We start from the raw sequence: 72,089 nt of genomic DNA, 5'->3' as shown, positions 1-72,089 counted from the left end.
GTCACCTTTAACTATTTTGTGAATACTTCATCACCATCACTCAGAGATTAACGTCAGCAGAGCAGAACTGCAAACTCCAGCATGAACAAACAAATCAACCGACCAACACACACTGCAGCACTTTACAAAACTTTAAGATTGCTCCGTCCACACGCTTTTTTCATCTCCTCACTCCAGCACACACATACCGCCTTCTTTTTGCACAAAAAGCATTTGACCAGTGATGCTGGCCCAAATTCCAAATGAATGTAGTTGCCTTTTTTAGATGGAGTTAAAGCCTAGATACAATGTTACCTTTCTATTTAATGAATCAAGAATCGAAAAATGTTTCTGAATTGAATCTTGACACCAAGAATCTGAATAGTGAGATTCCCAATGGTTCCCACCCCTAACTTCTGTGCAGTTAAGAATGTCACACAAGAATGTATTGGACAAAAACTTTGTCTATGAACAAAATCCAGGCAATACAGTATTAATTTTTTTCCTACACTTCTTTGGCAAAGCACATTAGTAGAATATCTGTATTTTGTAGAAACATACAGTTGACCTGCTACACATGAATAGAGCTACAATGATTAGTTGATCAACAAAAAATAAATCAGCAGCTATTTTGATAATTTATTAATTGTTTTTTTTCAAGCAAAAATGCCAGAAATTCACTGAGTCCAACTTCTCAGATGTGATCTGCTGCTTTTTGTATCTATATCAATAAACTGAATCTGTTTAGGTGTTGGACTGTTGGTGGACAAAACAAGCCATTTTAATACATTTCCCTGAGCTATGGGAAATTATAACATTATAACATACACATTTTTCACTATTCTAATTGAGAAAATAGGCAGATTAATCGAGAATGAAAATAAGTGTTAGTTGGAGCCCTAAAAACATGCACATAGACCTAATGTTAGGTGAAGTGAACTGAATTGTTAGCATTCAATGGGATATGTGTGTTCAGCAGCTGGCGCTTCACGTTTAATCTGCATAGAAATGGGTATTGACAGATACATGCATGTCAAACACAAGCACATACACATGCAGGCATCAGGAGAAAGACTTGAAGACCTTGTTAGTATTCTGTTAGAGATAGCTTCAGCCGCTCTAGGAGCCCTCATGAGTCATCGCATTTGCTCCTGGTCCTTGTGCTGATGAGAGCAGCTTTGATCTGTATCTTCATCTCCATGAGCAATGAGCCAGTTCATCAGCACAATGGACTGTTGTGATTCTGTTGTTCTGAGTGTGGATTATGCCAAGCCTCAATACTAAAGGAAAAGATGACAGACATGTTCCCTCTCCAACTACTGAACTCAGACCACCAAATACCTTTTATACACTGTGCACAGAGACCTCCTAAATATTGCTACACATTAATAAGATATATACGATATACAGTATATAAACATAGTTTTATTTTACAACATTGAATCAAAGTATATTGATGTGGTTAATCACTCTTTGATGCTTATTAACATAAAAACACCTTTTAATTTCAAAATGAAAACAAATCTTTACAAAATGATTGAAATTAATTACAAATGTGAAATACAAAATACATTTTGCATAGGTATTCAACCCTCTAAGTCAGTATTTAGAAGGGATGTGCAGTGCCAACGTGCAGACAGACCTACTTATTTATACACCCATAACACAGAGACAGCACACTGTGTAACGTGTAGAGAAGAACTTCAAAGGTGGTTCTTGCTTTGCACTTTTCATTTACTGCCTATTTTTTACAATCTAACTTTGTGGAAAGAAGAAGGGGAACACAACTAAAATATGGTAAGAAATACATTCCCTCTTCTCATCAAGGTACTTCCAGACCAAAATGGTAGTGACCTTTATGTTTTTTACACTGAGATTATGGTGGGTACTTATGCACTAAAGACCGCTGGATCAGGAGAGCGATTAGCGAACTAGCAACCCTCCCGAAATCACACACATGCTACCAAGCAAAGCTTCACCTATGCTCGTCACAACACTACCCCAAAATCAGCTCAACGAACTCAAAGGAGAATGTCGCTATAGCCTACAAGGGATAACTCCGCATCACTTCATACACAAATATGCACAAGGCAACACAGTGTCATTTGGACCAGCTGCTACCAGCATAAACAACAAGCAAACAAACAAGACTCTCCGCAAAATCCAGGTAAGAAACAACCCAACCAAATGTTTTACACAACTAAAGCCATACACAAATTGTTCAACTTAACTTGCAAAGCCATCCCAAATGTATTGTCCTTTCCCTCAAATCCACCCACAGTCACACACGAGCAGACAATAGCTTACCTGCACAGGTAAACAAAGGAACAAAGGCCCTGAGCGTGCCACGAGCATTCTGGCACAAACTGAACAAAAGCTCCAGGCATGCCATGAGCACTCCAAACTTTTCACATACGTGCTTCAAATGCCAAAGTCTGCAGCACCAAAAGCACCTTCAATCTGGAAAAAGTCCTCACCATGTAGGCCACGATCAATATATATTGCTTACTTCTTAACTAATCCAAAGCTGCACACAAACACCAAATCGCACAACTAGGTACCAAATAACCAAAAATACAAAAATCACAGACTCACAAATCTTAACCACAAAGCGTGGCACAAACAGGACAAAACAGTCAGGCGAGCCCCCAGTATGTCAGAACCTGGCTCCAAGGCCATGACAAATGTTGGAATGGACACAATGGATGGCAGTAAATTAAAGATATTTATTAACGTAAACAACTGAAGAAATTAAAGCTGCAAGCAGCAATGAACAGGCCCTCGCGCCTCTGCGCACGTCGGGCTACGGTGCAATCGAAGGGCTTCTGTCACGGGCATGTAGATGTCGTCAGACCCGGGCTGTTTTCAGACAGTGCAAGAAGGAGATAAAAATCACTTCCTTTGTCCATTATTTTTCCTGCTGCTGGGGCTGCTTCGCTGAAATTTCGTAGGGGGCGCTATTCAGCCAGTTTGCATCACTGATGGAATATTGTCATGTAGACATGTTCAGGCCGGGACTCTTATCAAAAATGTAAAGTTTGGTGCAGACTGGAGCATTTACAATAAAGTTATAGCAACTTCCTCTGTCATGGCGAAACATCAAATGTGTCAATGTGAGGATGAGAATTTTCTGCAGGGTGAGACATGTCTGCCTTGCTCACACCTGTGTCATCAAAAGATGCAAGTTTTGTGCCCATTCACTTTACTAATTTCAGTTAGTAAATTGAAAACTCTTGATGAGTGTGTGTGTAAAACAAATTAATTTCCTAATTTTCATCAAGTTTATTTTTAGAAAAGTAAAGACTTTTAACCCACATGACCTGGTCAAAGTTTGATTGAAATGTGTACTGTCAGGTGTGTAAAGACAATAAGCAACTGCAGCTGGACACGGAAAAATACTCATATATTTGAATGGAGAGTGTGAGCAAACCCACACTTTTTTGATCATTTACTGCTTCCAAATAGTTCTGGATACAAACTTCATTTGAACTTTAAATGAGTCACAAGACGTTGACCTACAAATCTTGAATTTACATGTGTTTTCTTGTTCCTCCTGTGATTTGATAATGAGTGTGTATTGCGTCATGTGTCACAGCACTGAGGGAGTGACCAGGAGCAGTTGGAGAGCAGGATTTCAGAGTACTCTTCTTGTGAAATATCCTCATAAATCCCATGATGTTGGCCAAATCTTACATTAAAAATCATATTTTAGTAGGAAATTTTGTCGTGATTCCATTGATACAGGTTTGAAAGTGGTCAGACTTATAGTTTAGACGTCAGAAGCATCAGTTTGACACAAAGTCCATGCCCATAGATTGCCTCCCCATTGGTTTACATTGTAAGGTTTGATGTGGCACAGCAACTTTCAGGGCTTATAAAATCTAAACCATTCGAGTTATTACAAAGTTTTTAACAACTTTTGTTCAGCACAGTGTCATAAGTCATGTATTAAAGTTTGAAGCTGATACCATTAACGCCCTCGGAGGAGATAGCGTTTGTTCGGGGTCCAAAATTGGGGAAAAGTCATACTTTCATCTGTGTATTGCAGACTTCCTGTTGGATAGTTTTGGATACAAACTTCATTTGAACTTTAAATGAGTCACGAGACGTTGACCTACAAATCTTTAATTTACATGTTTTCTATCTTTTACTGTTTGAGATATTAGAGTGAGTTTTAAAGTCTTTTCTTGCTCCTCCTGTGATTTGATAATGAGTGTGTCATGTGTCCCAGCACTGAGGGAGTGACATCACCAGGAGCAGTTGGAGAGCAGGATTTCAGAGTGCTCTTCTTGTGAAATATCTTCCTATCTTCCCTAATAACGTGTTACTGAAAACAGGCGAGAAGAGGGAGGAGGAAGATGGATGAGACTGACAGGGCTGAAGGAGCAGGTCTAAATGGAGGTTAGTGATCAAGAAGAAAGTTAAGTTGTTTAAGCTTTCAGATAAAATTAAGACTGAATTTTATGACGTAGGCCTATTACTCATACAAAGCATAAACTTTTAGTTTTAGAGGTTCACACATTAGACATCTGTCTGTGTATCAATAACATACTTAGGACCTGCAACTTATCTAAGAGAGAATAGATAGCATTCCTTGAATTCAATACCTTTGCTTGATCTGTGCCTGTTGTAAGTGGATGGAAAGCATTTAAATCATATTAGATCCATGCCTATTACAAACTCTGAAAAGACAGATCTATTGTGTTGATTTTACACCTATTGCTACTCTAAAAATTCATGACAAACAGACATTTTGGGGCCATTTAAAAAAAAAAAATCCTCCTCCAGCCCCCCCGGTAAAGGCTTAGCCCCCCTATCCATAAATCTCGAGTGACGCCCCTGGTTGTAACCATGCTTCTTGGCAATAAAATCTTATACCGTTGGAAAGCCTGTTTATTTGCATTTGTGGGATGAGCAGCAGAGCTGAGTATGTGGGTTGCACCCATGAAAAATTTGCCAAATCTTCTCTGCCAATGCCAAACAGCTTCTGCCATTGACTCTTGTTTGGTGTTTGGTGGATTGGATGATTGAAGTTTGAAGAAACAAGACATACTGGCAATTTAACAACTTATAAATTTAACAAACAGGAGCCTCAGTAGTGTGTGGAAGAACCATACACAGCCACAACAGCCTGGCACCTCCTCCTCATGCTGGTCACCAGCCTGGTCACACACTGCTGTGGGATGACATCCCATTCTTCAACCAGCATTTGTCGCAAGTCAACCAATGTGGTTGTGTTGGTAACTCTGGCACGAACAGCACGCCCAAGCTGATCCCACAAGTGTTCAATGGGGTTGAGGTCAGGACTTCTGGCAGGCCATTCCATCCTCTCCACTCCCAACTTCTGGAGGTAGTCTCTGATAAACCCTGCTCTGTGGGGGCGAGCGTCGTCATCTTGGAGGATAGAGTTTGGTCCTGGACTGTGAAGATATGGGATTGCCACTGGTTGCAGAACCTCATCTCGATATCTCTGCATTGAGATTGCCTCCAATGATGCCTCCACCAAAAGATATTACTCTATTGGTGCAGCTATCAGCATAGCATTCTCAGCATCTTCTCTACACTTAGACCCTATGATCCAACTGCCGTAGGCATAATCTGGACTCATCACTGAACATAACGTTCCTCCACATGTTCAGCTTCCAGTGCACGTGTTGCCAACGCCAGCGCAAATGGGCCTGATGGTGAAGGGCAGTCATGGCAGGCCTCCTGGCCGCCCTATGAGACCGGTGATTGGCTGTGTGCAGTCTGTTCCAGATTGTCTGGGTAGAGAGCCGTCGGCCATATCGTCCTGCAAACCTTGACTGCAAATCTGTAGAAGACAGCCTACGGTACCTAAGTGCTGACAGGCACCTGATTGGCAGCACCTGGGGGTACCACGCACCTGAGTTGGCAGCACCTGGGGGTACCAGAAGCTCAAAACAAGAGTCAATAGCAACAGCAAAATAAGCTGTTTGGCATTGGCAGAGAAGATTTGGCAAATTTTTCATGGGCGCAACCCACATACTCAGCTCTGTTGCTCATCCCACAAATGCATGTTCCTTACAAATGTGGCACCATTTAAAAGGGAAAGAAACAGGCTTTCCAACGGTATAAGATTTACTGCAAAGAAGCATTGTTACAACGAAGAAATAATCTACCAAACACAAATTTCCTTACTTTTTGTGCTATGTTTGTTTATACAGTATTTTTTTTATTTTTATTTTTTGCTGGCGTCTCACCTATTTCATCCTTTTAACAGCTTGTGTAAACATCATGATAACAGAGTTGTTGTGTAGTGTTAGTACCTGTATTAAAAGCTCTGTAAGTCCTTTTATAGCAGGTTTCAATCTTGTGCTTTGACTTTTGTTTGTTAGGATGTCCTTTAGTTTATATTTGGATAACAGATTGTGCCTTTAAAAATATTTACCAGAAGAGTCATTTATCTATATACAGCTGTAAGTTTCTTACCAGTTTTCCTGCTTTGAATATGTTCATGTCTCTCCATCACCTGACACCTGGGCTGCTTCTATGTGTTTCTCTTTCCTCCTTTAACTGTTTCTTTCAATCTTGAATCAGTTGTGTCTTCTTTACTTTCTCCTTGTTTTTCTTTCAACACTTTTACATCCTGCAATTCCTCCTCACTTCTGTCCCCTCTCTCCTGATTCCTTCACTCACTCTGGAAATGTAAAAAGCTTCCTTTTAAAAGTCTAACAGAGCATGAAGCAGAACTTTAGCTTGTATGGTGTTAATTACAGTAATTGTGGACATTATTGTAAAGTAAATAACATTAATATTATTATATAGTGCTCCCTGCATGTGCCAGTCACTCAGACAGAGGTTCAGTTTGAGATCCTCGGTGTCAAAACAACCAGTGATCAGACTAACATCACTCCTGATATCTGGGCTGAGCTGAGGGAGCTGAGAGGTATGGTGATCCAACACAAGGTGGAGCTGAGGAACAGCAAGAGCAAGATAGAGAAGCTGGAGTAAGAGAATACAGGTGAGTGCATTAATGTCAGTCACACAGGGCTTCACATATTCATGCAATGTTTGTATATTATTGAAATGACTGTTCTGAGTAGTTTATTTCTTTAGTTGCAGCTCATGCAGCAGAACTGTCTGTCATGTGGGTCCAAACTAACAGCCAGTGGTTTTATATGCCCACATCTATTTATATGGGATTAGATCCATCCATGCAACTTTTATATCAGCTTTATTTTGGATATACTGTATATTTCCATTTTTAGTTTTTTAGTTTGACAAGAGTGTATCAGCCATCAGCCATTTATGTATTTAGCAGAGACAAGTTCAATATGAGATTTTAAATCTGGCTTTTGGGGGCCAAAAGTCATTTTGTGCAAAAATGTATTTAAAAATTGATGTGAGTTTATATGAGGCTTAAACAGTCCGAGTTACAGTCTTTTTAGTATCAAATTCCCTCTTTGTGTTTCCTCAGACAGTGTTTCCCTATCGAGCTATAGTGGAAGTATAGTAACAAAAAGAGGGACTTTTACACTAAAAAGACTGTAACATTGAAAGATATCTACTTGATTTGACTCATTTAGATGACTGAAGCTTCATATTAGTTTCAGATAAACTTTTAAATATATTTTTGCACAGAAGTAGGCTTGTGGATTTTGGCCCCCATCGCTTACATTATAAGTGTTTTTTGATGTGATCTTCTTACGGTCAGTATGAACAGAAGTAATGATTATGGCAAGAAAAACCTATTTCAGCATTCATAAGGGCTCCTGACTGCTGTTTTAAGAGAGATTTACAGGATAGTAAACCTGTCCTTTAATGTTGTCATTTTGAAGGAAAGAACATCATTCTAACTTGTTGTTTGCTTCAAACTCAGTTCAGTGTTCAAGGATCTTTGGTGTTATTTCAACATTTGTTATCAGACACCTGTTTCATTCTCATACAGCAGTTCAGTGACCTGTTTTACGTGTATATAAAGACAAAAGCTGAGCGAGACGTGTCAGACTGGATCTTGCTGTTTAAAGAGGTGATATTTCACAATGAGGCGTGCTGCAGCTTTTCTGGCATTGCTGCTCTGTCTGTACTGGACGAGGGCTCAGGGTGAGAGTGGAGGGGTGACAGAGAATGATATCATTCAGACAGAGGTTCAGTCTGAGATCCTGCATGTTAAAGCAAACAGTGATCAGACTAACATCACCCCTGATATCTGGGCTGAGCTGAAGGAGCTGAGAGACATGGTGATCCAACACAGTCTGGAGCTGCGGAAGCTGGAGCAAGAGAATACAGGTTCATTCACATATTGCTAAACAGATTCATGCAATGTTCACATATTCATTACTTTTAGGACTAATTTACTGCTTTTATCCCAGCCATACAGGCCAGACTGACAGCCAGTGAAAGCAAAAATGCAGGTAGATATTTACATTTTATCAAATGATATATAATTAATTTATGTATGTGATGTTTCTCCTGTCAAACTCAAGAGTTAAATGTAACCAAATGTTTACTGAGATTAATATCTAAAATTCAAAATGAACCTCTTGGTAAAAATTTTTTTAAATGCATTCACAGTTTTGGAGGCCAGAATGAACGCCAGTGAAAATTTAGTCGAGGAGCTCCAGAGAGAGAACATAGGTAAGCTTAAAAAATCAAAGTGTGAAAATGAAATTAAATATATTATGTTAGTAATGAGAAACTATTTAGTGAGGTTAAGATAAGGATAAGTTTCATTTATAATGTTTTCGTGGGAAAACTTGAACATCACAAAGCACAGGTAAGCTACAAAAAAAAGCGAAAATAGCATCGTATGATAGAAATATAAACATGATCTTATGAAAATGATCATAATAAAAGGTTGATAAACTTTTTGTGAAAAACGTTACAGTTTTGGAGGCCATAATAAACAGCAGTGAAAATCTGGTTTCATTCATGCAATTTTCAGATATTATAAATTTCAATGTCATTTTATACTTGACTGTTGGTTGACTGTAAACCTTTCACAATAGTAACTAGAAATGTGTTCACAGATTTGAAGGCCAGATTGAACACTATGGAAAATGTGGTGGAGGAGCTCAAGAGGGAGAACACCGGTAAGCTGCAAAATACACAGCTGCCAGTTTATTAGATACACACATACAGGTATTTCAAGTTCCAGTTATGTAGTTTACCTCCTTTAGAATAAAAATGTTAAATGTGTTCACAGTGTTGGAGACCAGAATGAGCTCCAATGAGCTCCAGGTGGAGGAGCTCAAGAGAGAGAATGCAGGTGAGCTGCTTATATCATTATTAAAAAGTCAAAATGTCATATTATGGTAGCAGTGAGAATGGCAACGGTAAATCAAGGGTCATCCTCTGTGTAGCAGGATGCAGAGTGACATGAATACAGTTATTAAATGAGGCAGAAGTGATATTTCACAGCTGTTACTGATGTGAGAGGGAAATATTCTCTCTATGTGTGTCTTCCACATTCACACAGAACGACCAAAGGTGGCGTTTTCTGTCGGCCTTACTGACGCAGGACATGTTGGTCCCTTCGATACTCGCATCACACTTAAGTTCAGTAAAGTCTTCACCAACATCGGCCAGGCTTATAACCCAACTACAGGTACGTATACCTCTTTCACCTACTCACACTGACTTTATTTGAATTATTACATGGTCTTATAGATTTAAGATCCAACTTATCATTTTTTTGGAATTGCCTTTTCATGCATAGGTTTTATTGCAGCCCTATTTGTCCAAGAGGGGAATATCTCTCTTTAAATTGCGTGACTTGCCATTTCTCATGTTTTTGTTCTTCATTTATCTTCTTAGAAGGCTAGTTCTGTGGTGGAAGTGTTGTTATATATAGGGGCTTATGAAGCTCATTCAGATGAAGTACGTTTTACGGGGCTTTAAGTGATTTTTGGGGAAGTGAGTTTCTCTTTGACATAGTTTGCACATGTTTAAATGCATTATGTGGCCATTTTTGTTCTATTTTCTGTTTTTATTTATTTATTATTCTAATGGGTTCTTCTGTGAAGACTTTGATCGTTCCCACTTGTACTCCCACTACGCTGACTTTGTTTACGAGAATGCCTCTAAAACTAATCTTTATCCCCTCAGTGTTATATGTAACATACTCTGCAGATTTGTACTGGGTTGTCCTGTTTTTTACACACCATTGCACAATGTTAGACACATTTAGATGGCTCCCTCTTGAGATAAGGCGTCAATTTCACTGGTACCAATTTATTTTTAAATATTAAGTTTAACTATCCTTATTGTCCTAAACGATTTTTTTGTTCCTTATATGTCAAATTATTCACTGAGACGCTGTGATCAGATCCTCTCTGTGGTCCTCTTTGTATCTAAGGAAGTTGGTAAAAAAGCTTTTATGCTTCGGGCTCCTTCCGATTGGAATAAGTTATCTGCAAATATCTGCTCTCTGTCATCATTTTATTTATTTAAGAATACTTTGTTTTTTCATCTTAAAACAGATTGCCTATGTTTTCAGTAATTTCAGTTATTTCCTTTACTTCCATTATTTCCTGTATTTTTAGACTGATCATTTTTTTCTCTTCTATAAAAGGTTGTGGCACTTTTCTTTTTGTTTTTGTTGTTTTGTGTTTTTTATATGTTTTTATTTATTTATTTCCCTCTTTGTTATCCAATTTGTTTGTTTGTTGTATGTTGTTTGTTGTGTCATTGTTCTATTATATATCATTGTGACCTTTTCAATTTGTTTTGTTTTGTGTTGTTTGGGACCACCTTGAAAATGAGACGATACATCTCAAGGGGTTTATCCTGATATATATATAATAAATTTCCAACATTGTAATTTTTTTTTTTGGTTTTCACTGAATCAACTCCTTGACTAACACAGTCTACCATAAACAAACTTGGCACAAATTCCCAAAGAGCCACCTAGAAAGCCTGACAAAAGCAATCAAAAACCATTTTCATGTTGAATTGACAAAAGATTTTAATGGTGAGAAAAAGACTGAATTCCTCCTTTATTGCAGGTATCTTTACAGCCCCAGTCAGAGGAGCCTACTACTTCAGATTCAACGGGTGGGGAGACTGGTATTCATCTCTAATAGGCATTGAAATGCATCATAATGGCAGGATAATTACTGGGTGTTACGATACAAATGATGACACTGGTTTTGTCATTGTGTCTAATGGATTCGTTCTTCAACTGGAAAAGGGAGATACGATCTATCTGGTTCTCTACCCAGGCTATGGTGTTTATGATGATCCTGAAAATCGTACCACTTTTAGTGGATTCCTACTTTTTGCTATGTGAGGTCTGCTGTAAAAACAGCCACAGTTGATTGTATGAAATCTCAACATTACACTATTAAAAATATGAAATCCAAATAATCTGTTAGTGTGTGTGTATTTTTGTCTGGTTACATGAACAAGACACAGGATGAAAAAGTTCTCTACTGACAATATCAAACAACTTCTCCACAGTTTGAAAAACAAGTTACATTCTGGTGTTTGTTTCTTAGGGAGAAAAAAAAAACGAAACCAGAGCCATCCTGCAAAACTCACCTGAAATGCATCCAAATCCAAACAGATCACGCACTCCGCTTATTTATTTTTATTTCTTTTAAATGTTTTTCTTTCTTTTCTTCACATGCTGTCCCCTATTACCTATCTGTGTCCTTTTTTGTAAACCAATATCATCTCCTGTTGCCTTTGTATTTGTTAGTACGTCCATATTGTCTATACATGTATGCACTTATCAGTGAATAAAAAAAAAACATTATAGTGTTAATGAATATGAAGAGGATGTTATATGTAATTAAAATAATTTCACACAGCCTTTTGAAGAAAAGTACAACTCCTGTAGTAGCGACAATATTCTATGACTCCATACACAACTGTTTCATGAAGAGAGAACACAGCAACCTTTTTGTGAAAAACGTTACAGTTTTTGAGGCCAGAATAAACACCAGTGAAAATGTGGTTGTGGAGCTCGAGAGAGACATCATGAGTAAGCTACAAAAACATCATTAAAAAATAAAAATTGCATATAATGTTAGAAAACATGTTTTTGATTGGCTTTTCAAAATTTGATGTGCAAAAGTAATTGGAAAGGAGTCAAAAAGATTTCATATAAAACAATTTACTTTCAAAAACAAAAACCCCCGAGTGGTGAAAAGGCTGCTTCTTTAAAGACATTTAGCATTAATATATTGTTTCTAAACAAAGAATATGCTTTTGATATGATGACGATCTCTGATCCAGAGCATAATATATAGCTCTTCAAATCCCATATTTACACTGAAATTTAAAAAAAACAAACTACAAGACATACAACAACTGGGATGGAAAGGGGAGAATCTTTAAAGATTATAAAATACAGCTAAAAATAACAGAGGCAGAGTTCAAAAGTAGTGCAAGAGACAGTGAGACAAAACCAGCTGCTACAGTCTTATCTTAAAAGAAACTGAACTGCAAAAATATTTATAAATGCTTGGACTCCATTTGCTGTATTACAGAACATATTTTGGTTGAAATACCTTATTGGATTGTTTTTAAAATGGATATGTCACTGAATAAAGACTCAACTTTGTAGGATTCTTTAATAGACATTTTTCCAACCAAAATGAAATGTGATTATTTGCCACTGGATGTTTTTCTGATATATACAGTACTTTTCTGCTACTTCTACTTCTAGTTAGCACATCTTCAAGGTTTAAAACAATAAGAAACATCCACTGAGCTGCGATGTGTCATTTTCAGTTTTTTCCAAACATGCTTGTCACGAATGTGAAAATAGTCTCCCAATTATTTAAATATTTACACAGAGATTTTTTTTTTGCTGGCGTCTCACCTATTTCAACCTTTTAACAGCTTGTGTAAACATCATGATAACAGAGTTGTTGTGTAGTGTTAGTACCTGTATTAAAAGCTCTGTAAGTCCTTTTATAGCAGGTTTCAATCTTGTGCTTTGACTTTTGTTTGTTAGGATGTCCTTTAGTTTATATTTGGATAACAGATTGTGCCTTTAAAAATATTTAGTAATTTATCTATATACAGCTGTAAGTTTCTTACCAGTTTTCCTGCTTTGAATATGTTCATGTCTCTCCATCACCTGACACCTGGGCTGCTTCTATGTGTTTCTCTTTCCTCCTTTAACTGTTTCTTTCAATCTTGAATCAGTTGTGTCTTCTTTACTTTCTCCTTGTTTTTCTTTCAACACTTTTACATCCTGCAATTCCTCCTCACTTCTGTCCCCTCTCTCCTGATTCCTTCACTCACTCAAGTCTAACAGAGCATGAAGCAGAACTTTAGCTTGTATAGTTTAATTACAGTAATTGTGGACATTATTGTAAAGTAAATAACATTAATATTATTATATAGTGCCCCCTGCATGTGCCAGTCACTTAGACAGAGGTTCAGTCTGAGATCCTCGGTGTCAAAACAACCAGTGATCAGACTAACATCACTCCTGATATCTGGGCTGAGCTGAGGGAGCTGAGAGGCATGGTGATCCAACACAAGGTGGAGCTGAGGAACAGCAAGAGCAAGATAGAGAAGCTGGAGTAAGAGAATACAGGTGAGTGCATTCATGTCAGTCACACAGGGCTTCACATATTCATGCAATGTTTGTATATTATTGAAATGACTGTTCTGAGTAGTTTATTTCTTTAATTGCAGCTCATGCAGCAGAACTGTCTGTCATGTGGGTCCAAACTAACAGCCAGTGGTTTTATATGCCCACATCTATTTATATGGGATTAGATCCATCCATGTAACTTTTATATCAGCTTTATGGTGGATATACTGTATATTTCCATTTTTAGTTTTTTAGTTTGATAAGAGTGTATCAGCCATCAGCCATTTATGTATTTAGCAGAGACAAGTTCAATATGAGATTTTAAATCTGGCTTTTGGGGGCCAAAAGTCATTTTGTGCAAAAATGTATTTAAAAGCTGATGTGAGTTTATATGAGGCTTAAACAGTCTGAGTTACAGTCTTTTTAGTATCAAATTCCCTCTTTGTGTTTCCTCAGACAGTGTTTCCCTGTCGAGCTATAGTGGAAGTATAGTAACAAAAAGAGGGACTTTTACACTAAAAAGACTGTAATGTTGAAAGATATCTACTTGATTTGACTCATTTAGACGACTGAAGCTTCATATTAGTTTCAGATAAACTTTTAAATATATTTTTTGCACAGAAGTAGGCTTGTGGATTTTGGCCCCCATCGCTTACATTATAAGTGTATTTTGATCAATCAATCAATCCATTTTTATTTATATAGCGCCATATCACAACAAAAGTCATCTCAAGGCACTTTTCACATAGAGCAGGTCAAGACCGTACTCTTTAATTTACAGAGACCCAACAAGTCCCCCATGAGCAAGCACTTGGCAACAGCGGTAAGGAAAAACTCCCCTTTAACGGGTAGAAACCTCAAGCAGAACCCGGCTCTTGGTGGGTGGCCATCTGCTTTGACTGGTTGGGTTGAGAGAGAGAAAGAGAGAGGGAAAGGGGAAGGGGGGACAGAAGAACAACAATCATGACAATAACAATAAGTATAAGCATCAACAGCCAGAGAAGGATGCCATCAGGACTGTGAAGGACTGCAAAGGCTCGGCCCAGAACCCAGGGTTTCCTGTGAGATGAGAAAGCACAAAAAACTCTGGGGAAGAAGCAAAGTTAGTGACATGCATTGATGTTACATGAATGCATACAGATGGAGAGGAGGAGGGGGAGGAGGAGAGAGGAGCTCAGTGCATCATGGGAAGTCCCCCAGCAGTCTAGGCCTATAGCAGCATAACTAAGGGCTGATCCAAGGCGAGCCTGGTCGGCCCTAACTATAAGCTTTATCAAAAAGTAAAGTTTTAAGCCTACTCTTAAACATAGAGAGGGTGTCTGCACCCCGGACCGAATCTGGTAGATGGTTCCATAGGAGAGGAGCCCGATAGCTAAAGGCTCTGTCTCCCATTCTACTTTTAAAGACTGTAGGAACCACCAGTAAGCCTGCATTCTGGGAGCGCAGTGTTCTAGTGGGGTAATATGGTATTATGAGCTCTTCAAGATATGATGGTGCCTGACCATTAAGGGCTTTGTAAATTAGGAGAAGGATTTTAAATTCTATTCTAGATTTTACAGGAAGCCAATGTAGCAAAGCTAAAATGGGAGAAATGTGATCTCTTTTTCTAGTTTTAGTCAGTACACATGCAGCTGCATTCTGGACCAGCTGGAGAGTCTTTAGAGACTTGTTAGGGCAGCCTGATAATAAGGAATTGCAATAATCCAGCCTAGAAGTAACAAATGCGTGAACTAGTTTTTCTGCATCTTTTAGAGACAGGATGTGCCTGATTTTTGCGATATTACGTAAGTGAAAAAAGGCAGTCCTTGACATTTGATTTATGTGGGAGCTAAAGGACATATCCTGATCAAAGATAACTCCCAGATTCCTTACGGTGGTGTTGGAGGCCAGGGTAATGCCATCCAGAGTAGCTATATCATTAGATAATGTGTTTCTAAGGTGTTTAGTGCCAAGCACAATGACTTCAGTTTTATCTGAATTTAGTAGTAGAAAATTGCAGGTCATCCAGGTCTTTATGTCCTTAAGGCACGCTTGGAGTTTGTTTAACTGATTGGGTTCATCTGGCTTCATTGATAAATATAATTGGGTGTCATCTGCATAACAATGAAAATTTATGGAGTGTTTCCTAATAATGTTACCTAAAGGAGGCATATACAAGGTGAATAGAATTGGTCCAAGTACAGGACCTTGTGGAACTCCATGTCTAACCCTTGCCTTCACGGAGGATTCATCATTAACATGTACAAACTGAAATCGGTCTGATAAATAGGACTTAAACCAGCTTAATGCAGTCCCTTTAATGCCAATTAAATGTTCCAGTCTCTGCAAAAGGATTTGATGGTCGATTGTGTCGAATGCGGCACTAAGATCTAACAGGACAAGTACAGAGACAAATCCTTTGTCCAATGCAGTAAGGGGGTCATTTGTGACTTTCACCAGTGCTGTCTCTGTGCTATGATGCGCTCTAAATCCTGACTGAAAATCCTCAAATAAACTATTGTTATGTAGAAAGTCACATAAGTGATTAGAGACTGCTTTCTCAAGGACCTTAGAGAGAAATTGAAGGTTAGATATAGGTCTATAATTGGCTAAAACACCTGAATCAAGAGTAGGCCTCTTAAGAAGAGGTTTAATTACAGCTACTTTAAAGGACTGTGGTACATAGCCTGTTACTAAAGACAGATTGATCATATCTAGTTACGAAGTGCTAACTAAGGGTAAGGCTTCCTTAAGCAACCTGGTTGGGATGGGGTCTAAGAGACAGGTTGATGGTTTAGCTGAACAAATCATTGAAGTTAGTTCAGGAAAGTCGACTGGAGAAAAACAGTCCAAATATATGTCAGGATTTACAGCTGTTTCTAAGGTGCTTGTGTTTGGGGAGAAAACGGTGCCTGTTGAGGGCAGGAGGTGGTTAATTTTGTCTCTAATAGTTAAAATTTTATCATTAAAGAAGCTCATAAAGTCATTACTACTGAGAGCTATAGGCATACATGGATCAATAGAGTTATGACTCTTTGTCAGCCTGGCCAAAGTGCTGAAAAGGAACCTAGGGCTGTTTTTATTCTCTTCTGTTAATGCTGAGTAATAGGCGGCTCTGGCATTACAGAGGGCCTTCCTATATGTTTTAAGACTATCTTGCCAGACTAAGCGAGATTCTTCTACTTTGGTGGAACGCCAAATCCTTTCCAATTTTCGCGATGTTTGCTTTAATTTGCGGGTTTGGGAGTTATACCATGGAGCTAACCTCTTATGTTTTATTATCTTCCTTTTTAAGGGGGCGATGGAGTCGAGTGTTTTTCTTAATGAGCCTGCAGCACTATCAACAAGATTATCAATTTGGGAGGGACTAAAGTTAACATAAGAGTCCTCTGTAGTATTGAGACATGGCACTGAATTCAGTACTGATGGAATTGCTTCCTTAAATTTATCTACAACACTATCAGAGAGACATCTAGTGAGGACATTTTTGTCTAATGGTGTGTAATCCAGTAATAGGAATTCAAAAGTTATTAAAAATGATCTGATAGAATAGGATTTTGTGGAAAAATTATTAAATGTTCAATTTCAATCCCATAAGTCAGAACAAGGTCTAGGTTGTGGTTAAGACAGTGAGTGGGATTATTTACACACTGAGAGAAGCCAATTGAGTCTAATAATGAGATGTGATGTGATCTTCTTATGGTCAGTATGAACAGGAGTAATGATTATGGCAAGAAAAACCTATTTCAGCATTCATAAGGGCTCCTGACTGCTGTTTTAAGAGAGATTTACAGGATAGTAAACCTGTCCTTTAATGTTGTCATTTTGAAGGAAAGCGCATCATTCTAACTTGTTGTTTGCTTCAAACTCAGTTCAGTGTTCAAGGATCTTTGGTGTTATTTCAACATTTGTTATCAGACACCTGTTTCATTCTCATACAGCTTTTCAGTGACCTGTTTTACGTGTATATAAAGACGAAAGCTGAGCGAGACGTGTCAGACTGCATCTTGCTGTCTAAAGAGGTGATATTTCACAATGAGGCGTGCTGCAGCTTTTCTTGCGTTGCTGCTCTGTCTGTACTGGACGAGGGCTCAGGGTGAGAGTGGAGGGGTGACAGAGAATGATATCTCTCAGACAGAGGTTCAGTCTGAGATCCTGCGTGTTAAAGCAACCAGTGATCAGACTAACATCATTCCTGATATCTGGGCTGAGCTAAAGGAGCTGAGAGACATGGTGATCCAACACAGTCTGGAGCTGCAGAAGCTGGAGCAAGAGAATACAGGTTCATTCACATAGTGCTATACAGATTCATGCAATGTTCACATATTCATTACTTTTAGGACTAATTTACTGCTTTTATCCCAGCCATACAGGCCAGACTGACAGCCAGTGAAAGCAAAAATGAAGGTAGATATTTACATTTTATTAAATGATATATAATTAATTCATGTTTTTGATGCTTTTCCTGTCAAACTCAAGAGTTAAATGTAACCAAATCTTTAAGCTGTTTAACAAGATTAATATCTAATATTCAAAATGAACCTTTTGGTAAAAAACTTTGAATGTATTCACAGTTTTGGAGGCCAAAATGAACGCCAGTGAAAATGTTATTGTGGAGCTCAAGAGAGACATCATGGGTAAGCTACAAAAACATAAATAAAAAATAAAAAATACATATAATCTTAGAAAACATGTTTTTGCAAAATATGATGTGCAAAAGTAATTGGAAAGGAGTCAAAAAGATTGAACAGAAATGTAACATCTGGGGTTGTTAATCTATTATAATTATCTATAATATCTATAAAAATACTATAATTAATATTAATAATATTAATTAATATTAATTAGTATTGTTATATTTATTGATTTTTCTCCTCTATTGCAGATCTTTTGGTCAGAGTGACAACAACTGACAATAAGAATACAGGTGGGCCTACATAGTAATCAAGACAAAATGTGAAAACTGCAGACCATAATCCTATTTTACAATAAAAGTGATAAATGTGTTCACAGTGTTGGAGGCCAGAATGAGCTCCAATGAGCTCCAGGTGGAGGAGCTCAAGAGAGAGAATGCAGGTAAAAAAAAAAAAAAAAAAGTAAAAAATCCAAAGTGAAGTCCAAAAGTGATGAAAGAGGAGTAAAAAGATAGACTTAAAAGAAAAAAGTTTGACATATTGATCAAATTTATATTATATATATATATATATATATATATATAAATAATATATATATATACACATACTGCAATTTATATGTGGATGTTAATCTTAATTTATTTCCTCCTCTAATGCAGATCTTCTAGCCAGAGTAACAGGAACAGAAAATAAGAGCACAGGTAGGCCTACATAGTAATCAAAGAAAAATGTGAAAACTGCTAACCGTAGTCCTACTTTACAGTAAGAGTTTTATATGTGTTCACAGTGTTGGAGGCCAGAATGAGCTCCAATGAAAACGAGGTGGAGGAGCTCAAGAGAGAGAATGCAGGTAAGCTGCTTAAATCATTATTGAAAGTCAAAATGCTGCTATCAGCATCAAACTGACTGCAGTGTCACTATGTTGTATGCTTGAAAAGCAGTATGTCAATGAGGAAAATATTTTAAAAACAAAAGATGCAGTTACATTTCTCAGAGACTGCACATTAGACGTTTTCAATATGCACGTCTCCCACATTTACACAGACCGACTAAAGGTGGCATTTTCAGTCAGTCTTACTGATGCAGGACATGTTGGACCCTTCAATACTGAAACCACACTTAAGTTCAGTAAAGTCTTCACCAATATCGGCCAGGCCTACAACCCAACTACAGGTATTCAGTTCTTTTATATTCAGTTTTCAGTACTGATCTGGGGAGAAGCTCTGACCCCTCACTGATTTTCTCCTCTGATGCAGGTATCTTCACAGCTCCAGTCAGAGGAGCCTACTACTTCAGATTCACCTTGTGGGACACACATACATCAACTTGGATGGGTGCTAATCTCTATCACAATAAGAAGAGAATGATGTATAGTTCAGACATCACTGATAGCAATGGCAATGTCTCTGTGTCTAATGCTTTAATCCTTCAACTAGAAAAGGGGGATGTGATCTACATGACTCTTGGGACAGACCACCGTGTTTCAGATCAATACGTCAATCGTACCACCTTTGATGGTTTTCTGCTTTTCCCTCTGTGAGTGCAGCTGTGAAGTACCCACAGTTCATATTACACAGTTTCAACATTACTGTGTTAAAAAATATAAACACTTATAAAATCAAAATAACTGTTTTTGTCTGGTTAGATGAACAAGACTCTACAATGCCTACAACATTCTCACCTAAAATATGGAGAAAAAAAAAATTGCACATTTTATAAAGAAGTTAACTAACTGTTAAACCCATGTTAGTGAATGACACAACTCCTACAGTTACTATGTGGATCCATCTATGCACCTTAGAGCTTTATATAGTGCAGTAGAGTCTTTACATATTTTGACAGTACATGTTTTTTTGTTGTGTTGGCTCTGTAGCACTATTTGCTATAAATACATGCATGTTAATACACAGATGAACCATGACCCAGTTGTAGCCCTTTACAACCTGAGTCTGGGAAACAAACATACACACTTTTGAAAGATCAAAGACTGAAATTGCTCTCAACTGTTCAGTTCTCATGATCATTCAACATTAATGTGCTGTAGATTTTAAAGGATTCAGTGCAAATGATTTTAAAAGATCATTCTAACTTGTTTGCTTTAAATTCAGTTCAGTGTTGACGGATCTTTGGTTTTATTTTTACATTTGTTATCAGACACCTCAGACAATCATTCAAAATTCACAAGAGACACAGGAGACACTAACTATGACCACAGATGACTCGACAAAGTCTGAACTCAAAACTGGACTATAAATACATACCAAACTAATCAGGGAATGGGGAACAGGTGACTTGACACAAGGACAGGCTGGGAATGATTGGCTGAGGGAAACACAGGGCGCAGGGTAGGACTAACAAGACTGATACAGGTGGGGCAGGTGTGGGGAATACACAGAGTAGGGCAGGGCTAACGAGGGCAATGCAGGGCAGGTGAGAGGAGAAGCACATAAACACAGGAGGAAAACACACAGGGAAACCAGAAAACCAAAAACACAATAAGCACAGTCCGACTATTAAAGGCAACCCAAATGCCAGAAAGTCTGAGGGCATCTGATGGATAATAACCAAGGAATTCAAAAGAACAAAAACACAGAGTCCAAAAAACAACCGAAAGTCCATTCAGGATGTGACATCAGCAGGGCTGTGCAGAGACCTTTAGAGGGGCAGGTGCTCAAAGTTAAAAAGGGGCATATGGAACAAGATTTTAAAACACCACATACACCGACATAATTTATAGCACAACCTGTTGAAGTATAGCAACTCATATTCAAGCAGAATGTAACATAGAATCTTACAACAAACTGCATCATACTACATCATTGTCCCCCACCTGATGAAATCAAAGGTCCTGTCCTGTAACCCCTGGGACACACTGGATGCGTGAGCAGCATGTGTGCGTCGCGGAACCTCTTGCTTTTCATTTTGGCACCCATGTTAACAGGTTAGAGCGGTCACACAGCCCACGTGAAACACACGTCACGGCAAGGCTGCTGCGTCACTTCATCTAGAGATTCAAGGTCTCGCCCATTTTCTCCGTGTGACGTGCGCCGTTCTCAGCAGAAATAGACAGGGAAAACGAGAAAGATAGGGCTGCCAGTGGCAGAAGCGCCGCAGTAGACATGCTTCCAGTGTGGACACTGCAAGTGTGAGAGACGCAGCAGTTCAGCAACACACACACACACGCTGCTCACGCATCTAGTGTGTCTCAGGCATAAGGACCAAGGTTTTGTCATTGTAAGGGTAAATGAATGGCAGGATTAGCCAACGGCTTCAAGTACTTTTGTCTGAAGTACTTTGTTTATAATGTTTGACTGAACGACAGCTAAAAATTAAGGCTGCAAGAAGCGTTGAACGGGCCCTCGCGCCTCCGCACATGTCGGGCCACGGCGCAGTCGAAGGACTTCTGTCATGGGCATGTAGATGTCTTCAGACCCAGGCTGTTTTCAGACAATGCAAGAAGATAAACATCATTTCCTATGTCGACTATTTTGCCTGCTGCTGGGACTGCTTTGCTGCAATTTCATAGGGGGCGCTATTCAGCCAGTTTGCATCACTGATGGGATACTGTCATATAGACGTTTTCAGGCCGGGACTCTTATCAAACATGTAAAGTTCGGTGCAGACTGGAGCATGTACAATAAAGTAATGGCAACTTCCTGTGTCATGGTGAAACATCAAATGTGTGAGGATAAGAATTTTCTGCAGGGTGAGACATGTCTGTCTTGCTCACACCTGTATCATCAAAATTATGCAAGTTTTGGGCCCTTTCATTGTAATTTCACTTAATAATTTGAAAACTTTTGATGAGTTTGTGTGTAAAAGAAATGCCTTTCCTAATTTTCATCAAGTTTATGTTCAGAAAAGTAAAGACTTTTAACCCACATGACCTGGTCAAAGTTTGATTGAAATGTGTACCCCCTATTCTCTCTCTTTCTCCCTCTCAGTTGGAGAGGAGAGTGTCACTCTTCTTGTGAAATATCCTCATAAATCCCTTGACTTTGGCAATCCCTTGACTTTTGACAAATCCTACATTAAAAATCATTTTTTGTTGGAAATTTCGTCGCAAATCCATTGATACAGGTTTCAAAGTGGTCAGACTTATAGTTTAGACATCAGAACCATTTGTTTGACACAAAGTCCATGCCTAGAGATTGCCTCCCCATTGGTTTACATTGTAAGGGTGATGTGGCACTACAACTTTCAGGGCTTATAATATCTAAACCGTTCGAGTTATTACAAAGTGTTTAACAACTTTTCTTCAGCACAGTGTGATAAGTCATGTAAGCAAGTTTGAAGCCGATACCATTGACGGGAGATAGGAGGAGATAGCGTTTCTTGGGGGTCCAAAATTGAGGCAAAGTCTTATATTGACAGGCTAATTACAGACTTCCTGTTGGATTTAGGTCAGGGGTGTCAGTGTATGATTTGTAAGTCTTGATCAGACGAATAATTTAGTTTTGGTTCGATCTCTCTACGACATTGCTACAGGCCGTGGCGGCCATTTTAGTTACATAGGTGGTGCTAGAGAGCACATTTTGGCACTTTGGGGGTTAATATTTACATTTTATCAAATTTTTCACCAGACCTGATGTGCGTGCCAAATTTGGTGAGTTTTTGAGCATGTTTAGGGGGTTAAATTTAGGTCTGAAGTGGCGGAATAATAAGAAAGAAAGAAAGAAAGAAAGAAAGAAACACACGAAATATAATAATAATTGCAATACAATTATTGCAAATATGGAGTATGTCAGTCAGTAACATCAGCACTGTAGGTGTGGATGTGTGAACAATGAAGTGTAAGGTGTTGTGGAATAAAAACAAAACTAGAATCAAACGAAAAACAAAAGCCTGCGGCTGCTGGCTGGGATGAGTCATGGCAAGAGAGAGCGCACGAACAATGCTGGGAGTTGACCTTTTATCCTATCGGACCATTAGGCACAGGTGCTCCGAATTTGGCTGGCTGCATCACATGTCACTCTGTAACCAATCAACCAACCAATATGTCAGTCAGTCAATTTTTTTTTAATATAGTTTGAAAGAGAATGAAAACTCATGCCCTATTAAAACAGAGTCTTGACATCCAATACGCCTACTCACATACAACCACAGGGCTGATCTCCTCCTCCTCCTCTTTCTCTCTCTCTCTCTCACTCTCTCTCTCCCGCATCTGGCAGCTCCACTGGCAAAAGCAGTGTGTAGGCCAAGGCTTGATTGCAAAACCAAGTTTGCTTTGCACAAACTTTTTTTTTAACCAGTGGCTCAGTCATTTTGTTAGCTAGCTAGTCTATCCCAGTACCTACGTAACATACAGTATGCTAGCAAAGACAGCGCTCAAGATGTGCAGTAAGGCAAACAGACACATCACACACACCCAATTCATAATCAGATTTTATTGAATGTCAGATCACTTTGATTTCATTTGAATTACACAATGGTTGATTATGAATGGATTAAAAGGTCCAACATGTTGGAGTAGGCTTACTGTTAAAACCTGGCTTAGACATTACCACTATATTACCATAACACCTGAAAGTGAGGGACAAAACGTCTCATTGCCCCCCCTGTTCCAGCACCAGTGCATGCCAGTAAGCCCATTGGCTGTCGCAGTCTTGCTCAGTAAGAGGAATTAATGGCAGAGCTGTTGTATTGGGTTGTATTAAATTGCACAGGTGTAACTAATGAAGTGGCCAGTGAGTGTGTTGCTGTGTCTCTTCTGGCAAACTATATCACATATTTTTCTGCCTGCTATCTATCCGCTGTAATTCTTATCATTTTATTGGTCTCACATCGGTAACAGACCGTAAACTGATTTGACTTGTCATCTTAAGTGTTGGATGCTGTAAAGGGCGTTACTGTGAATGGTGAACATTAAGCCATTTTCAATATATTTGCTCCTGAATTTGAATTCTTTCATGACCTCTTTTTACTTGCTGTTCTCATCACAGCAGGTTGTCATGACGGAGCATGCTGGCTCAGTTTCCCAGCTGTGTTTTATGGTCATTAAGCCAAAAGTCACATTAAGCTCATTTTCCTCTGTTCAGCTTCAACTAGGGTTTATTTGTACAGTTTTTGGCCTCCATTCAGATTCTGTAATGGCTCCAAATTATGATCACATGATCACATCTTTTTATATCCCCCTGCATCTTGAATAAAACATTTTCTCATTGTTAATTTGTGTCATCAAGCTTATCCCTTGTTTTACTTTCCTTTGATGTTCAATCAAATCATGGCACCCTTTATCTAGTCATAAAAAATCCAAACATGTCAATCAGTCCCATAGTGGCTATCATGTGACTCAGAAACAACTTTTTTCTCCCTCAAAGGGATTTTTTTTTTTTTTTTTTTTGCCTTGTTAAGCTATTTTCACATAAAGCCTTTTAGAATCTCTCAGTGAAGGTTATTTTACATATCAGGGCACAAGCAGAAGCTGCTGTCCTCGCTATAAATCTGTATAGCACAGTAACAGACTGTGATAGCACACACACACACACACACACACACACACACACACACACATACGCTATACAGTTGTTGTGCAGAGGAGCAGCACCTCCTACAGTCAGAAAGTATAAAGCATCAGAGAGGCTGTGTATCTCTGTGGTCTCCTGTCATCCACACGCCCCATTTATAGCAGTGAAACAACAGAGGTTATATTCAGTGCTTCATCAATGAAGAGAATAACTGGTGTGTGGAGGGTATCTTCAGACTGTCACTGTGTACTGTATCTAAATTTTAGCCATTACAGGGCAACATTTCTTTAAAGATATCCTCCAGACATGTATGAAGACAAAAACACTCTGCTTGGAACAATAATGTGTGTCTGATATGGTTTTTTCCACAAAAAAAGTATAATTACCACATTAAAATCCTTAAAATGGCATCTACTCCTTCTCCCTCATTAAAATTTCCAGAATCTATAAATATGTAAATATATTTCATCTCAGAAGTTTTCCTGCTGCACACCATATGCGCCTGAGCAATGGAGCAAGTGGAGCAAATACAGCCCCATTATTCAGTTAGGGCAAAGTTATGGTTTTGCTACTCCACTTTTTGTTTTTTAAAAATAAATTCATCATAATACAGTGCATCATAGTACATGCTTTGGCTGTCAATCACTGTCTGTCAATCCACACAGGAGTCTGACTGTTTACAAAGGTGAGAAACATGCTGTTTAGCTTAACTGATCATCAACTGAAAATAGAACATAGGAAAGGATAGACTAGCATATGTTGAATGAACCTGCTGGGACCACTGACTCCAGCCAAACTTTAAATTAGCTAAAAGTAGGATTGTATTGTCACTGAAATGCTGAACTGATTTGCGAGTCAGTGTTAGCTAACTTTACCAGCCTGTCCACCTAACGTTAGCCTGCTGATTGGCACTTGGGAAGGACCCAAATCAGAGTCGGCTCTTTTAAGTGTAACATGTCTGTTAACAGGGCTGCCAACTCTCACGCATTGACCGTGAGATTCACGCAATTGACATTTTTCACATGCTCTCACGCCACACATTTTCTCACACAGTGAAAAACAAATTCATAACTGTCGCAACATGAAAAGAAGACACTGACAGCACATGGACAGACAAGACAGAGCAGCAACAGCAGCACCAAGTTGTTCAGACCATCAGAGGTAAAGCGAGAAATATACACAAATCTATTATATTGTAATTTATTCCCATGCATGCTGCTCAGAGTAATCTCAGTCAGCGGCTCTTCTGGCAGCAGCACAGCGTCTATCTTCTCTTGCGCCATGCACATGCATGCAGGAGTGATTCTTGGTTTTCATAGCACCTTCAGTCTAACTAATCTAGACTAGTGCAGGTGGCTGTTTCTTGACTTAATCCAAGAGGTATCTATGTATGAAGGTCATCCTAATGTCATCCTGCAGGTGCAAAGCTGACGCTCAATATACAGTACGTTGACTTGTACTATGGTTATCTCTTACTACACAGGCTACACATTTTCTCCAAGAAATTAAACTGCCATCACTCTGTGAGGAGCAATTATTCATTCCAGCTCCACAGCTGTAGAAGGATAACCACATGAGTTATGACTTCTGTCTCTTTCAGTTTTACACATCTTCCAGCTACGCCACTCAAACACAAAATCTTTGGGAGAGAACAAATTCTGCTCAGCCTCTAGCCATTCATCTTGACTCAAAGTTAATTATTTCTGCCATTGTAGAAATGTGCACTCATTCCTCCACTGTATATCAAGGTGGTCTAATAATTCAAAGTGTCACTATGTGCTTCAGGAATCAGGTTTGACAGAGAAGACAGCACAGGACTGCTCAACCTATTGGTCTATGGAAGTCTATGGCTGCCAAATTCAAATTAAACCATTTCATTAAAATTGAAATTAAAACTCAATTGACAAATACTTTTTGGTTTACTCTGCACAGATTAACACTGCCATAATAATTATGACATTGAATTTTAAACTTTTCAGACAACAGGAAACAGGATTTCTGCCAGAAAAGGTGGTGGGCCAGGTGGGGGGAGGTGGGGTGGGATAGGATGGATTGGTGCTGAGCAAAATGTGTTGCCGCGTGTAAAGGTGTAACTGGTGTTACATGGTGTTATCAGTACTTAGTCGGACGACAGACGCTACAATTATAAACTGAAAGTGTCTGTTCCAGGGAACCCTGGGAAACTTAAACCTGGAAATGAAATAATAAACTGGACTTGTTTCAGTTATATTCTTATTTCAGCTTGTTCCGAATGGACATTAAAGAAAAAAATCTATTTAATGGCCATTTACATAACAGCTGACTGTCAGATTTCATAAGTGGCCTGTCATGATGAACATTTTCATTTTCATTTTCATTAGACATGAGCTAAAATCAGGAAATAATTAAAACTTAAATGCAAATGTCCCATTTGTAATTTAATTTCCCACTTTGGGTTGCACTGTCTGCCAGTTTGAAAATGAAAAAAAATTACATCCAGTTTAATTATCATTATATATATATATATATATATATATCTTGAGCAAATTGCTCCAGTTCTCTCAGGTTTGATGGGTGCCGTCTCCCAACTGCAAGTTTCAGCTCTTTCCACAGATGTCCAATGGGATTCAGATCAGGACTCATTGCAGGCCACTTCAGAATGGTCCAACATTTTCTTCTTATCCACTCTTGGGTGCTTTTTGATGTATGTTTGGGGTCATTATCCTGCTGGAAGACCTATGACCTGCAGCTAACACACAGCTTTCTGGTACCGGGGTGTATATTTTGCTCCAAAATGCCTTGATAGCCTTCTGGGTTCATTGATCCCTGCACAGATTCAAGGCACCCAGTGCCTGAGGCAGCAAAGCAACCCCAAAACATCACTGAACCTCCTCCATGTTTCACAGTAGGCATAGTGTTCTTTTCTTTGAAGGCCTAATTTTTTCTTCTGTAAACACAGGGTTGTTGTTATTTACCAAAAAGCTCTAATTTTGTTTCATCTGTCCAAAGCACATTCTCCCAGAAGGACTGTGGCTTTTCAACAACAAATTCATCAAATTCAGTGCCCCATGTCACTGTTTTCCAAGCTACTGTTGCTGTGATATTTTGTGGGACCCATGTGAGGGTGGTTTCCATGGGAATGCAGCTGTTGCGGCTTCCATCATTCCGTTTAGGCTTTCATCATATGGAAGTGGGTGTGGCTTCATCCAAAGTGGGTTGGAAAAACAATAGACACGATGCAAGTTTTTCTTTGTCCAAGGATGGTGATGGAATGACCTGCCCTACTCTGCTTCATTCTGCGTCTGATTGGCTAGTACTCATTGCCTTTGTTGGTTAGGTTGGTTAGGTTAGTTAGGTTGGTTAGGTTTAGGCATGAGGAGTGAGATGGTTAGGTTTCGGGTTAGGGTAAGAATATCAGGGTCATAGCCAATCAGAAGCAGTGTAGGGGCGGGTCTTTACAGAAAATTTCTATCCTAGGAAAAAAAAATTGCAATGCAACTGGATTGCAGGCATGGATGTATACAGAGAACTGGATACAGTGTCAGAGGCAGGGCCCCATTCATTCCTATGAAAGTTGCTCAGTGGCGTATGAAGCCAAAAAAGTCACTTCCCACTGTTAAGAAATTACTCGCATGAAAACATACAGTACCCATAGAGCCCCAGCACCAGTTTAGCCATTCAGAATGGGGATAAAACAATTAAATTGTGTAGCGCTTCTAGACTTTCCAAATGTTATTGGACCGAATGGATCAAATTCTGATAGTGAAACGAGTCATTTTGTGGGAAATGTGACACTTAAAAAAATGTATCCACCATTTTACAGCTGCTTCATGATTGTGTGCGGGAAAAATGCTTTTCAGTCCCCTGTCAGACCCAGGAGTTGTAATTCCACAGTGTATCAAATTGGCAAATTGGCTTCAAAGCCCGATGCTGTTCCTGGGAGATTGGTTGCAGGAGGCTGGAGCCTATCCCAGCATGCACTGTGTTAGAGGCAAACTACAGATCACCAGTCTATCACAGATGGACAGGCAGCTATGAAGCCATGCAGGTATTGGGGAGAAACTTTTGATGATTTGTTCTCTGAAGTTTGTGATTTAAACCTTTCAATTCATTTCTTCGACTAAAAATGTAATGTTTACACAAATTATTTATTCTAGGGAACAATTTATTGAGTCATGTACCCAAACTATTAATTTGAGGAGTTTGGTCATTGGTACACATTCATTATTAATATGCTCTTTTGAATTAATAATTCATGCCCACATATAATTAGAATGTACTCAGAAATCACTACGTCTGCCCCTGCCCCTCTAGATCACATTGACGGGACAAATGGAATGAATTAAGTAATTTCCAGTTACAAATTATTAATTCACATTACGTGCATCTGTCAATACACTCAACCTGTAAAGTGGGTTCTGACTACAGTGGACACTACTCCAACATTCTGTCCTGTTTGACTAGATGCCATATATCTTTTAAATATTATACATCCATATGTTGCATCACTTACAATGTGTTCTCCAGTTAACATTCTGCATGTGTAGCGTCTGCAAAGTATGGCATTCAGTTGTTGAATTGACGTTCTAACACCTCTAACATGCAGCATTATTTTTCTTCAATAAATAAACTATGGAGCCAAAAAGTGTTAAATATTGAATAGATAAAATGACATTGTGATATAAATGCAGACAAAACATAATATAATCATGAAACATGAAACTGTACACTTTAACACAGTAGGTAACAGGTAGGTTGTTGTAACCATCCTGGAGAAAGAATGTTCTTCTGTGGATTTATTATTTAGGCCATCTCAGGTGCTTCTTCATGTTATCCCAGATTGACTCCATGATGTTGAGATCAGGGCTCTGTGGGGGCCATACCATACCATCTGTTGCAGGACTCATCATTCTTCTTGTTGCTGAAAATAGTTCTTTATGACTCTAGCTGTATGCTTGGCGTCATTGTCATGTCATGAATAAATTTGGGACCGATCAGACACCTCCCTGATGGTATTGCATAATGGATAAGAATCTAAACATCTAGGGTGCCTGAAACTTTTGCAAAGTACTGTATGTGACACTTAAAATGGATTCTAAAGGAGACTGAAGAGCAATGCAGCAATGAAGACTATAAAAGCATGTATAAGTTACTAAATATGATATCATTTGTTCATATCATTCATATCATTCTTATTCAGATGCAAATGAACAAAATACAAAAATGTATCTAAAAATTTATCTGAAACTAATATGAAGCTTCAGCGTCCAAATGAGTCAAATCAAGTAGATATCTTTCAACATTACAGTCTTTTTAGTGCCAAAGTCCCTCTTTTTGTTACTATACTTCCACCTGCAGCTCAACAGGGAAACACTGTCTGAGGAAACACAAAGAGGGAATTTGATGCTAAAAAGATTGTAAATGTGTCAGATATCCAATTGATATGACTAACTCAGACTGCTGAAGCCTCATATAAGCTTCACATCAACTTTTAAATCCATTTTTGCACAAAATAACTGTGTGGACACACTGTGGATTTTGGCCTCCATCACTTACATTGAAAGCACATTTGAGGGGGATCTTTTAATATGAACAGGAGGAATGATTACAGTGAGAAAAACCTCTTTCACTGTTCATATGGACACCTGACTGTTGTTTTAATACACACTTGAAATATCGTGAACCTGTCCTTTAATTGCAGACTGATTTTAAAAGTCTGCCTAAAGTCTCAGTAAATGGAAGCCAATAGATGGCTAGAATGGTAGAAAAAGAAGCAGCATGGTTTGCAAAATGGTTAACTGTCATGTAAAGTTAAAAACCACAATTTGAGTAAATAACTAAAACATGCAAACCAGTGGAGTCACCATCAGCAAAATGTACTTGATTATCAAAGTAAAACTACTTATTATGCACAATGACCTGCATTCAGTAAATTGTTATATTATTGATGCATTAGTGTGTAAAGAACATTGTAATGTTGTATGTGGGGAAGCTGATTTTAACTGCTTTATTTAGTTTCTGGAACAGTAAAAAACAGAAATGTCTTGTAAAAATTTTAATCTGAAAAGTTTATTATTAGTTAACATGTAACATGTAACCCTCTTATATGTACGTAAGTGTACAGTAAGTATAAAGAAGCATTAAATGTTAATACTACAGTTAAGTACAGAATTTGAGTAAATCCGGTTTACGCTGTTATTTGTTTAAAAAAAGAAAAACACACACTCACTGATGATATTCAGACAACTGTTTATTTGAAAGCAGATTGTCAATGGTTAGCATGTCACATCCACAGGTTTGGATAAGTTGCCATTTTCTTGCTTTTGTCACAGTCTTTCACACAGCGCTGAGATCCAGGAAGTCATTTCACACACAAGCGTGAGTAAATCAGTACACGGGTCACTTTTTCTAATTTAGAAAACACACCGGACATTTTGGATGTTATTTTCTTTTTTCTCTGTCATCACACAATTCTTAGTCATCATACAAGCAAACATATAAAATGACCAATATACAGTCTGTAACAGTAGATTACACTGGTTAAAAATGATATGATAAACTTTCTGCTCTACACATAGCACCAAGCAGCATCAAGATGAAAGTAAACCCAGAAGATATTTTAGTTGCAGTTGCACAGACGGTCCACATGTGGGTGATAGTATCCCACCACTCTGTTAGCAGGTCCCTCCCATCGGCACAGAGTGAGGTCATATGACAGGGCATCCTGGAGGCTCAGCGAGTGAAGGTGCAAATCAGCTGTGAGTGAAATGAAGGATTCAAGTATGGCGTAGGACCTTGTTAACTGTCCTCTCCTGCTGTCTCTGAATCTGTCTTTAAAAACAATATGCTCATAATGCAGACCCCAGATCTATTCAAATGCTTTCGTTGCTACTTTCACCAGGCTTTCTTGTTCAGTCTCTCCTGCTTCATGTCTGAAATACTGACTTTAGTGCTTTATTTTCTCTAGATAGTTCTTGTGCTTGAATTTTCTCAAATTCCCAATCCGTGGTGCCCTGTTTTAAATCATATATGTCATCTTCTCTTCAACTCTCCAAGATTACACGTAAAACCTTGAGTGTTTTCCTCCTTTTTCCTATTTTCCTCACAGCCAATCTGAGTGATATAAAAACCTGCAGAAAACTGAAGTGTCTTTCAGATAGTCGCTCCAGTACAGACTGATATGAGAAGTTGCCGGTGTGGTGCAATCATGACTTCCAGGATGCTCCGAAACCTTTGAGCCACTAAAGGAAAACTACAGTTTGTTACAACTTGGGTTTTATTGTTGTATCTCTGGCCATCGAGTCTATCTGTTATAATCGATGATCAGACAGGTTAGAAACAAACCAACAACAGGTTAGTCAAACTCCTTTGGAAGAGAGAACAAAGGCATAACATTATCACCCAAACTGTCTGTTGTAAACGTCCATCAGTTTACAGACCAACTCTGTACTTACTATACGTCCTCACACAGTTTTCCTCTTCAATGAGGGATCATTAGCAGGTGTTTCACTTTCAGTTTGACCTCAAAATTAAAGTTTAGATGAATAAACTGTTGGCTCGTTTGCAACCTTTCTGATCATCTGACTGCTTGTGTTTCTTGGGGCTAGAGTTAGAAATGATTGCCAAATTTTAATTAACAGAAATTATCCTTTAATATACACTATGTGAATTGAAATAAAACGGACCTAAACATACAAAACGCATTAAGTTTTTCTATGAGCTTATGCACCGATCCCATCCAGTCATAAAAAGGGGAAGGTCTTCCTCTGGGGCCTCGATTCACCTCCCCTCATGATGACTTTGACATGACCTAAAAAACACAGTCTGCATGCTTTATCTCATTTCCATGTTGTGCCTGATACAGCTTTTTAACAAACGATCTCAACTCAAGACAACTACCTCCAACTCCAAAGTTTCCATGCTCAAGAATAAACCTCCACACTCACCTTTCAAGTAGACCTTCAGTTGAGATTGTTTTGTCAAAACTACCGTTTATAAGATTAAGATGATAGTTTCCTTGATGGTGGAGAGGAGGTGAAATATCATGAATGTGACAAAACAGGAAAGCTTGGGCAAAATCTCAGAAAACCCGCCCCATTCCCCAATTCACCTGCCCACCTCCCGCAGTGACAGCAGACAGCCACACGATGAGGACGCATCTCAGATTGAGCTCTATGTCTGTTTTTGACGTACGCTTTGACTTTGTCAGGTTGTCAGCTGTCAGTGAGCTGTAGCGGATTACTGTGCTGGTGTGCAGCGGTGGCTCTTGTAGGTGCCCAGGTGGCGGAAGCTGCGTCCGCACTGCTGGCAGCAGTAGGGTGTGGCTCCACTGTGGATCCTCTGGTGGGTATACAAGTTCCCCAGCTCCTTAAAGCGCCGGCCGCACTGCGGACAAGCGTACGGGCTCTCACCGGTGTGCACCCGCTGGTGTCTCTTAAGTCCAGAGAGCACTGAGAAACCTTTCCCACACTGGGGGCAGGGGAAGGGGCTCTGGGCACCGCTGTGGACCAGCCTGTGGCTTTTTAACCGGGCTGCATGGCGGAACCTCTCCCCACACTCTGGACACATGAAGGGCTTCTCTCCGGTGTGGATACGCTGGTGCTGCCGCAGGTTGCCCAGGTAGTTAAAATGGCGGCCGCAGTCCCCACACTCATACCCGCCCTCGATTTTAATCTCCTTTTTCACAGGCCCCCCTCGCCGACTGATGCCTGCACCAGCCCCTGGTCCTGCGCTACCCTCATTCTGCCCACCTCCACCCCTCCTGGAGTCACTGCTGCTGTCCCCCATGGTGGGTGCAGCTGCAGAGGTGGACTGCAGTGCCTGCAGAGATTGGGCACCGGTTGTGTCTGAGTGTATCAGTTTAACATGTTCCTCCAGGAACACAGAGTCAGGGCAGAAGGTTCCACACAGAGAGCAGATGTAGGTGTGGCTGGGGAACTGCTGGCCTGAAACCACAAACATATAACATTTAATTAGTCACTAACAGCACATTCACAAGTTCAAACTATGGCAAACTTCTTGGTTTGTCATACAGACTGACCTTACATAGAGTTATGTGCTGTAATTATTTCTTGACAGACAACAGCCAGGTGGTAATGACTTTGCAGAGACTTGTTGTCATTGTGGGGTTGCCAGGCAACCATTGCAGACGAAGCACAGAAGTACTGGGTGGAGGGATAAACTTTCGCTGCAGCTTGTGTTATTGTCAGCCTATGTTTTTGTATTTTTTGCTTGTGTATTTTTCCAAATATGTGTTTTTGTTCAAGATCGTGCACAGGGATGTATATTATGAGACTTTTCCTAGTTTTTCTGGTGCTTGTTACATTCTTTGGGCTTGGGAATCAGGCCACTGGGAGCTGTGAACAGCTGATTGCTGTAATTAAAAAATAAAGTAATTTCAGTGTAGGTGTTATGGTTGTATGTATCGTTGTCGTAGGGCTGCAACTAACAATTATTTTCATTATTAGTTAATTGTTATGTCTATAAAATGTCTTCATATATCTTTTTTGTTTGTCCAACAGTCCCAAACCCAAAGTTTATCAGTTTACTATCATGTACACTACTTATTCAAGCGTTTTTCTTTATTTTTACTATTTTCTACAATGTCGAACAATACTGAAGACATCAAAGACGACCCCATGAAGCTGGTTGAGAAAATTCCTTGAGTGTGCAAAGCTAATATCAGAGCAAACAGTGGCTGAGGAATCTAAAATATTAAGATATTTTAGTTTGTTTAACATGTTTTTGTTTACTACATAATTGCATATGTGTTATTTTATAGTTTTGATATCTTCAGTATTGTTCTACAATGAGGAAAATAACCCTGAATAAACCCTGAATGATTAGGTGTCCAAAATGTGACTGGTACTGTATGACAAAGAAAGCATGACATGATCACATATGAGGCTGAAACCAGCAAATATTTTGGCATTTTTGATTAAAAAATTACTAAAACCATTACGCGATTATCAAAATAGTTGGCGAAACGTCCTGTAAACGTCCTGTCCTGTGTGAATAAAGCTGTGAGGAACATTAATTAAATTAAAAGAAATGGCTTTTGAAGAAAAAAAATGTTTCTATTTCTCAAAATAAGAAATAAGAAAGCAAAAGAGAAAAGCATCATACAAAGTTTCGATGATTACACATCTTAAATTGAGTTAAACATGTTAGTTGGCGTTGCTAACTCGAATGATCAAAAAGTGAGTATATAATTTTTTTTAGTTCAGCCAAATGTGTAGCTGATATGAAATATTTTCAAAATATGAATAGGCTCAAATCCTTAAAAAATGCATGTCTTCCTACAAAATGTATGATCCCAAAGTAAGTGGAAGGAGTTGATGTCAGAGGGGGAGATGCTGGCAGAGAATATTAGATCAAAGAGTGAGGGTTTGACTCAGCTGTAAACAGGGTTGGGTACCAAACTCGTACTTTTAAGTGTACCGACCAAACTACGTCGGTACTACCAAGTACAAAGGTGATAGGTATTGTGTTCCCTCCTAGTTAACACACGTGCACTTGAAATTTTTCTCCTGTGTTCCTGCTTGTACTTTCAGATATCAGCCTTATTTTACTGTTTCCTGATCGCTTTCAGCCGTACTGGAGCTGTGTTAAGTTACCGCTGATGAAAACATTTCCTGAAATATAAGAAATGTAGCAGCAGCAGCACTGACAAACTAACAGATAGCTTTTATTGTGAAGAACTTATAGGAAATGAAGTGTGTTCATCACTGAGTTAGCGGAGCTTTGTTAGCGGTGCTATTTTTCAATAAAAACAACTCAACACAACAAAATCTGGAGATACTTAGAGCTCTTTGTTCAATGAATCAGTTAGAAATACTGCAGAGAGGAAGAGTACAAGTAGAAACAGCCACATTGAGATGTTTGATGAAGAGGTGCAGACGACAGGCAAACAGCACATCTCCCACAAGTAGCCTGAACAACTTACTTTACCTTGTTTATTATTAATATATTAGTTTATTTTACACAACAAAATGTTCTAAATAAATAACAATGTTAAAATTGAGAAGTTTGAACTTATTTTGTACAACTGAAACTACATTTTTGTGATTACAGAGAGAGTAAAGCAACGAAAAAAGGCACCATTGTGAACGGTACCCTGATGGCTACATGGTCACATGACATTACACCAACATCCATCAATCTGTCTTTCAAATTTATTTCACTTTCAGTCTTGTTTTGGTAGTTCTGACCCTTATTTCTTCCCCTTCTTCCCGTTCCTACCCACCTGCCTCGGGCCTGTCTGTGCTGCCCTCCAGGGGACTCCCACCCTCCCCTGGAGAGCTCTGGGGCTCCATGGAGAAGTCAGGGGCCTGGACATGTGAGAGCGGGGCCTGTGTCTGGTCCAGCCCACCACCCCCCTCCCTCCTCGATGACTCATCTTCATCATCATCATCTTCTTCTTCTTCTGTCTCACCAGTTGGGGTGTTGTCACTCTCTGGCTCCTTCATGACTTGGAACAAATAAAAGAAAAAAACATGAAGGCAAACATTTGTACTTTTGAGAGAGCAGACAGTCCATACCATATCAACTAACTGACTGCAGATGAAGTATGACTTTATGAGCTGTTCATATTATACTTTATATAAATAAAGGAGCAAGTACGAACAGCAAGGAAATTATGCCAAATTGTGTGAATCTGATGTTCCTGTTTTACAATCATATCAGATACTTATCCTCCTTGTTATCATTGTATGGAAGCTCATTGCTGCCAGCAAAAAAAAAAAAAAAAAAAAAAACCTGATGAAAAGTTGGGAGTGATAAAACTCATTTTAAAAGAGTACTCCACTGATTTACCATTGCACTCCTACATCATCTTTTTATTCCATGCACTCTTCTTCCTTCCTAAAACCCGGCACCTGCAGTACCCACAACGCAACTTGACTGTTTTTATAAGATTTCATACAGCTCCCTCTTTTTTCACAACACCTGGAAACACATGCTGATGTGGAAGATCACTGGAGTTCCCCTTTAAGGCCGTATTCAGACCGAATCAGGCGGTGCGGCGTTGAGCCACAGGGTCGAGCGGAGGTGTGTGGGGGGGTTGTGGGCGTGTTTATTTGTGCTCTAGAACGTAACCGCTGTGAAACAATCAGAAAATAACCTTTTATTGATCTGATTCACCGGCTTTCTTGCTACCAGTGCTCCCTCTCTTCATTCACTCTCTAGCTCGCTCGACCACAGCTGCTCTCTCTCTCTCCCCTTAACTCTTTTTTTAAAATGAGTCAGGAAGCTGACAGCAAAATCTAACTTTACTAACGTTATCACGAAACAAAGAGAAATGTCCTCCCTTCGTCCTGGTAACGTTTTTGCGCTCCCTCATGGCAGAGTTTACAACTCCGGTCAGTCTGATCTCCCACTGTGATTGGTCACTGTGGCTGACGTTGGGTTGCGTTTCTCCAAAAGTTGACTCTGGCTCAGCTTTCTGGACGCAGTCCAGTGCAGCGCCGCACTGGCCAAAACAGCCACAGCCGAGCCACACTACCAACATTCAAATGAATGGGAGAACTGACGTTTTCGCCGCACCGCCTGATTTGGTCTGAATACCGCCTAAAGGTCAAATAAATGACATTGAACCTCACTGGATGACAGCAAACAACTTTTTGCTATGTAAGGATATAGTGGAGTAAAGGCAACTTGAGCAGAGAATGAAGTCACACTCCCTCTGTGTGCATTGTTAGCTTCTCTGTTCTTTGTGTATTGACTCATGCCCTTGAGTCAAAATTATGAGTCAAGGGCAACACACTCTGGCGGCATCCTGATGCACATCAGGGCGTGTTGATGCGCATTTACTCGTCAGTATACAGTGCTGTCCCATTTCCCATCATCAACGTGCATAAGAGCAGCAATTTTCTCCTATTTGCTCCATGATCCACACATTCTGGTTACTGTACCCTGACTGCTTCTTCTAGAAGACATACTTCGATGTGCTGCACTCTCAAATGACGCCACCATTACTGCAGTAGCAAACTGAACATATTTTCACTGACAGTAAAATCAGAGATTTTTGGGTTAATCACACAAACATCTGTCTGACCTCCATAGTCTGGATGTGAAAATGTATGTATGTATGGAGTAACTCATGAAAGCCAGCAGGAATGCTTTGCTAGCTTACAATTTTTTTCATTGTAATCAGAAGAAATGCACCATTTACAAAAATCTGAAACACATGATATTGTAAAAGTGGAATTTCAGAAAACTGAAAGAGTAGCCAGCTTATGAAGGCTCATCATCAGCTTTGTGTAGGCAGACCATTAAAGTCTTTGGCCGTGTTTACACCTGGTATTAACATCTGTCTCCAGTGATCCGATCACAAGTGGACAGCTCTAAATACAGGTGTGAACGCACCCAAGACGCATTAAGGACAGATTGAGATCCGATCACTCAAACCACATTCAGAGGTGGTCTGGGCCGCATGTGGCCACATTCTTTTAGTAGTGTAAACGCAATGCATCCTGGGCCACACTGAAGGACCGCCTATTCAACTGATGTCCTCTATTTTCCGGCAGACTAGACACAGGACCCTCCATCCAAAGCTGTTCAACTTCTTTGATAACAGGATAAACAAATTATTTTGTTTTTCATGTGAATTAAAAACGTAATCCACTTCCCGTTTTTTCCTGTTTTTCCCGTTCCCCTAACCGGTTTTCCTCTTCAAATCGGCAATTAGAATAGAAATTAAACCATTAATTTTCCGCTTGTGTGTCTAAAAAAATATTTCAGAAGCTAAACGTTGCTGGATAGTTTCCTCTGTCCTGTCAAGTTGATAACTACAGTTTTTAGTTTTGCCATGCTGCTGAGCTATAACGGAGCTCAGGATTTATCAGGACAGCTGCTTTACTCCAAACAGTATCAACCTGGACTGGACTGTGTGTGTAACAGCTGACCTACGGGATGTGTAGAAGAACACGGAACATTAATCAACATTAGATCCTGTCAGCGTGTCCGAGATTTAAATAATCAATGAAGTTATGCTGCTGTGTCTTGTGTGTAAATGTCTCTCTCAATGGAGAGACACAGCTGCGGGGAGATCGCTGCATATAACTCTCTCTCTCTCTATGTATATATACATATATATATATATATGTATATATATATATATATATATATATACATATATATATATATGTGTGTATATATATATATATATATATATATATATATATATATATATATATATATATATATCCTGAATATTTACTTCAGCTTTGGACGGAGCAGACTCCGGGTCCCGTCTTTGAAAACAGAAATGATGTCTGTGTTTATTTGCATATAGAGCGGGAAAGAGAGATCCCATCACAAGTGGGGACACATGTGGAAACGCATGTTAATACCAGGTGTAAACAAGGCCTTTTGTGGTCCCTGGTTGGTCCATTTACTGCTCAGAATGTGATGGAAACATGAGATTTTAATGGAGATTTCTAAGTGTAAAACTGATTTCATAGAGCAGAGGCTTGTGGATTTTACTTTTTTTTTCTTAAGTGTCACTTTGTTGTTGGAGATGCTGATAACACCACAGAACAGCAGTCTGTTAAAACTGGACTATAGTTTGTTGAAAAGTTTAAATTATATATATTATAGCCTTAATTTTAATGGCATTTGATGACTATAATTTCAAGATGTTACAGGTTCTACATGATCTCTTGGGCAGGTGTCACCATAGTGATGGCAGCTTGTGTACGTCAGCCTACAACACAGATTTGTTGAGAGCATGTCCAGTGTGTGCTAGGAGCTCCACAACGCAGCCAATGTCTGCTGCACATTTGTACCTCATCATTGAGGCTTACTATCTAAAACTTTGCCTCACTAAGTCAAAATAATGGCAAAATACTTACCTCGTAATTTTAACCTGAAAGTTAAGAATTTTGACTTAGTATCTCATCATTTTGATTTACCTTTTTTTGATTTTTATTTATTTTATTCCTAATGTTTTCATGATTTTTGTTTGTGTTTGTGTTTTGTTTTGGGGGGGGGTTTGCAAGCGAAAATAGGCTTACACACACACACACACACACACACACACACACACAGTGCATGTCTTAAAAAGTGTTGTGTAGGAACATCTCCATACATACATACAAACCTTATCTCACTCTCTGTGTTTACCTTTCAGGTCTGAGGAATACTCCATTGGTGCTATCCACTCATAGTCATAGATGCGTTTGCTGCCAGAGGGGAGCATACTGAAGATGTCGTCTGTGGTGGACTCGGAGTCTCCGTGTCCAGGCCCGGAGCCAGCCATCCCGCTGTCCGGCCACAGGTTGAGGGAGTGCGGATCTGGCTCTTGGCGAGCCTCCCTGTCGCCGCTGGCTTGGCTGCTCTGGTCTCCGTCCATATCTGTACACCCCCTCGAGTTCTTATCTTTCATGAGATAGTCACAAATAGCATCTATGTTCTCCTTCTTCACTCCGGGCATGACAGCTTTGGCTCTCCGGGGGTCAGCGCTGTTGTGTTTGGTGCCGGAGCTGAGGTCTGGCTTCCTGAAGCCAGCCTCTGAAGACGGCTCCATGCTGGTAACGCCGGTGAAAGGGTCCCTACCGTCCCTCTGGACCGTGTCCAGTCTCGCCTTTAACACCTCAATTTCTTCGGTTTTCTCGCGTAGCTCCATTTTCAGCACTCGTACCCTAATGCTGACCATTTTGCGGATCTCAGACAGCGCTGTCTCCAGCACCACAGTGATGTTTCTGCCGAGGTGCTCGGTGATGTCGCTGACCGAACAGAGCAGCTCCTCGTCAGGCTCCAGCTCCAGGAAATCGGCGTCGGCTCGGTTCGCTGACCCAGGAGGCTCCATGAAGGCGCCGTGGAGTTCAGGAGACAGGTTTGTGTCAGCGAAATTGTGATTTCTTTTGCGACTCATAGATTAGCTCGGCTAATGAGCTGTTCTCAGAAGAGTTTTGCTAGCTAGAAGCTACTCAGCAGGCTAATGTTTGGGTGATGCTCAAAGACAGTAACAGCTAGATAAGTTTGTCAGCGTTAGAGAGTACTACCGGATATAAAAGTAGTCAGCCTTCAAAACAAAAGCATTATCATGTCGAACAACTGCCTGGACATAGAAGATGTCAAATACAGTTTTCTTTTGGAAGCAAGACATGAAAAAACAGTCGTTGTTATCAATAGACATAACAGATTTCAGGAAACGCTCAACAGAGTTGCAATAATGGCTAAATTCGGCAGAGTTTAGAGCAGCTTTTGTACATAGCGCCCTCTAAAGTATTCAGCAAGAAACGACTTATGATAATTATATGGTACTACATTCTAGTAAGGCACTCTTTATAACGGATTTATCACAATTAACTAATGGCTTTATTAACAGTTCATACATAATTTACTTGATACGTTTTATAGATGAGTTATAAGCCATAAATAAGAACTAAAACTTGGTTGCCAGGTAATGAAAACTACAACTGGAAGGCGTGTATCCTATTTGGTTATAATGCAGTTACAAATGTTGGTAATCCAGAGATACATTTTCGTAGCTGTCTTACTTTCTATAAGCCATCAGGTCTGCAGCGATTGCAGTGAGTAATCAAGTCATTAATTAAGGGTTTTAATCAAGTCTGCACCTCTTAAAGGACAGGTTCACAGTTTCCCAAGTCTGTCTTACAACAACAGTCTGGAGCCTTAATGAACAGTGAAACATGTTTTTCTTGCTGTAATCATTCCTCCTGTTCATACTGACCATTAGAAGATTTCTTCATAATCCACTTACAATGGAAGTGATGGAGGACAAAATCCACAGTCCTCCTTCTGTGCAAAAATGTATTTAAAAGTTTATCTGAATATGAAGCTTCAGCGTCCAAATGAGTCAAATCAAGTAGATATCTTTCAACGTTACAGTCTTTTTAGTGCCAAAGTTCCTCTTTTTCTTACTATACTTCCACCACAGCTAAACAGGGAAACACTGTCTGAGGAAACACAAAGAGGGAATTTGATGCTAAAAAGACTGTAACTGTGTCAGATATCCACTTGATATGACTAACTCAGACTGCTGAAGCCTCATATAAGCTTCACATCTACTTTTAAATGCATTTTGCACAAAATGAAGATTTTGGCCCTCATTACTTACATTGAAAGCACACTGAAGGGGATCTTTTAATAGCCAGTATGAACAGGATGAATGATTACAGTGAGGAAAACCTCTTTCACTGTTCACATGGACACCTGACTGAAAAATTGTGAACCTATCCTTTAATAAGCTGCTTAATAAATGGATTTTGGTCCACTGGTCCTCAAACAGTCTAACCACTCAGAGGGATTTTTCACAATCTGTCAATCAAAAAATAGTTCTTATCAATGGCTTATATTTATGCATTTGAAAGCATTAGTAGATTTATTAACCACTAATAAAGCCATTAGTCACTACTTATAATCTCTTTTATAAAGGGAAAATCCATTAAGTGAGGTAATAGTTATATTTAAAGACATAATCGATTATTTTCAGCAATCAATACTGGACACAAATTTCTTCCCGGTTCACCGTTAGTGTTTTGAAACACAATTGTGAACTACATTGATTGGCCTGAGGGGGATTTGGGGGATTTGGGTGCATTGTTGGACATCTCAGCAATTTTAAAGCTGCACTTATCAATATTTTTATTTTGTGGGTGGATCGCATAACTGTGTGTAATGTGAAAGGTGTCACTCAGTGATGAACCTTCACTAAGCTTTTAAGTCACTTTTAGCTCCTTGTTTTGGTTTTAAAGCCCACAACTGCTCTTTCATCAACGTTGTTTCTAACAGCAGCAGCAGCAGGCAGCGGTTTTCACTGAAAAAGCTCTAAAAAGCCACTGTACACTTCCTGCCCAGCATTAAATCACAGACAGACACAGTTAGAGACTAGCAGCTGGACATAGTGGAGCATTTAGTAACTAAAGAGACATATATTTTCCTCAGGAGTTGGTAGAGACCAAACCAGAGGAGAAAGAGAGTGAATATTCATCAAGTGGACACAAACTTGACTACAATGTTAATGTTTCTCTTTTTAGGTCTTATAAGGTCAACATTGTGTTGCCATCTTGTTCTACTGCCCCCAAGTGGCTAAAAAAATTCAGAAGATGCAGCTTTAAGTAAATGATCAACTAGTGAATTTGCTGAAAGGTAACTTTATTGCAGTGTTTTAAAATTCTTGACTTTAATGACAACCCATAAAGAAGAATTTAAGGCAGGAGGGATTCACACTCCCACTCTAAAAACTCTTGTACTTTATACCACTTAGTCATCTGGCAGCTGACTTTATGTGAAGAAAAAGTGCAATAAAAAGAGTTATGTGTTATATGACTCCAGACTTTTCAGACACCTTGCAGAATGTGTAGTACTTAAGTGCCAAGCCGTCATCTATCTTGTGATTCTCTCTCCCTGTGATTGTCTGTTTGCAGCTGTTATAAATTCCTCACAGAGGAATTGAGCGGAGGAAAGGAAATGCTGAGTCTGTTCCTGGGATGTTTGAGGGAAAACAAACACGCGCACACAGACACACACACACACACACACACACACACACACACACACTGGATTAAAGCTACTAGCCTGAACACTACACTGACCAAACCCACACTAAAGCAAACAGAGAGGAAAACTGTGTGAGAGAGTTTAAGTAGTAAAAGACAGTGTCTGATAAGTAATAAAGAGGGAAGATTCTTTGCTTCTGTTTAGGAAATAACTCCTGTTGGTTAGGAGCTTTCTTTATGTAAGAGAATGAGTCAAATATGGGCCTCTGCAGCCTGATATACTACACTACTGTCAACCCATTTACTGATTTGGAAAGAGGTTTATTTGTTCAGTGAGTGATTATTAACCTGAAAACTGCAGAGTGAATTTAAGAGGTTTTCAGTGTTGAAATCTTTAAAAAAAATGAAAGAACTGAACTTGATATAAAGTGTTAATATGCACATATACAGCCTAGAGTAACGCATACAGAATAAACATTTAAGAACAGTATAGGCCTGTCAGTGCAGTGAACATCTCAGTCAAGCTAACCAGAGCAGTACAGGAAATCAAGCAAATGTAACTTCAAAATAAAAGAGTATTGTTGATATTATATGATCATCTGTAGTAAATAAACTGAGGTCAAATACAAATATTGATACATAAAAATAAGTTATATTATTCATTTCTTCTGTTTTTGTAATTATAACAAAAATAAGTCTAGACTGCCACCAACATTATTAAAAGAATATTCAGAAATGAAAACATTACAGTTGATAATTATAATATAGTTTATAATTATTGTTCCTGAGTTTATTCAAATATGAAACTCAACAATCTGTTCAAACTCCTTCTGAAAAAAGCTGTAAATTGTTTTATAATATCTATATATCTTCATAGATATCCCTCTTTATTCTGACCGTAATCCTAATAGATAATTGATCTGGATAAATCTATAAATCTATAGAGGAGTTCGTCATGTAGCAACACCCACAGGTCAACAACAACACAGCTATTTTGAAAGAATGAACCGGGGTTTGCTGCGGTGAGCTTGACACTCCTGTCTCCTCTGCTGGAAGAGAAGTTTTTGTAGCCACACCGCCGAAGAGGCATGTGATGTGAGCTGTTGACTGATCAGCCTGTGCGGGGAATGTCAGCCAGGTCGGACAGAGACAGCGGGAGCCGCGAGTACCGGAGACAGACCTCCACTGACGGCCAGCAGCACCAGGACATGGCGGAGAAAACCAGCCGACACAGCAAAACGGGTACAAGATTTTTTTTAAAATAGGCTACTTCTATAATACTACGATAAATCTCAGAGTTCGTGAATGCACTCATGATATCATGTAGTAAATGTAAGTCGTTCTGTAATATATCTCACCTCTGTCAGTTGGTGTTTATAGAAGCCAAAAGTAAACGTTCAGTGGTCAAAACATGGTGTCATTATATGACCACATGATTCTCTTCTTAATATTTTATCTATGTGTGATGTTGACTGAACACTATATACATCCCTTACTACTAATACTTTATCTTTTTTCATGTTTTAAGGCGCCAGGTGCTGCTTGTCTCTGTTTATATCCCTGTGTAAGCAGAACATAGACTGTTTATTAAACTTAACAGTTTAAAAAGTAGTAAAACACAGTTGTAATAATATAAAATATGTCTTCATAGGAGAAATTGTAATTATAATAAACACCGAAATGTTTGTTGTAATTATGTAATGTTTTTTATGTAAAGTTTATTATAATGTCCTCATATCTCATAACTACATTATAGTGTGTTATAAACCATTTATTAAATGTTTATATGCAGCTTATAAATGCTAAATATGGGGTCTCAAAGGAAAGTGTTACCACTTAGGTTAAAATGCAGAAATCACCTTGACATCCTTTCCATTCAGTTTATATCAATCAATTAATCAAATGATCACAAACCCAAATTTGTACTCATTTAATACATACAGTGATGGATTGTAATATATTAAGTGGTTATAATGGGTTTTCTACATGGATTAAAGGTAAGTGGTAAAAACTACTTACAATTTATAAAGTCAACATTACAGCCACCATTTAATTCATTTTCATATTAACTCAGTTATAAGTCTAACTTATCATTTAGTATTTAACGGTGCCAGGAACCCAAATTACAAGAAAAATGACAAGCGCTTATAAAAATTTACAAATCTTTAGTGATAATCACTTATAATATTATTACAGAACAATTCAAGGCTGTAAAAAATATGGTTTCACATTTCATGCACAAATACAGCAGAAAAAGGTGCCTTTTTTATGGTTTGCAAACATGAAAGTGATACTGTGTGAAAGCCCGCAGCCACACTTTACACTTCTCAGCTTGTCTTTACATGATATATAAATGAAGTTATGTTACTATAAATAAAACATGTTCAGTGTATTCACCAATGAATAAACAGATTCCAGAGAGGGCAAATTCAGGGACTCACCTCAAATTTGGAATACATTAATGGAATATTAATGGAATTTTACTGTAATTGAAAATGAACACCCTTTTAGGATATAAATTAAAGGATGCCTTCATGTTATTTTGTATTATTGTAATATTTGTTGTATATTGTATTCAAACATTTTCCCTCTTAAACCATGCAGATAACAAATAAAAACCCATCATCAACCCAACCAGTTTTCACTTCACTTTACTTTGATGGCCATGTGATGAGTTAGTGGAATATGTGACTATTTAATAAATCATTATTAATCAGTAAATTTATGGTTTTAAAGCTAAAAAAAACCCCAGATTCATCCTGCAGATGGAGGGATGAAACCGGTGATCCTCTGATCACTCCTCTAACCTTTAGGCAACTTTATAAGTATTCTATAAGTCAGGTGTTATTAAGTGCTTTGTTCTGTTCTCATGTTAAAGCACTATACTGTATTCACAGTCCATAGTATGTGTTCTTTATTGTTTGTCCATTTCTTTCCTGTATTGGAAAGAAACTTAGTGGAGGCTATATTGAGGCTGTTAAATGCATAGAGGGACAGCCGATTCTGTTTATGGGCGTTTGTCTTTCAGTTTTTCATGTGAAGAAGATGAATGAAGATACATCAAACTTATGAGTTAGTTTTCAGTGACAGTGGACGTATATATGCCTACACTATCCATGTACAATGTATGAAGCTGTTCCAAATTGTGGTTAAATGTGTGTCACTTCAACGCTGTGTCTTCATGTCTGTAACAGCACGTGGTTTCTCCAGAGATGCTGCAAGTCTGAGGAGAACTCTATCAGCATCTGAGGAGAACTTCCCAACAGGTAACTTCATAGCAATGGTGTAGTTTTTAGTAAATCGGCTAAAACATGTAAAACCACTGGTATGTTTTTAAAATAGAATATGTATATATATATATATATATATATATATATATATATACATACACAATTTTGATTCAGTAATAATGCAGGAATCACCTTAAGGCCCTTTCTGTTTTATTTTATATCAATCAATTCATCAAATTACCACAAACTAACTGCCAAACAGTGAATGGCATGGCATAGAGGTAACTGACTATTAACTCCCCATTCCTAATTTTCTCATGATGAGCAGGCAACCCCCCTAAAACTTTCATTTAGGACAGCAAGGCTCATTTTTGCAGGAACGTCCACTCACAAATCCCTTAAAATACCCTTAATGAATTCTTAAATTTACCTTTAAAAACATACCAAACACCTTGTTTACTTTGTCCATTGTGTAAACCAAATATCTTAATTTCAAAAGTTTTTAATTATCAAATGAAGCGTTGTAAGAGTTACACAAGTTACAATTTAAGGTGATATTAAAGTTGATATTTTGATTTTACATAAGGGGTCGGAAATATTTTCAGGGGCTAAATTTGAGCTAAATTAATATATACAGTAATGGATTGTAATATATGAAGTGATTATAATAGGTTTTCTATATGAATTAAGGGTATAAAGGGGTAAAAATGAGAATTTATATTTTTCAATTAAGGTGAAAATTCAGGGTTTAACCCCGTACTTGAAATTAATTAATGGAAAAATCAATATATAATAACTCCACAAGAGTAAATCACCTGAATTTTAATTTGATTGAAAATTTAAGGCTGTTTTAAAGTATAAATTAATGGATGTTTTCGTGTTATTTAGTCAATTGTCTCTTTTTTTGTTTTCTTTTTCTTTTGTATCCTGTAAAAGCTCTTAAGCAGCCCCTACATGTATATACTGCCATATGTATTACAGCCAATTATATGATTTGAACAACAAACATACTGATATTTTTGCTCTACTTGAGTCCTGCCACTTTTAGAACAGAATTGTTAAGTTGACCTAAAGGTGACACAAGTGGCTTAATAATAAGGTTTAATAACTTAACTGCACAGGAATCTCATGTGGAGCATGGGATCTCACTAAATTTCACTGTAATCCACCTATTAGATTTTGATATTTGTTGTTTGAGATGTTTTTGGTCTGAGGGTCAAGTGAGGAAATTTAGCATAAAATATTACTTGTAGTAGTGCTGTCAACCTTACCCAACCCCTAACTAGTCATATGCAAACATATGACCTGTAAAAGTGAAGTGACCTCAGTGGACAGTCATGTGAGAGACTTTGCAGTGTTTTATACCTTGAACTTCTGAGCTCCTCTGAAGTCATTTATTAATCTCTGACTCAGTCACAGTGTCATCATCACACGACAGTGGCAGAATGTATTTTAATCATGTGGGTTGGTCTTCATATTTAAATCTTACACCAACATCCATCTAAGCTTTCTAACCACTCATCTCACTGACCACATAACAGGAATGTAAATTGTTGGTCAGCCCTGTTGTGCATTTCATCAGGTTTGTACATATTGTGGTGAATTATATTATATGCTTTACATGGTTCATGGTTTCATGATTTAACTTCCCTTTTCTTAGTAATATCAATATCCTACTGTACTGTTTACATACATCAAATATGTACTTTTTTGTTGTTGTTGTTGTTGCTTCATACTTTCTGTCCAACAAGTTCTAAATCCAAAATAAATTGGTAGGGAGATAAGGGACAACCTTACTTCGGATCTCTTTGCAAGTAAAGATTTTCTTTTAAAATTCTGTCACACAAATACAAAAAAATTCTTTTTCTTGCACTACTATTATATTTAAGTATTATTTGTGGTTTAAAAAGTGGTACTTATATTGCAACACTGTATTTTGGATTTTATTGCATCAGTTAAGTGTCACAGTTTGACACAGCAGCAGTAACAGCTCAGCTCATTCTTTCTCAGCAAATACTCACAAGAAAGGGAGTCACACTTAACAGCCTATGAGAGTAAAAAAAAAAACATATATTACTCTGAGTTAAAAAATAAAAGTGGTTCTTGTAAAGATACACTTCCTGGTTTTGTTATAGCACCCAGCAACAGCTAAAAATTTCCAGTTACCTTTGTCCTAAGTGGAACACACCTAGAGTGAGAGTCACAGTGAAACTACAACTTACAGCCTATCAAGTGAGGTGGAGGAACTGTGGATATAATTATAAAACCAGGATCTTTAAAATGTATTTAAAATATAAACTGCACAACTGCACAACATTACAAACTATTTCACCATTCTTGTGCAATACAAAATTAACAGTATGGACAAAAAGCATACTGTAATGATTTAGTATTGCATGTTTATAAAGTTGATGGACTTGCAAGAAGCACACATAGTTATGTAATTTAGTTTTAAAAGAAAAAAAAAAAAAAAAAAAAAAAATATATATATATATATATATATATATATATATATATAATCAAATCTTTTTTTCAACACCCACTACTTTAGAAAACTATTAATTTGTATCAAGAATAATAAATGATTGATTTTTAGAGGATGACTGATACAGAACCAGTAAAAAAGCTGATAAAGATATATCAGCTGATATAATATTTTTAAAATAACCATAAAACATAAACACATATTTTAAGGATACCTTAAATGTGTTACTTAAGGAGTTGTGACCAAGATATGAACTCTGGGGGGACATTTAACAATGTATAGGCCTAAATAAACTTGTTTCTTGTTACTCATTGGCTGATATACTGTATATGCTGATACCAATTTATCTTTAAAATAAGTAATAATTACATATCATTTCATGGGTTAGAATGACCCCCCGTAACACACACTAAAATGTGATGTTTTTATGTACATGGTATTTTGCTACACAGTAAATGTATGTTTTGTGCTCAGCTCTGCCCGTGCTGCTGGATGTGGTCAGGGGTCCTGAGCGTCTTCCTGCAGACGAGGAGTCACAGGAAATGCTGAGAGGGAAGCTGCACATTCTGCAGGCTGACAGCACCGAGGTCAACGCTCTATTCATGGTACAGCACATGCAAACACACAGAACTGGCTGACAGGCCTATATTCTACTCTGTTTTATCTGCAAAAAAAAAATCTACTTACTTCATAAATTATGAATAAAATCAGAACATAAAGGCTGTCTGTCTGCTTGTTTTGCAGTTCTGCCTCCTAGTGGACAAAATTCAAGTAATGCAGCTTTAAGTTTTGTGTTGAAAATTGTTATATTTAGGTTAAAAAGACATTTCAACTAAAATCTATCCTTTCAGTATCAAAAACGAACTCCCACAGACCTTAAAAGTGGCACTGATAAGTTGTAACCTGTCATCGTTTGTGAGAATAGTGGCTGTGGTCCACTTTGATTCATGTAACAATGAATTTGAATGGTAACAAGTTTTTACACTAAAGAAGCATCTAAGCATCTCATTTCAGAAAATAATTTGTTCAGTAATGGTCATTAATTGGCCAATAATGGTCCGTTATGATAGCACTGTGATTCCAATGATGACAGTATATGCATATGAACCACCATCCATTTTGAAAAATCACTTAAAACTGCAGTGTGTAACTTTTACATATAAATGGACATCCATTCCATTCAAGCCCTTGCCAAATTAGTTCACACAATGCTAATTAAGCCTATCACTGCCAGGTATATCTCTCTGTATTTCAAAGAACCACAGAGATTTTAATCTGGTGTCGGGTTTCACATTCCCGCACTGGCTGGATGAATGCATACTGTGCATGCTCTATGGGCAGGGCATGCGCACTAGACAGCCGAGCCGGCTAACTTCCAGTTAGCTCTCTGCTAACTTGAAAACTTGATAAAATAATTTAATAATGCGGCTCCTCTAGACTTTCCAAATGTTATCGGATGGAATCGATCAAATTCTGATAGTGAACTGAGTCATTTCGTGGGAGATGTGTGATGCTCAAAACAATATATCCACAGTTTTACAGCTGCAACAGTAGCGATGGAGTAGGCTTCATTGGAGCCTATGACATGAGCACGTGTCAACAGTGTTTTCAGTCCAGTCCCAGTCAAAACAAAATGAATGTTTTAGCAAAAATAAATACAATACAAAATAAATACAAAAATCTGTTATTAACTAAATCTTCTCTTTTCTCTGTCTGTCTGTAGGAGTTGTCTGCTCATCTTGTCTCCATCAACAGTGAAGACAAAGTGATTTTTGTGACTTTTAAAACATTTGAGGAAATATTGAAGTTCACCACATATTATACAACAGGTAGGTTTGGGATGTAAGAACAAAATAGTTGCCAGTAGCAGTAAAATTAACTTTGAAGTTAATTATTAAAATATTTACCTGTGAATTGTAGTGTGCAGTATGTCAAAAAGCATTTTGCATCATTATTTACTTTCCTGACCTATGATGTACTGGATAGGACACGACCACAAAATGTAATGTCACTACTATTACTTCTGCTATTGCTGTTGTAGCTACTGTCAGTAAATCTACTGCGACTACTGCTACTGCTGCTGCCACAAGCACAAGAATTCCACTATTTGCAGTTTAGAATATGAGCATAAAGTATGACCTTTATGCGCATCCTCCTCTCTTCCAGGTTTCCTGGGTCAGTGCATGGAGAATCTGTTGTTAGACGAAAAGTTCTGGCTCAGTTCTTTGGAGGAAGACATTGCTATAAAGGTTTCCATTCAGGAGGACACACTCAATCTTCTCTACAAAGGCATCCTCATGCAAGAAGGTAGATGATGAAGTTCAGTCTTTTGAGTTGCTCTGCAAATTGATGTCAGTTGCCTGCTTGGCTGCATTACTGCACAAAGTCAGATGTTTTCAAGCGCTAATGCATTTACAGCATCAAGCAGTGGCTGATAGAAGGTGGAGAAAGAGGAAAACATCATTTCCAGTATGTGGCTAAAACTTAACTCAAAGGATTAGGGTTAGGTCCCTGTTCAAAGATGGTCTTCGTCTCAGAGATTAATGTCCTCCTTGATCTTTCTCCGGCCTCCAGTATCTCAATTTCAACATGCAGTCACAGCATAAAAAATAGTGGTAAGAACCCTCCTAAACAGAGCAGAACATCTTGTCGGTGAAGAGGAGGACAAGTGCAGCAGGATGTGCAGTTGGCCAACAGGCACAGGAATGGATGATCAAAATCTCAGCCAGACTTAAGACCGCTGCTAAATCAATGGGGACCACTAGAAGTATCTCGATGAAACTCCTATACATGGACTGTCAGAACATCTAGACTCTTTAAGGGTGCTTTCACTGCTTTGGTTAATTTGGTCCATACCAAGCAAAGAAAAATATACATTGTTGCCTTTTGGTTCTGGTCCACATCATGTTCACAATGGCTGAGAAAAGAAATTGACCAAAATCTCTAATTATGAAGTTATATGGACTGACAGGTAGCTCATTTATTAGCGACTGTCATCCTGCACCATCATCACTACATGGACCAACTTGGGAATTCCAGTGACCTTAGTAGACTTTAAATATCTATGTTCTCTGGTGTTCACAAAGAGCTCAACAATAAATAGCTGATTATAAGCATTATTAGTTAAGAATGCAACTGGACCTTGTGTATCATAAATAATGATGAACAGACAAACCAGTATAAAAGGAAGTGTTTTGTACTGTAATATTACGGGGAAAGAAATTTTATTTGGGAACCGCAAATACATGGAGTGGGACATAAGCTCAACACCCTTCTTGTATTGATATAGGCTATACATTATTTATACAGATAAAGAGATTGCAGTTCATGATCATCAGATGGTTTAATAGTAGTTTAGCTTTTGAATTAATGATAAAATCACATATCTGCTATCGTGAAATGCTGTGGTTGGTCCATTTGCTTTGACACCACAAATGAACCGCACCAGAGTCTGCTTTGAAGTAGACCATGACATTCCTTTGCAGGCAGTCTCAGTCTGGTTGTTTGGTCCACACCAAAGATCAACTGATAGCTTCACACTAGCCCAAAAAAATAAACTAAATGGGCAAAAGCATCAGAGTTCAATTGAATCAAAACTAAACTGGTTAGATATAAAAGCAACCTAAGTGACAAAGAGTCAACACCACAAATCAGTCAAAACCTTAAGATCTCTGCTTGTACAGCCTAAAGACAGGACCCTCCTAAGAGGAAGACTGGGTTGGTGTATGACGTCATCACGACAACACATGTGAAAGGTGTTGGGATCCCTACTGCCTGTGAACACCAGACCAAAACCCCTTACAACATCCATTGAGCAGAAGTCAGTCATTGACCGAGAGTCAGTGGACGCCTGTTGAAAGATCAGGGAGGACATTCACATCTGACAGTGGAGACCATCTTTGGACAGAGACAGGAGTCACCATCTCTGCCCATATACAACAACCTGTTATTATGTGACTGAAATTTCACTCTTAGGTCACATGATAACACCTGAGCCAACTCCATTAGTATTATTTGTACTAGATAGAGGCTTCAAAAGCACTATCATTAGTTAAAATTCTAATCTTTATTTGCAGGAAACAGCAACCTATTTACTATATTTTCAATTTTGCCATATGTTGATGTTGGTTTGCTGTTAACATTTGGTATGTGTGGATCAGAACATGCTCAAGTTATCATTGCAACTATAACTACTTCATAATTAAATATTATGTAATAATATGTAATAATTAAAATAAGTGCAAACATTATCATCATTAATGTTGCCTTTTTATGATGTTAAAAACTGAATGAAAAACATATACTAATGAAAAAAGTAAAAGAAATGGCCATTCACAGTTACATTTCACTCACTCTTTCTCTGTGTCCTCAGGTTCACTGTTTGCTAGTTGTATTGCCAACCAGATGTTTGACAGCTCCACCTCTGGAGGAGACCTGTACCTGGAGCAGGGAGACATAGCCCAGTTTGAGCCTCCCTTCCTGGGCTCAGGCTGGACCGTGTTGTGTCTGGCTGATGCAGCCCGGGGCACTGCACCCAACCCTGCACTGGAGCCAGTTATCCCTTTCCATCAGTGAGTAACATCCACACATAGGAGTGTGTGGACTTACTTGATGACGTGATCATGACCAATCTCACTGGTCTGTGATTATACAATTCAGGTTGTTGTTTTTCTCTGTGGTCATATGGTGCCATCTATCCACAGATGGTTTCTCAAATCTTGTGCAGAGAGCATTTTAGTGGGTGATGGGAAACCTGCCTGTGACTTCCCTCTGCAGTGTGGTAAGTGCAGTAAAAGCTGTAGAGAATGATTTCACCAATATATCCAAATGAGAGAGAATATGAGATTGCTAAATATAATCTATACAAGCATAAGCTGGGGATCGAACCGCCAGTCTTCTGACAACCTGCTCTACCTCCTGAGCCACAGCTGCCCAAGACGCAGTAAAGCCGCAGTCAAGGCAATAATTTTACACAATAATTTAAATTGAAGAAAGCTTCTTGATTATGTTTCATTTCTTGCCAAATATTTTAGTATGTGTGAAACATGGGGTTGATTTGGCCTAAGGATAAATTTCACCATCACTCCTGAATAAGACCCCAAGATACTTAAACTCCTCACTTGGGTCTCTGGTCTCCTGATATTTGTCTGCTTCAAGAGTCCCCTACATTAACCAAGCCCAAAAGGTCTGACGGCCAGGTCTGACTCAGTTGTCACAGATGACCCTCAGGCCACAACTCTGTGCGGTCACATTCACATCTGAGGCTATAAACATTGCCCACTCCCATTCCATGTCCCCAGCCTCCCTCGTGATGCAGAAGATGTTCTTCTGGAAGTGGGAGCTGAAGAACTCTGAATAGTGACTAACAGAATGAGATCATGGAGACAAGCTGCTGAAACAAGTTTGCCAATAGTGGCTCAAGGAGGGGCGCTCTGCTTCTGCTACATCACAGCCTGTTGTGGACAGAGAGGAAACACGATGCACACCTGGCACAGCAGCAGAGATTTATTGAGATCAGTTCCACAGATCTACACATTTACCAACTTTGTATTTTGTTATGGACATGCTGTGTGGTAATGGTGCAACAGGTATGCAGGCTGTATGCAGGTTTCACAATCAGGCTCCAAATGGTTGTGCCAGTGAAATGTTCACCAGCCAAATCTGCGTTTTCTGTCTTCTACTTCTGAAACTATTGTTTGCATTTCACTAGTGGTAAAGTTTTTCTACATTTTTACCATCACGGCCCTCTTTGCAATGAGAGACAGCTCTCTCCACTGCTGCACCACTCCAACAGAGCTTTCCTTATGTAAAGAAATGGGGTCATGGTAGTATGCTAGTTAACGATAGTGGGCACACACCTGCCAATTTAGAATGATTCTGATTCACTAACATATGCATGGTGGTAAAAAAACAATTGGCCGGTGCACACGTCGTGAATCCAACGGTAATTTTGCCTGCAAACTTATTTTGTGCGCAAAGTAAGAACATTTCTATGCACATATTAGTGAATGAGGCCCAAGGTGAGTAGCCTGGTCATCCGGAGGAGCTCAGAGTAGAATTGCTGCTCCTTTGAGAAGAGTCAGTTGAGGTGTGCGGGCATCTGATTAGCATTCCCTCTTGTACCCAAATGGGAAGAGACCCAGAGTGACCAGCATGATCAAGGCAGATGGCTGCTCGGTTCTGCTTGAGGTTTCTTCCCATTAAAGAGGAGTTTTTCCTTGTCGCTGTCGCCAAGCGCTTGCTCATGGGGGAATGTTGGGTCTCTGTAAAATAAAGAGTACAGTCTTGACATGTTCTCTGTGAAAAGTGGCCTGAGATGTTATGATTTGGTGTCATATAAATAAAACTGAATTGAATTGAATTGAGTAAGACCCAGAACATGCTGGTGGGATTATATATCCCATCTGGCCTGGGATCGCCTCCAGGAACAGCTGGAGAATGTAGCTGGGAGGAAGGACAAATGGGCAACCTTCGGTAGCCCACTGCTGGACGAGGTGCAAGATGGACTGATGAATGGATGAAATTGAAAAATCTTCAGTGAAAAAAGGAAATGTTTAAACAAAAATACTCCAGTTGAAGGCATAAATAGTAAAACGTTCAATTAAAAAGTGTGAAGCATTATCTCTGTCCCTCTGCATACCTCCTCTTTCCATCCCTGCTGTCCTGCTCCATTCAGCCAGGGGAACCTGTGTGGCCACTGCAGACTATGATGCCGAGGGTCCAGATGAGATGAGCATGGCAGCCGGTGATCGCATCATCATTGTGGGACTTCTGGTGTCTTGTTTTGATTGGTTCACAGGGAGGAAGGAGGTAACAGGAGAAGTGGGTCTGGTCCGGACAAACCTGGTGAAACCCTCTAGTAACACTTACAAGTGAGTGTATCAACAATATTACTATGTCAGCACTTTTACCAAGTGAGTTATACTGTATGTTTCAGTTGGTGTGTCAGTAAAAGGGAATATCTGAGCCAATTATGAATCATTCTAAAAATAAGCATAAAAATGTATGTACTATATGTAATGCAATGTAAAATGTATTGTTTTAGATGTTTATATTTCTGTTTATATAATTATTGTTTTTCTCTTATCAGTGTATGGTTAGGAGCATTTAAAGAAAAAGGTAGTTAATCATTTTACAATAAATTCAAATGCTTTATGTTCTTCTATCACCCTTCCAGTTCAGCAGATATTTTTTTGGATGGAGAGGAAGGGACATTCTTCTGTCTGCAAGAGAGCAAAGTCATAGAGGAAACAACTGCCTTATTGAAGAAGAAATCACAAAATGATATTGGTCATAACTACAAACTAGGTAAGACGGAAAGGTCTCACCAATTTATACAGATTTTCCATTTTCCCTGTTTCTATTTTGGATACAAACGTTTGTGCATGGTAAATGTTTAACTTCCTCCCTAGTTAATATGCCCCCATGTCAGCAGCTTATTAACATGTTCAATGTGAATGGTGGCTCAGCTTAAGCACCACATTAATTTATTTTTATGGACTTTTTTTGAAATACAGATCTGTCAAAAAACTGTACCATATGCAGTTACTCAAGTGACTTAGGATCCAATTTGGTGGCATATTTTCATATTTTCTAGGTCAAAACAGAAAAAAGTGACTGCAGCAATAATCCTTAAAACTGATGAGAAAACATTGGATTGGTTTGTGATGTCATGTGAAGAAAGTAAAAGCATTGGAATACTTATTGCTGCAGTTAAAAGGGAGTCAAAGAAGCCTAAATTAAAGGGTAATTCTTGTGTATTACAAGTTACACATAGTTTGTAATTTTGTATTTCATTCCTATCAGTAATAATAACGTTGTACTCACTAAGTTAATTGCTGAGCTCTGGGAATCCAGCAACATCGGAAGAAAAAAGTCTGATAGGTCAAGCAACACAAGCAGTCAGATGATTAGATATATCGGAAATAAACACCCAGCTTAGTCAAACTTATTTGGAAGAGATAACAAAGACAAAATGATTACCCAAAGTGTCCATTGCAAACATCCATCACAGTTTACAGACCCACTTCCTGCTATAATTTTGATTGTAGTTGTGTGCACACAGGGCCAGATTCACTAAGGCTTTTATGTCACAAAGCTCAAAGAAAACTGCAGCACACATTTGCACTATTTCATTTTCTTGTTAAAATTGGCCCACAGTTTTTATAAACAGACTTAATTGTTGCAATGTCACTATTTAACTAGATCACAGAACTTACTGAGTACAGTGTTAACATAATAAATAGAAAACTACAGTATGACCCAAGTTGTAATAAATCAGAACTGACCTTTAAAACCAGACATCTAAAGGTGTCAGTATACTTCAAACAAAGAGCTTGTGGAATTGTTGAAAAGCATCTGAAAGCCCCTCTACACACACCATTGCGAGGGGGCCTGCATCTGACAATTTATGCAACTTTCTGAAACCAACAACCTAATAGCCACACCCACTTAGCTTCCAGCACTTGTCATATAAACAGCCAGCTTCAACATCGTGACTGTCCAAAAGTATCCACCATCATCTCAAGTTGCTAATCAGCTCTTGCCTTTCTGTATAATGGAAGGCTTTTACAAATTTCATCAAGTGTGACCATTCTTTACAGGATAAAACACCACGCTTAGACTTGGTCAGTTAATACTTCATACTACTTAATTTCAAGCACACCCTGGCTTAATGAGTAACTTACACAGGTTGTATTCACTGACTTACACTAATGAATGCCCCTAGATCTTTCATAAAAGAAGCTTGGCAATGTATTTTTATCTGAACCTAAAAACAGAATTGTGAATAATCAGTGTTTTCTGATTTACTTACTTGTACTTGTGTATTGTTCAATCCCAGATATCATCAGTGACAAAGACTCTGAAATGAAAGTATCAAGTAAGTTCTGCTACGTAGTTTGAAATGATTTTTGATGGGTCAAAGCCATCTTAGAGAACCGTGTTTCAAAAGTATTTCAAATTTTTTTTCTCATGAATCTTTTGCAGACAGTTCTTCAAGCAAACTTGATACTCATCAGTCTCACTTGAAAACTAATATCCAGAGGATTCTCAATCAAGAAAAAGACTCATCCCCAGATTCTGTTGCGACTATGAATGGGATTCAAGAAGACTCAGCTCTGCCTGCTGAGGCCCAAAACCCAAACCCTCCCTGTTTCACTGTTCACCCAGTTGTAGAAGGAAACAACAATACAGAGAACTTCACTCCCCTCTTCTCTTTTTTGGAAGGACAAGATTACAAAGTGGAGTTTGGCACCGTGTACAGACAGAGCCCTGAACTCCTCACCTCCTCCACCTTCAGTGGTCACTCTGAAGAGGATGAGCTGATTGCCTTTCTTGGTGTTGCGAGGGAAACTGCCAGAAAGAAGCGACTCTTTTGGTCGCAGACTCGTTTGTGCTTCTTGTTGGGTAAGCTCTGTGCTGGGAGGTCAAAGTTTAGCCAGGCCCGGGTTTACTTTGAAGAAGCCCTCAGTGTTCCACGTGAAGGCTTCACAGACCTCAGGCTGCTGGCCAGCATCTATTCCAACCTGGTTGCCATATATCTTCTGCAGAAAAATACAGAAAGTTTCTTTGCTCTGACGGAGCGCCTTGTCGCCTTGTTAATGGGAATCCCAGGCTGTCTGGAAAGCATAGAGGATGATCCTGTTCTCAAATACATGCTCAAGAAAGCTGTTCTGTCTCACAACAAAATGGCAGAGGCCCAGGCTTGTTATCTACTGGCGAAGCACCACTGGACTCAAGCTGAGTCAAGCCGAGTTGTTCCTTATCTTGAGAGACTAGTTGTTCTTTGTGCTGAAGCGCACAGAACATGGAACATCTCCCCCAGCCATGGATACCTGACCCTGGGAAGGCTCTACAGCGAACTTTGCCTTCCTCACCTCTGTGTCAGTTCAGCCAGGAGAGCTTCTCTGCAGTCCTCCGCTACACTGACTGACTGCCTCAGCAGCATGGTTCTAGCTCTGGACAATGTTAACAGACTGTATGGGATCACAGAACAGGAAGCCTTCGTCCCGGCTCAATTGGCTCCATATTTACACCAAGCACTCTCTTTTCCCAAGGTCCAAGCAAGAGGAAATGACCAATACCATGTGTTGCGCTATCAGCTTACTGTCTGTCTGTGCCAACTGTTTAACAAGCAGAGAATGGCTGGACACGCTATCCGACACATGCATACTCTTATCAACAACAGTCCACCCTCACAGCGAATCCCCACTTCTGTCCCAGAAAGAAACAGTGCCCTCATCTGGCTGGCATGGCTTCACATTGACAACAACCAGCCAGAGGTTGCTCTGGATATCCTGGATGTGGTCCTAGCTTCCATGCCAGAACACTGCACAACCCCTCAAGAAGGTCTGTTGATTTTGTGGGTTTCTGTGATTACATTCTAACCTGCTACTTTGGAAATGAAACCAAAAGTGAACATTATAGGTTACTACCTAACAGTCAGTTGTAAACATCTATAAGATTTTGCAGGACTTCTGTTATGTTCAACATAGGCCTGCCATACAGTACATAGTTGTGCATGGATGCCCAATCAGGAACATTTTTGAGCATTTTATTCCTTTTTTGTGAATAGACAGTATACAGCTGACAGGAAATGAAGGGAAAGAGCAAGAGAGATATAGCTAACTGCCATGACATGCAACAAAGGTCCTCAGCCTGACCATGGAAGGTGCGATTACATGGTCAGTATCTTTATACCCTGGTCACCAGGGCACCCCATCAGTGGACAATTACAACAAGCTCAGGGTTAATTTAGTTTTGTTTGCACCTCCAAATAAGTGGTTCTGGTAATTGGTTCTGCTGGAAACTTATTTAAAACCTGTAGTTAAAAAAATTATATAGCCATTCTGTGACAACCAGACAAACTGCCAAACAAACAGAAATGACTAGGGAAATTGGAGCAAGGCTGTTGAGTATGACAGGGACTGATATTATCACCTCAGTAATGAACACACAAATTCGGTTCTTCATTTGACTGCAGTTTTCAGCTGTCTGCCCTGTGATTTGATCTTCTAGACCTGATAGACCTGATAAAAGATAAGTGGGGACATACATGGGGCGGCTGTGGCTCAGGAGGTGGAGCGGGTCGTCCACTAATTGGAAGATCGGCGGTTCGATTCCCGGCTCCTCTAGCCCATGTGTCCTTGGGCAAGACACTTAACCCCAAATTGCCCCTGATGGCTGTGCCATCAGTGTATGAATGTGTGTGAATGGTTAGCTTCCTCTGATGGGTAGGTTGGGACCTTGCATGGTAGCCCCTGTACCCATTCAGCGTATGAATGTGTGTGAATGGGTGAATGTGATTCGTAGTGAAAAAAGCGCTTTGAGTGGTCGGAAGACTAGAAAGGCGCTATACAAGTACAGTCCATTTACCATAAGTAGGAAGTAGCAAAAATGTCCAGGCCATATATAGAGACGCTCTTTTTTTTTTTGATAATTAAGTGATAAACATGAAGGGATGAATAAGGAGTAGACACTGTGCACTTCCATTAGTCCATCTTTTGTTCACACCAAATGTTTTGGATGGGTTCCACATTCTTGCTGAATAACCAAAATAAGTTGGCTGGTGCACTCATGTGAATGTTAGAACTGATAGTAGCTGAGAGAAGTGTTACGACATATGCACAATTTAAATAGATACTCCTCCACCAAAATATATTCTATTGATTCTTTTTTTCTTTTCATTGCTAGGAAATGCAGTTTTAAGTGCAGTTTGATTGTGAAATCTACCAAAATATAATATAATTCATGTCTTCCCTGAACAGAAGTTTGCAATTCTGTTCAGCAGCCAACTCTCAAATATATCCCAGCTTCTACCTAGCACTCTCTCCCTGTTTTGTGCAGTTACATAATCTAGCTAACCTCCAGACAAATTCAACCTGGTAGAATAAATTGTGCAGTATAGAATTAGAAATAGAATATTACTAAGCATTGATTTGGGGATTTTAAAAAAATGATATTTCACCTTATGAAGTGAAGAAATTTGCCATTCTTTGGAAAAACAGCAAAACATGAGTCAAGAGAAAAAAATCTAAATTCACTCCAGTCTATTCCATAGCTGTTTGAGTAAATGTGTTTTACGTCATATGAAGGTGTGGTCCTCAACATGCGCGGCGTGGCCCTTCGATGCATGGGTGACCTCCGGAGGGCAGCAGAGAGCTACCAAGCTGCTGTTGACATCTGCCAAGAGCATGAGGACCAGCCAAACTGGGCTGTAGCTCAGGCTAACCTAGGTAACACAGTATTATGTGCTTCATTGTTGATGATTTTTCCAGTGGAATTTAACTCTGTGAGATGACTCAGTGCTTCTTTATCTTCATGAAGGGCTGCTGTGTCTGAAAGCTGGAGCTAAAGAACTAGCACAGAGACACCTGACTGAGGCTGTGCAGCTCTTCTCTGAGCTGGATGAAGAAGGCCATGAGGTAAACTTCATCACAGTGCTTCTGGAGCTGGGACAGCACTATGTAAAGCAGCAGCAGCTGGACTATGGGAAAGGATGCTACGAGTGGGCTCTGCTGCTGGCTATCAATGCCAATGTTTTAGAATGTAAGTGTGTAAGTCACACAGTCACTTACATTTGGTCTGTTTTGTACTATGTTTTATTTTGCTCTTTAAATGAACTAAACTTGACTATCACTATTGCCAGGCCAGCTCACTGCAACCAGACATCTGTGCCATCTGTATGGGTGTGAGAGTCCAGACCAGGCCCAGTGTATCATCTACAGTCAGCACCAGGTCCAGCTGCTCAGACGCACAGGAGACAGAGGACAGGAGGGGGACGCACTGGAAGCTATTAGCCAGCTCTACCTCACTCTGGGCACAGACAGGTGTGTGTGAGGAGTTGGAATAGGTCAGCTCTAACATTCACTCGTGTTCTTATTTGCCCCTTTCATAGTATATGAAAATTTCAGTTATACACTAAAGTACAATGACATTTTTGATATTTCACTTTTTGAGAGGGCTTTGTATACAAGTCCTACTGAACTGCCACTAATTTGAATGCCACTAATTGAATTTGATTTTGAATTTAAAGTTTGAAGCAACAGTGTCAAATAATGTGTGTGTGTGTGTGTGTGTGTGTGTGTGTGTGTGTGTGTGTGTGTGTGTGTGTGTGTGTGTGTGTTTGTGTGTGTGTGTGTGTGTAGAAAGCAGAGGCAAATTGTATGCGTATTCATACAACAACAATAATAAAACTGAGTCTGATTCTGAAATACAAGCAGACAGGCTGTAGATAAACCCTGTAAGGTAGACAAACTGATTTTGAAGAGAAAACAGTAAAATTATTAGTTTAAGTTTACAGACCCACTTCAACTTTAACCTGCTACATTGTAGTTGTATGAATAGAGTTTTCCTGTGCAATGAAGAATTATTAGCAACATTTCATGCACATTCACTTTCAGTTTAATCTCTAAATAAAGTGGTTCAGATAATCTGGATAACAATCTGTCTGACTGCCTGAAATTAGTCTTTTAGTTATGGTCCAAACTGTTTCTTTTCATTTGATACCAGTCATATATCACAGTATATAATGTGTGATAGACAAACAGCCATGGTTGTCTCTAAATGTTCTCAGGGCACACAGGGCAGCTCTCGACTACACCAAGAGCAGCCTGGGTATTTTCATTGACCTGGGCTGCAAGGAGAAAGAGGCGTACGGCTGGCTGCATGCTGGGAAGATCTACCTCCTGCTGGGCCAGACTGAACTGGTGGATCTTTATGTACAGGTGTGACAGCAGCTCTGTAGACAGCACAGCTATTTAATGTCTATCAGCACAGTCTTTTAAACTTTAGAAATTCAACTGTGAACTGTGTTTACCTGAATGGAGGAGAGAACCAGGCCTTCATTTAAAATAGGCTTATGTTTATCTCTAATTTCCTCTGTGGTCTGTTTAGTCAGCACTTCCTCCATGTTTACCTGTAGTCTGGATACATTTAGTATAACCAATATAACGCAGTAATGTCATACTCTGCTATTCTCACTTTCTGTTTTTAACAGATATATTGTTCTTGTTCACTAATTATTTCTTCCCCTTTGACAGTTTTTTGATCACTGTTTAACTACTGTCAAAAATATTCAACACTTCCCTTATGGATGTTTCATACTAAAAGTCAGTCTTTCAGCTGCTTATTTGGCATAATCCCCCCAATCCTGGTAGTCTTTTAATGTGAAACATCTGCAAGAAGTGGTGAGTTTCACTGATGGTAACTTATCAGCTATTGAAAAAAAAATCAAATTGGAAAAGATTGTAAACAACTAATGACTGAAAACAGCTAAAGAGAGAAACCCAAAGCATCAGAGTGGTGAGAGTGATATGACTGCATGTAAGCCATCATGGGACAAGTAATACCACCCTTTCACCTTGTTGTAACTGTCTGAAATGTTTTAGAATGACAGCCTGTATTTTTGCTCATGTCATTATCAGGTAGCTCAGGATGTCGCTCTGAGCACAGGAGACACCAGGTTCATCCTGAAGCTTCTGGAAGCTGCAGGAGACATTTTCTTCAACAGCTGCCAAGACAGGGACAAGGCTATCACCTTCTACAGGGTAGAACTTGACTAAAACACCATGTTGTCATGACCCTAAGGCCTCATAATGGAGCACTCTTGATATTGATCTCAGTTGATTCTGGCATAGCTTTACATGATCAAGCCACAGTTTATAATGACTATGAATTTTGATCACACAATCGTCACATATTTCCATACTTTTCATTACTTTTTGTCATTGAGCAGCCATAGGCCAAAACTACAAAAATAAGACCTAAATAGTAATAGGGCACAATTATCCTTTCAGCGTTTAAGAATGTCCTCTGAATCTGTGTATTACCACCATGTAGGACCGTGCTCTGCCCATCGCAGTGAAGAGCAGCAGTGTTAATACCAGGCTGAGGTTGTGTAATAAGTTGACTGAACTGATGCTCAGTCTGAAACTCTATGGGGAAGCTGTGGAATTTGCTCAGACTGCACTGGACATCAGCATCACTCTGGGTACGAAAAACCTCCAACAAGGTTTTGTGGTTTTCTATGTTATATGTATTCTGTGATTTTTATTGAAACTGTGACAGATGATAGATGCAGTAGGATGACACATTTATTGAAGTGAAGTGATCAATACTACAGTCATTGCCTGTGGAAAGACTGCCAAAGTGGAGGCTGCAATACTCATTACATCTCCATAACAGGAAACTTTGCAGAAAAAAAGCATCATGAGTTACAGTAATAATATTTACAGTGCTAAAACTGAATAACCTTTTCTACATTCTGTGTGTTTTCATACAGGTGAGAGTCTGAATGAGCGAGTGGCCTACCACCGTCTGGCCTCTCTGTACCACTGTCTGGAGCAGTATGAACTGGCTGAACACTATTACCTGAAGACCCTGACACTCTGTCCAACACCTCTGCAGTTTGATGAGGAAACACTGTACTATGTCAGGGTGTATCAGACACTGGGGGACATCATTTTCTATGATCTGAAGGTAAGGGATTAGATGGTAGACAAGGGATGATTTTTCTATGTTTTAAATTATTGAACCATGTGGATCTGGAAGTTAGCAGCAACACTCAGACAATGTGAAATCCACAGATGCCTGTAGTCATCCATAGATGCATTGTTACGTGAAATGAAGACCCAAATATCATCATAGTAACAGCTGAAAAGAGCTTTCAAAGCAGCTTTTACTTTGAATTTTGTCCCATAACAATACTCAGAACTATCAGGGCGGAGTTTACAGTGCTAAATATCAGTGATTGGTTAAACACAAACCTCAAGACTACTACAACTTACAACAGCTTTAGTCAAACAATAGGAAGAAATGTGCAAAAGAGAATTCTAGTTGAGTTCTTAGATTTAGTTCCAATGACCGTAGTACCTGGAATGTCTTTGGTCCATTAAAAATGGAAAAAATATTCTAACAGCTCAACACATTGGTCTTAAACGTTAGCTCACAAGCTAGTCACCAACACATCCAAGACTTACCATGGTTTTGTTCAGAGTTATTAAAAAGTCTCTTTATGGACACAAGTGCAGTGCCTGTTCAAAATACACCTGTTCGGAACAGGCAGATTACTTTGCGAGAACCACACATATATGTCAATTGAAAACGTATCAGTTAAAACGATACGGATTTCATAAATTAAATGGTTTTAATCCAGATAGAAATTTCACCAGTGAGACTAAACTGAGGTTGAACCGTAGAGCCAGTTTATGGCCTTCCTTGGTTGATTCTGCTGCGCCTCTGTTTATTTCTCCTGTGTGTGCTCATTCTTCTCTCTTGGGCAGTTCAATTTAGCGGGGCGCGTGACTTTGTACCGCTCAGCAAGTCAGAGCCCAGATGCCCTGCCCTGCTGTGATGTGATCATGTTTATATCAAACAGCCCCCACTGCACTCAGACACTGAGCTGACTTGTTTATTTTAAGTTAATCAATGTGTCGCATGTCCAAACAACTTCACACTCAACACTGCACTTCCTTTGGCCCTCAGCAGTTCATCCACCAAGTGTGAGTTTGAGTCAGAGCCCAGAAGCCCCACCCCACTGCGATGTGATGGTGTTTGTATCAAACAGTCCCCTGCACTCAGACAAAGAGCTGAGCGACTCGCTCGTCTGTTCACAGTTTATTAATATTAAACATGTCACGTGTCCAGATTGCACGAAAAGAGCGTCTGTCTCCACAGTAAATCACCAGTTGAGTATTTGATGGTTGTTTATTAGTGCTTTAGAATGTAACCGCCATGAAACAATCAGAAAATAACGTTGTATTTCTGTCATTCACAGGCTTTCTCTCTCTCAGAGAAAGCTTTCCAGCCCGTCTCCCTGTCGCTTGCTCATGCTCTCAGCGCGCTCGTCCGTTTTCTCATCTTCTCTTGTCTTTTTTAAAATCAGTCAGGAAACCCGGAACAAAGTCTAACTTTTAACATTATCAAACGAAGAGGGATGTCATCCCCTCGTCTCTCTCATGGGAGGGTTCAGCTCTGATCATGACATGCAGTAGCAGAGCCCAAAAGCCCCACCCAGCTGCTGCAGAGCAGAGTCGCTGATAGCTTGTTTATTCAAAGTTTAAATTTTTTAATATTTGTCGTGCTGCGTGTCCAAATTTCGCCAAATTCGACACAGCACTCCCTTTTTCCCCAGCAATGCACCCACCAAGTGTGAAATCAGTCTGATGAATCATTCAAGAGATGCGCAAAGGACGCACAGATATACAGACATACAGACCGAGATTCCTTGCCTAAGTAGACAGATGACTTAATGTATGGAAGCAGAGATTAGCCTCCTGGTTACAATATTTTTAAATTCTCAAGATCACAAGACTATTAATTTGTTACTTGGGATGATAAAATTGTTTTTTCTTGTCAAGGAGAAAATGCCCAGAATGTGCCACAACATTCTGTTCACATTGGGTATGACTCACATGCATCTTGAGTGATGACATTAGAGCCCATGTCTCGCGTAATCCTGGTAATCCAAGAGAAGAGAAGATGGATATGTCCCAAGTCAAGACCAACAAGATCCAAGTCAAGTCCAAGTCCTAAACTTTGTGTTCCAAGTCCTAAACAAGTCATTATGCGTGAAAGTTGAAGTCAAAGTCGAGTTGTCAGTTTGAGTTGTCAAGTCTTTTTTGATTTTGTAACTTAAGTCTAAAACTATCTGAATCATGACTGGAGTATGACACAAATTCAAGTCATGCGACTCAAATCCACTGCATTTAACATGATAAAATTAAGTCATTATTTTGAATGAATAATGTTCATTTTCTCCAGATAATGGGAACATTCTTATCTCAAGAAAATTACTTTGTTACCCCATGATAAAAAAATTAATTCGTTTTGATCTTGTAATAACAAGATTTTAAAATATAAAAAAATTGCTACCATGACCTCTCAGCTTCCGCATCAACCAAGAAGCTGTGATTAAATTACAGTTTTGAAGAACCCATACATTTTGCTGTTGTCTCTACAGGACCCATTCGATGCTGCAGGCTATTACCACCTGGCACTTGCTGCAGCCATTGATCTGGGCAACAAGAAGTCTCAGATGCAGCTGTGCACCCGCCTTGCCACCATCTACCACAACTTCCTCATAGACCGGGAGCTCTCTCTCTTCTTTTACCAGAGGGCAAGAGCATTCGCTGCAGAGCTGAACGTGAGGAGGATTAATATCTCACCGGATCAGCTATATGGTAGCACCTCACATTGCAAGACCACAGGACAATAGGAAAGACAGAAACACATTTGGAAGACTTTTTCAAGCCTTTGTTTCACGGGAAAATCTTAACCTTTGCTAGATACATGAAAAAGACAAACTTCAGCAGATGGCTGGACAAATGTTCTTTTTTGGTACAGAAAAATTATGCATCATGAGAACCACTTCATTAATATTAAATCACAGATTCAACTGATCACAAAGGAAATTTTTAAGACCTTACTGGGAACAATGATGAAGGTCTGGGTTTTAAAATTGTATGCTTGCACATGAAAAAGTCAAACTTTTAGATAATAAGAGTGTGTTGTCACCTTTTAAAATGGGATCCTAAAAGTGATGAAGTAGATGTATACAATTTTTTCACTTTCTATTTTATTTCTTTTTAAAAACAACAAAACAGAACATGTCAGGGATGCAACATTAATCAAATTAGGTAGACACATTTCTTAGCATACACTGCTATCCTACCATGTGCACATATGTACTAAATAGACAAAACTAGCCATTAACCCGCTTAAATATCCCAAACAAAATTTAACCTTAAAGAAGACAGAAACAAGGGGGAAATGCCAGAATACATTTACAATGGTAAGATCAATCTAGTTCAATAAAGATTACCGCTGGCCACTCACAGCCAAAAGGGGAGACAAGTCTTTATTATATACAGAAAACTTGATTCTTGAGTGATCTTGATTAGAGCTGGTACAGATTTTGATTGATCCCTTATAAACAGAAGTACATCATCTGTATATAATGAAATTTAATGTGTCTAATATGTATTTGACTGTCCTTTCTCTTACAGTTTCAACTAGTCTCTATGACCAAAGCAAGAGAGACAGGTGACAGGCCGTGTTTTCTATCTCTAGCTATAGGAAGTTTCTGAGATGACAAGCCATTAACCAATACAACAGGTGCATGAAGCAGTTTGGCCAATTCAAAGAAAATAGTGTTAAATACATGCTAATGGAAGGACATTATATAATTTAATTAAAGCTGGTACAGATTTTGATTGATCGTTCATAAAGAGAAGTACATTATCTGCATATAATTAAATTTTAGGTTTCTAGTATGCCATTTAGCTGGTATCTTGCTCTTACAATTTCAGCTAGCTCTTTGACCAAAGCAAATAGTAAGGGAGATGGGGAAAACCATTTTTGTTCCTATTTATTTAAAATACATTACCAATGCTGCATCTTGTGGAGATTCATAAAGCAATTTGACTCAATCAATAAAAATATTGCCAAAAGGTAGCTCATTAAGTGTTCTAAATAAGTGCTCCCACTCTATTCAGTCAAATGCTATATGATTTCTTCTGGTGTCCTTTTTGTAGTGTTGAGCAAATAACTGCAATGTGTAAAAGAGATATTCAAACAGTTGTTTGAATCCTGTAGAACATTATATTTGCAAGGGCAGATATAGGAAACAGAAGCCACACTGAACCTATGTCACTGCAGAGACTGAGCATCCTGACTTTATGGATTTTTTTTATTTTTGAAAACATGATCCACTGTCTCCAGGTACTTATAATAGATTTGAAAAAGGAAGTATCTTGCAAACGAATGGATGTTTACAACAGTTTACCTCTTTAAGAAGCTATCCTCTGTATAACCTGTAACCTGGATGCCTGAGAATCCTCATAGAGCCACTGGATTTGACCTGTAAGTGCCATCCTGTTAGAATCAAACAAAAGCTAACAAAACAGCTGGAAGAAACATTAAGATCAGATTTCAAACCTAACCTGCACAAAATCAGGATTTTTTTTTCTCAATGCTCAACCCAATCTCCAGAAGAAAATGTTGGTTAGGGTTAGGGAAAGATAATGGTTTGGGCTAGAATAAAATAAAAAATAAAATAAAAACGGCTGATGTCTCACTAAAAACACCCTGTTTTCTTGCCAGAAAAATGACTACAAATGTCCTGACATCTCGCTAAAAACACCCGCTTTTGTCGGTTGAAAATGGAAGCAGGCATTGGTTTCGAGGTGGTCTCAAACCATACTCTCTGCTGATTTCCAACTTGCTGCCAAGAAACTTACTAACAATCCACCGACCCCTCCTCCTCCTAATATGAAAGTCAGCTCATATGGATTGCATGTGAACTACGTCACTTTCGAAATCATGAGATATGTTTTGCTGAAATTTTGATATGATACGTTTTGTAGAAATGTTGATATGCGACGTTTTGTAGAAATGTTGATATGCTATGTATTACACGTGCTGAAACATTTCTGTGGTTTGCAGAAACGTACAATGCCAACATTTTATTCTGGCAACCAGGCTGCAATGCTTGACCTATACTAAGACCTGTCCCTTGATTCATGTGAGTTCAGTAGTTTTGTCATCAACAACCTTCCATATGAAGAACCCATTAGTAAAGATAAAGCAATTTAGAGAAAGTTTATGTGGTATCATGGGTGAAATCTTTAAATACACAGTACAGTATTCTGTTATGTGGACTGCCATATACTGTACACTGGTCAATTGCCACATGCTGTATAATATGCATCTATCATTACAGTTTATGTTATCAGCAGTCATGGCGGGAATGTTTCAGTGTCACCTATGTGTAGAGATTAAACTGGGATATGATTTAGGACTATCAGAGGTGGCGATCGTGATTGTATGGAAAGATGAAACAGGCCACATTTAGCCTCAGAATCTATGCATAGTATGTATGCTATAATATGGTGTATGACTGTGTGTGAAATCTGAGATGCATCCTATAAACCACTCAGGCTTGTCATCTGTCTTGCAATAACCTGTTTTAAAATTACTGACTGACCAACACAGTTGTGTAATTTTAAATTAATAACACTCGACTTGAAGTTATTTTTAAGATAGACAACAGCACCAGTCCTTTATTCATATGCCTGAATATGACCTACAGTATGTTTATCCTAGGGGAGAGTACACCAACCTACCATGAAACCATCACAGCACTGAATTTATCCATCTGTCCATATTTTCTAGGATTGAAGGTGCAAATACAATGGTATTCAGCAGTTCAGTGGTGAGTGCATAAATTGTACACATTAACATAGCATTTTAGTTTTCTTAGCTGCTACACTGTTCCTTGGATCCACCCTTAGATCCACAGATAGGATGCCGGACAGAAAAACCTTGAGTTCTCAGTATCTCAGGTTTCCTTCAAATTTAAGTGTTTGTTGAAACAAAGATCCTCTGGGTATCTTTTATTCTTTCAGGTTTATTTTACATTAACTTTTCTCACCGTTTCTGTAGTTTTATTTGGTTTCACAGGTCTTTGATGAAACTATGGGCCTGAAGAGAAAGCACAGTATTTGTTTTCTTCTGATTTGACCTCAAATATAAAATACTATGTTCACATAAACCTCCTTGTGACAATCTAAACTACATTCTAACCCTAACAGTGTCCCTGGAATGTGCAGTAATTTTTGTCCCCTTGCAGTATTTTTTGCCTTTCCTAGGTCTCAGCAATTACTTAGGTGAGAACAATCATCATATCACATTAATTCTGACCTGTGCACCTAAATGTATAAGATAGAAAAATCAACTTGTCGGTTACTTTAGTGAGGCAATGGGTATTTCCAATGAGCCAGAATTCTTTGCCACTGAAGCCATGAACTTCCTCTGGAAGACCCCCCCCCCCCCCCCCCCCCCCCATCTGTCCTACTCATCCCCAAGTATTTTGGCTAAGTGGTAACACTTTTCTTTAAGCCCACCTATTTATCATTTATGATTAGTATATAAACATTTAATAAATGTTTATAACACATTATAATGTAGTTGTTAGCAGATATTAGTGTTTATGAATGTATTTGCCAACAACTGTAACTCATAAGTGCAGGTTGCTGTATAAACAGATAATGAGTGCACATGAAGAAGCAACACAAGAAGAAGACCATGCTGACCCAACCACCCAGTGAAGTGAGTTGATGCTGCAGGAGACGAGTGGAGCACCTGTGGACAAAAAGTTGAGTTCAACGCTGTTCAAATAAGTCTTGTGTCCTTTCTCATTACTGGAAACTGAAGGCATTCAGTTAATGTTGTAACCTGCAACTGGTACAGCCGTAAGGCCAACAAGTCATTTACCTTCAAATCCTGTTACCAGTACTACTTGTGCTGTGACATATAAAATGATTGTGGATAAAACCACATTGCTCTGTCACTTCAATGAGCATTTGAGCAGTGAGCCCTCCTATTTCAAACTGTAATACCACGTATTGTGACCAACTGGTAACTCTTGAACAGCCTTTTAATTTTAGTGCTATTACTTGCACACAAGTATGTGAAGTGTGCAAGAAATTGGATGTTAATAAGTCAGCAGGCCCTGAGAATTTTGAGCCTTTTTAAAATTAGGTGCTGATTTTATTGTACCTCCTATAAGATTTTTTTTCTTTCTTTATCATCAAATGAAATTCAAATTTTTTGGAAGTCAGCTTTTGTTTACCTTTATTAAAAACTGGTGACCCATCTCAGCTAAACAACTAAACGTCTCTAATCTCTAAAATCTCAGCCTTAGTACAAATATTAGAATTCCTAGTGTCTGAGCAGCTAAAAGAATTTTTAAATATTGAGGAAATCTTTTCTAATTACAAATGTGGTTTTAGGAAGACACACAGTAATTTGTCATTGATGATGTCTCTAGAATGATGGACTACACTCTGCTGCATTGTTTATCAGCCCTCTTTTCAGGCTAAAAAGAGGCTGATCTATATCGTTTCAGTGCTTACATTCTCTGGACTCTGTATATCATGGGGCACTAAGATGCATTTCAAGCTGTAAGGCCCTCATTCATCACTGCACACTGTATGCTTGGGTTGGTTGGCCCTATTTGCTCTGAGGTTTTTTATGCTTCAAATTGCTGCTGTTTCCTAGTCCAATTTTAGTTTGTTTTTACGGTTGTATGTTTATTTTCTCTTTCATTGTAATTTTATTCATGATTTTATTATTTTATATAACAAGAGGTTGTGATAGATCTGTCTCTATTTTTTGTTTTTGTGTTGATTGTCTGAAACTTTATGTTGCTGCCTGTCTTGGCCCGGACATTCGTGCAAAAGAGATTTTAGAGGTTCTCCTGCTTGAATATAGGTAAAATAAAAATAAAAAAAAACAAGCAGCCGCACATTTCTCCATTCTCTATTTCTCTATTTAGCATCGTCAGGTTGTGTGC

At 38.9% G+C, this 72,089-nt stretch overlaps 3 protein-coding genes and 1 pseudogene across 7 annotated transcripts; 3 read left to right on the top strand and 1 right to left on the bottom strand.

The window, feature by feature from the left end:
• The first annotated feature begins 7,982 nt into the window (after nucleotides 1-7,982).
• Nucleotides 7,983-13,485, top strand: LOC121889863 (annotated as a pseudogene).
• Nucleotides 13,486-17,509: 4,024 nt separating this feature from the next.
• Nucleotides 17,510-19,648, top strand: LOC121889862. Its single transcript, XM_042402087.1, has 8 exons — nucleotides 17,510-17,756; nucleotides 17,840-17,881; nucleotides 18,049-18,111; nucleotides 18,488-18,577; nucleotides 18,756-18,809; nucleotides 18,896-18,958; nucleotides 19,153-19,281; nucleotides 19,365-19,648. Exons 1-8 carry the CDS (start codon nucleotides 17,510-17,512, stop codon nucleotides 19,646-19,648), a joined length of 972 nt encoding a protein of 323 aa, XP_042258021.1.
• An 11,138-nt stretch (nucleotides 19,649-30,786) lies between these two features.
• On the bottom strand, nucleotides 30,787-40,674 carry znf16l (zinc finger protein 16 like). The gene is made up of 3 exons (XM_042400877.1): nucleotides 39,678-40,674; nucleotides 35,800-36,024; nucleotides 30,787-33,499 (listed from the first exon to the last, which is right to left on the bottom strand). The coding sequence occupies exons 1-3, from the start codon at nucleotides 40,426-40,428 to the stop codon at nucleotides 32,793-32,795; spliced, it is 1,683 nt and encodes a 560-aa protein (XP_042256811.1). The 5' UTR covers nucleotides 40,429-40,674; the 3' UTR covers nucleotides 30,787-32,792.
• LOC121889144 (SH3 domain and tetratricopeptide repeat-containing protein 1) lies at nucleotides 40,310-67,571 on the top strand. Of its 5 annotated transcripts, none has more exons than XM_042400872.1 (21): nucleotides 40,312-40,389; nucleotides 42,557-42,668; nucleotides 42,947-44,260; nucleotides 46,213-46,284; nucleotides 49,208-49,338; nucleotides 50,457-50,562; nucleotides 50,900-51,040; nucleotides 53,106-53,304; nucleotides 53,437-53,513; nucleotides 55,410-55,605; nucleotides 55,911-56,041; nucleotides 57,576-57,614; nucleotides 57,722-59,083; nucleotides 60,829-60,969; nucleotides 61,061-61,282; nucleotides 61,383-61,563; nucleotides 62,310-62,460; nucleotides 63,160-63,282; nucleotides 63,575-63,725; nucleotides 64,017-64,213; nucleotides 66,696-67,571. In XM_042400872.1, exons 3-21 carry the CDS (start codon nucleotides 44,146-44,148, stop codon nucleotides 66,948-66,950), a joined length of 3,990 nt encoding a protein of 1,329 aa, XP_042256806.1. In that variant the 5' UTR covers nucleotides 40,312-40,389; nucleotides 42,557-42,668; nucleotides 42,947-44,145; the 3' UTR covers nucleotides 66,951-67,571. The 5 variants fall into 5 exon arrangements, with proteins under 5 accessions (XP_042256808.1, XP_042256806.1, XP_042256810.1 ...); XM_042400873.1 differs by lacking the exon at nucleotides 40,312-40,389 and adding an exon at nucleotides 40,732-40,816; XM_042400874.1 differs by lacking the exon at nucleotides 42,557-42,668 and having other exon boundaries at nucleotides 40,310-40,389.
• The last annotated feature ends 4,518 nt before the right edge of the window (nucleotides 67,572-72,089 follow it).

The sequence above is a fragment of the Thunnus maccoyii genome, chromosome 22 (assembly GCF_910596095.1).
Source record: "Thunnus maccoyii chromosome 22, fThuMac1.1, whole genome shotgun sequence".
In the NCBI taxonomy this organism is placed as follows: Eukaryota; Metazoa; Chordata; class Actinopteri; order Scombriformes; family Scombridae; genus Thunnus; species Thunnus maccoyii.
The sequence above is the reverse complement of the archived record's forward strand: the minus strand, read 5'-3'. Positions and strand labels throughout refer to the sequence as shown.

Excerpts from the sequence above, each read along its gene's own strand:
- LOC121889144 (XM_042400874.1), top strand. The coding sequence starts at position 44,146 with ATGTCAGCCAGGTCGGACAGAGACAGCGGGAGCCGCGAGTACCGGAGA. Across the intron at positions 46,285-49,207 it reads TGAGGAGAACTTCCCAACAG|CTCTGCCCGTGCTGCTGGAT; the intron begins GTAACTTCATAG and ends TTTTGTGCTCAG. Across the intron at positions 57,615-57,721 it reads CTCTGAAATGAAAGTATCAA|ACAGTTCTTCAAGCAAACTT; the intron begins GTAAGTTCTGCT and ends AATCTTTTGCAG.
- LOC121889862 (XM_042402087.1), top strand. The coding sequence starts at position 17,510 with ATGAGGCGTGCTGCAGCTTTTCTTGCGTTGCTGCTCTGTCTGTACTGG. Across the intron at positions 18,112-18,487 it reads GCTCAAGAGAGACATCATGG|TGTTGGAGGCCAGAATGAGC; the intron begins GTAAGCTACAAA and ends ATGTGTTCACAG. Across the intron at positions 18,959-19,152 it reads GCTCAAGAGAGAGAATGCAG|ACCGACTAAAGGTGGCATTT; the intron begins GTAAGCTGCTTA and ends ACATTTACACAG.
- znf16l (XM_042400877.1), bottom strand. The coding sequence starts at position 40,428 with ATGAGTCGCAAAAGAAATCACAATTTCGCTGACACAAACCTGTCTCCT. Across the intron at positions 36,025-39,677 it reads GTATTCCTCAGACCTGAAAG|TCATGAAGGAGCCAGAGAGT; the intron begins GTAAACACAGAG and ends ATTTGTTCCAAG. Across the intron at positions 33,500-35,799 it reads CACAGACAGGCCCGAGGCAG|GCCAGCAGTTCCCCAGCCAC; the intron begins GTGGGTAGGAAC and ends TTGTGGTTTCAG.